The sequence below is a fragment of the Brachyistius frenatus genome, unplaced genomic scaffold (assembly GCF_029030835.1).
Source record: "Brachyistius frenatus isolate BFR_SWC_R1_liver_20210118 unplaced genomic scaffold, ASM2903083v1 Contig_91, whole genome shotgun sequence".
In the NCBI taxonomy this organism is placed as follows: Eukaryota; Metazoa; Chordata; class Actinopteri; family Embiotocidae; genus Brachyistius; species Brachyistius frenatus.
The window spans coordinates 639,184-709,233 of record NW_027210690.1 but is presented as its reverse complement, the minus strand read 5'-3'; the positions used below and the strand labels follow the sequence as shown (position 1 = coordinate 709,233).

Genomic DNA, 70,050 nt, shown 5'->3' with positions numbered 1-70,050 from the left:
ATTTCTTTTATTTTCTGTTCAAAATATTTGATAAAATCTCCATAAATTCGAATAATGAACCTGAACTTTTTTTTTCTTTTGAAACATGAATGTTTTTAACGTGATCTTTTGTCATTTTATGTCCTCGCTGTGTTGTTTGTTTTTTGTAAAGTGTTTTTGAGACCATGTTGTGATTTTATCATTTACAAAAGTCTGTCTGTGCAGTAAAGTTATTTTTTTTTTTACATTATAAAACTTAAACACTTTAAAAAGTGAAAAAACCAAAACAATGCTGCATGCTCACGTTGAATTTAACGGTCTTCTGAGCTCCATCTCTAAAATTAAGTGGACTGCGCCTTTAATTTGAAGGATGGGTTTCAGGAAGAGTTCCTTCAAAATAAAATCCTCGGAATTTTACGCGGGTTCATTTTCTTAAGTATGAAAAGTTTCAGCTGCAATAAAAATGACGACATGGAAACACAAACACACTGAGCCTTCGTCACCTGTCTGTCATCGTCATCGTCATCGCTTTAAAAATTAATTAAACGAGACGTGGAGAGAGAAAAAAAAAAGCTTCAAGCGTGGTAGGAAGAGCAAAATGAAACTCTCCCCAATCACACACACACACACACACACACACACACACACACACACACACACACACACACACACACACACACACACACACACACACACACTCTCTCTCTCTCTCTCTCTCTCTCTCTCTCTCTCTCTCTCCTTCACCGACTGCATTCGTCTCTCTGTTGTTTTTTTGTTTTTTTGGTCAAGTCACAGTGACTCAGTAGAAATTTTCGGGTCACATGACTCCACCCAAACTGTCGATGAGGGATCAATAACAAGGTCAGATCTCGGATCAGCTGATCTCCGGCTACAGATTCGATGTTTACGATCCTCGAATCTGTGAAGTGCAAACGACAAATCTCGTTCTTCTAAAAAAAAAAAAAAAAACGGAAATCCTTCTTAATATCACATTTCTGAAGTCAGAACACTTTCGGATCATCGAGCTGGATTTCATTTCTCATTGCTGCAAATATTTCTAACAGATTTAAAGAAGCGACGGGAAAACACGATTAAAACCTGAAGAACACAACGTCATTTTCAGTGTTTTAACTCTTTGACTAAGCGTTTCGCACACTTTTACGATGGCGTAGCAGCCTGTTGCTGCATGCAGATGATGTTACTACGGCAACAGGTGTCGAAACGACAACATGTGAACACGCTGTCCGCACAAATCCACCCTGATACCGCTGCAGCAACTCAGATTTAGTTTTTTGCGGGTGTTTGCATGTGTAAAAATGAACAATTTAAAAAAAAAAAAAGCTACAGCGTGTCAGCTGATCACCGCGACCCGCTTAAGCTCCGCCCACACGCTCCAAACCAAAATGTCTGCGTTTGTTCGTTCGTTTGTTCGTTTGTTTGCAGCCTCTCTGTCTCCCTTTTTTTTTTTTTTTTCAACCATTTTCAAGGAGTGTCCATATCTCCCCCTCCTCCCCCAACATCCTTCCCTCCCGTCTCCACGGCAACAGCCTGGAGGCGACAGCTTTATTGACACAGGCTAGAAAGTGAGCAGAGGGCAGCGCTCTGCACAAAAAGGTCTCAAAGTAAATGAACACTCCTGCTAATGCACGGCAGCACACACACACACACACACACACACACACACACACACACACACACACACACACACACACACACACACACACACACACACACACACACACACACACACCTACATCCGAGATCAGCTGAAACTTTTGATTGACAGCTGTTTCAGGGTTGTTTCGCGTTTTTGTATTTTTTTTTTATTGAAAAATAATATCTGGCACGAGAGGTCAGAGCGGGACGGAGCAGAAGGAGGACGACGGGACACTCTCACACACACACACACACACACACACACACACACACACACACACACACACACACACACACACACACACACGTCGTCATAAATATTTGTGTTGCTAACAGCGAGACACGGACTCTCAGGTCGAATCGACGATGGATTTAATCATGTTTGTGTCACGTAAACAAGTCTGAGTTTAGTTTCTGATGTTCCTCTGGTCGGTCAACAGACTCAAACTGGAGAATTTAGATCAGTTTTAGAGCAAATTTACTCTTTTTTTCCAGCTGGTTTTTGTGTCAAAAAGGAAGTTCAGCTAAAGCAATAAAAAAAAAAAAAAAAAAAAAAATTAATTATTTTTTTTTTGCAGATTTTAGGATATTTTTCCTTATTTTGGAGTCAAATGTTTATTTTCCATGAATGTTTCTTGGATTTATTTTCTCCACATCGTTCCTGAATCACGGGTTGTTGTTTTTTTTATTTCTAAGTTTTGCTAAAATCAATATCTGCTCCTTTATCTGGTGATTTCTGGCTATCAGAATGCACATAAGATGCATTTCCTGCTCCCGCTTCTTGTTATTTTAATGATTTTCCTGTACTTCCCAGACGTCCTCAGACCTCAGAGGGGCGTGAACGTCCATCTGTTGCTCAGAGACATGGAAGTGGATTTAGAGCTTCTTTTTTTTTATGTACAGAAGTGTCAGAAATCAAACTCTTGACATTTACTGATGATGTTTGTGTTTTCTCTTAAATATTTTCTGCGGATTAAAGTCACCGCTTGGAGTTGAAAATGTCTGAAGAATCACTACAAAACACAATAATCGTGTGAGTGGGTGACTCAGAGACGTACCCACATCCCTCCCACACAGCGACTTCATATAGAAAACACGTGCGGTACTCAGAAAAATAAAAAGCGACCTCTCAGCTGTTGTTAAACGTTTTGCCATCATTTTGAAAATCACTCACCTCCCCTTCCATCTTCTTACAAATGTGTCCTGAGGATCACTTCCCGAGCTCAGAGGATGTCCGAGAGCCGCTCGGCAGCTTCAGGTGGTGTTAAAAAGCTTCGTAGGACCCCGCCCTCTCTGACTAAGCCTTTCACACGCTTTTACAATGGTGTGGCAGACTGTTGCTAGATGCAAGATGCTCCGTTACTATGGCAACAGGTGTCGTGACGACAGCATGTGTGCACACGCTGTCGTACACAAACGCACAAATCCACCCTGATATCGCTGCGGCAACTCAGATGTATTTTTTTGTGGGTGTTTGCGTGTGTAAAAATTTAAAATTTAAAATTTAAAAAGCTACAGCGTGTCAGCTGATCACCACGACTCGCTTAAGCTCCGCCCACACGCTCCAAACTAAAATGTCTGTGTTCATTTGTTTGTTTGTTTGTTTGTTTGTTTGTTTGCAGCCTCTCTGTCTCCCTTTTTCTTTTTTTTTTTTTTCCTCTCATCCATAAATATTTCCTTAAATATTTTCTGCGTATTAAAAGTCATCGCTTGGAGTTGAAAATGTCTGAATTTACTTTATTTATTTATTTGAAGAATCGCTACAAAACACAATAATCCTCTGAAAAAATAAAAACATGAAATGGTCCTTTTCTGCCTCTCGTTGTTGCAGCAGAAATAAAACCTCCATCTCCTGGCTCAGCCTCTGAACACGGACTTCATCATAAATACAGGATATTCCTCCCAACACATCTGCAGTGCTCGTGGGTGACTCAGAGATGTCCTGCAGCCACATCCCTCCCACACGGACTTCATATAGAAAACACGTGCAGTACTCAGGAAAATAAAAATAAAAATAAAAATAAAAATAAGAAGCGACCTCTCAGCTGTTGTTAAGGGTTTTGCCATCATTTTGAAAATCACTCACCTCCCCTTCCATCTTCTTACAAATGTGTCCTGAGGATCACTTCCCGAGCTCAGAGGATGTCCGAGAGCCGCTCGGCACCTTCAGGTGGTGTTAAAAAGCTTCGTAGGACACCGCCCGCCGGCGCTGGCAGCTGCGGGGAAAGGAACAGACCCCACAGTTATGAGGCGCTGTCCGTGGTAGCGAGTCGGCTGAGTCTGGTCGGACACGACCGCCCCCCCCCCCCCCCCCCCCCCCCCCCCCATCAGAGGACCGCCACCGGAACACGCTCACATCCATTCAATAAGACACGTCCGGAGCTGAGAAGTCTTTGAAATAATCTGTTTCTACTTCTGATGTCGGTCAAAGAGGAGACGGGAGGAGACGCAGCTCCACCCAAACATCCACCCGCTCACCTGTCGCGACTCCACCGGACAAAAGAAGACCCGTCTCGAGCTGCAGGAGTCGCTCCTTGTCCTCCGTCTCTGTCACACACGAGCTGCGAGGAGACCCGCACGTAAACCGCACGCACTTGTTTTCATTATTTATTTTTTTTGCACGTCCATCGTCAACCTATGAAAAAACGAGGAGCTGCTGGGATGCCGTGACGTAGCCCCCCTCCCCCACACCAACCCCTCCCCCCCTTCGCTTTTCTTTTCTTGTTTTTTTTTGTTTTTTTTAACGTGCCACTAAAATCGCATGACTCTCGTGCATCATCGCCTGCATCTCGTGAGATGCGCGCGCACTGTCGTCTATATGTCCTATTATGGTTGCAGCCCCCTTTTTCTTTTATTCGGTTAGTTGGTCAGCTCAGTTGACGAAAGAGTGGGCGCATGCGCAGAGGAGGACGGAGGGATTGTCGTGCCCCCTCCTCTCCCCTCCCCTCCCGCTGTCCTCCTCGCCTTCCCATGATGCCTCACGCTGGCGACCTTGACAGTATAGCTGCTGAGTGACTGATGCTGCGGATGCTGATGCAACGCGGGCCGTTACTAGGGCAACGGGGTCACGGGATGCGGCTCAAAAGGTTGCTGTAGAAAATAACTTTTTGCCCTCAATCTGCAGACATTCCTGATGTTTAATTATTATTATTTTATTTTATTTTTTTTACAGCTGCAACGCAAATAAACAACACAAATGAATATGAATAAAAAGCAGGTGTCTCGTTCCTGCAGCTCCGTCGGTCTCATGATGAACTCAGTGACACAAACTGAGGTCAGCTGACTCCACGTCAGGGAGGCGTTATGCAACGAACGCAACGTATATTTCTGCTCCGCATCAGTTGGGTGTAGAAAAAACCTCTGCAATGCACAGGAGCTGCAGGCGTTAACGTCAAACTCCTCCTGGTTTCCTCTACAGAAACAGCTGAGTTGCTGTCAGAGGCTCATTTTCAAGTTTTATGGTCAACGAGAAGATTTTAAAAACAAGATATTTCCATGAAACATCCACAAACTGGACCTTCAGATGCTTTTCTCAACTTCCAACCTCATGTTTTTTGTCACATCTGAGCCATCTTTTCTTTTTTTTTTATACATATATATATATCATATGTATATATATATATACATATATAAAAAGTAAAATTAAAAGTTTTGTTTATATATATATATATAAACAAAACTTTTAAATTGTTTTGCTGTATTTAGCCACAAAAAGTGGGAAACTCAAACCTACTTTGCAGATTTTTTTCCCCCCCTTTAGTTTGATCTCTGTACATATGGCACTCAAAATACAATCAATCAATAAATCACACTTCCACATTAAAGTATCATTGACCACCATCATTTCCTGTTTTTACATCTTGTCAGGCTGCCAGCGTGAATAAAGGCGACCTTCACCACCTTCTTATTAAAAGAGGACAGATTAATATTTAATATAAGAGCGTATTGAAGAAACACCGTGGAGACCATCGGCCCTCCTAAGTGGTAAATTGCTTTTCAAAATAAAAGCCCCGTTAAGACTTTTACATACTCCGCGACCGATAAATAAACTACTCACCGAGTTTTCAGGATGTTTCTGACTCGTTGAAGTGAGAAATACAAATCGGGTACAAGTCAACGGCTTCAGTTAAATGATTAACATTTATTTTGTTGCAGAAAATGCCAGAATAATTCACATTAAGACGGCGAGAGGATGAACGGAGAGGGACGAGGGACTCAGATCTTTCCGGGGAAGCTTCCCGCCTCCATCTGCTCGTCCCATTTCTGAATCTGGAGGAGACGGGACGGAAACAAGAGGGAGACATTCAGAAGTGGAATATAACATAATTCATAAATAGTTTGTTTTAGTTCGTGCAAAATGAATGAAAAAGCGATGAAATAAAGTTTCAGGTGTACGCACCCAGCTGATGGGGCAGAGGCTCTTGTAGACCCTGTGGTACCACTCGCAGGGAGCCGTGTCCTGGTCTTTGGCCGACAGAGCTTTGTTGCATCTGTGGAAGTCTGCGGAGAACAAAACGGAGACGGAATAAGAGATATTAATCTTAATTTATGACGTTAAAAACTTAAAAAATATTTGTTGGCAAACTTCATTCTTCAGGTTGCAGTCCGATTATTAAAAACCCAGTTTAGTTTCTGTTTAATTGTGACGGCAGATCCACAAAGATCTGCGGCTACTTTTACTTTGAAAATCTGCGAGGGGAAGCGTTGACGGTGCACGATGTCACTTTAATTCTCCTGGTAAAAAAAAGTACAGACAAAACACAAGAAAAATGTCTGAGACAGAAATATAATTTCGAATAGAGGGGTGCAGTGTTGATGATACCGACCTTTGACCTCTGACCTAGTCAGAAATGCTTCTTTCTCTTTGCGTTTCATTTGGAAAAAGGATTTGTACCTGCTGTCAAGGTTTGTAGTCTCAGCATATTATTTAAAAATTAAAAAAAAAATAACAGTAATTTGAAAAAGAAAGCGTCAAAATATATGAAAACAAAATAAAAACACTTTTTTACATGAATTATTTTCAGTTTAAGAAGAGAGAGAGAGAAAAAAAAAAGCAAAGCGAGTGAGGGAGAGAACGAGAGCTGAATATTCATCAATATGAGGAGGTCACATCGGTCGGTCCTGAAGCTGGGTGTGAAGCGGGTTGTCATGGTTACCCAGGTAGTTCTGGAAGCAGTTGCGGGTCTGGTTGGTGTTGGGGAAGCGGGCGTCGAACGGTGCCGTCCTGTAGTTCTTGAGCTTCTCCTCGATCACGTCAGACATCTTTTCAGCCGCTTGAGGATCTGCAAAAAACAAAGGGACCAGCAGCATAAAGACAAACCAGTTTGGCTGACATCCAAACTACACAGTGCAGCGCAGAGAATAGCAATTACTGCTCTTCAAATATGGATTTATGCAGGTTTCACTGATCCACAAGTGTCTGTATTGTGTGCCGAATTTACCGAATAATTATACTGACTAGTCAGAAATGTTCACTTTTGGTCCACAAGGTTTGTGTTTAGAAATAAAGACGAAAGACAAAGAAAATACCGCTTTTCCAAACGGAGTTCGGCACACACCGACAGCATCGTTCTCACGTGATGTGTGTGATGCGCTCAAGACTCGGTGTTTATTTCACGACTTATTTCACTGCATTAATGAATCAACGTTGGTTCAAAAACAAACCGTCACCAGCTTCTATTACTGACGTTGATCTTCAGATAAATATAGTAAGTTAGCGTTAAGCCTGCTCAGCTGTCACGTTTAGTTCACATCTATTTCAGCCGGCTTGTCACGTTAAAACACACGAAGGACGGTTGAATACCGCTAAAAAAAGAAAGAAAGTATATAATATTGATTAACGACGTGCTTATGAAGAGGACATTTTAAATAAATATCCTTTACCTTGTCACAGATGAACTCGTCCGACGTCTTCAACTCCTGAAGGGCTGCGAGCTCTCCGCAAAGCATGCCGGGAAAAATACATGTCTAAAATTACAGCACCGCCACCTGCTGGACGAAACGAGGAGGTGCAACTACAGATAGATAGATGATAGATAGATAGATAGATAGATAGATAGATAGATAGATAATAGATAGATAGATAGATAGATAGATAGATAGATAGATAGATAGATAGATAGATAGATAGATAGATAGATAGATAGATAGATAGATAGATAGATAGATAGATAGATAGATAGATAGATAGATAGATAGATAGATAGATAGATAGATAAAAATAAATTAATTAACTTTTAAAATTTTTAGTATCTTGTTTTATTTTTTCTTAAAAATGGTTCAAATCAAACGTTTCATGTTAAATGATTATATTATCAATCAATTAAAGAAATCAAAGAAATTTCCCCTCGGGGATTAATAAAGTGTATAAAATCTAAAATCTAAATCTAAATTATACTTAACACAGAGTTGCTCTTACTCAACTCCAAATACCAACGAAACTACAAATATTCCATATTTTAATCTTCTGTTCGGTAGACTTTTAATATTCATTGTGAACCAATTCGGTATTTAAATAGTACAAAGTTTATTTTAAAATAAACACGCTAAAATAAAAATTTCTGTAAAATTCTTTAGTACCACCTGCTTCATTTTACATATTTTTGTTTCTTCATTTTATTGCATCATCCTAACGAGTGCTTCTTCACGTCCTAATTTCCGTATTTTTATCACGTTATTTTTCTCTTTAACATAAAAGCTCATTTTAATAAATTCTGCTTTCTCAATTCGTACTTCAAAAATATAGTTTCATATATTAAAACCCTCGAGATGAGTTTGTTTTAAGACTCTTTGAGCTTCTTTTGTCTTTTTTGAAATTTTCTTCACATAATAAAAATCTTGAGAGAAGTTTTTAATATCTGAGAACCTGTCATCCCCCCTGTGTGTGTGTGTGTGTGTGTGTGTGTGTGTGTGTGTGTGTGTGTGTGTGTGTGTGTGTGTGTGTGTGTGTGTGTGTGTGTGTGTGTGTGTGTGTGTGTGTGTGTGTGTGTGTGTGTGTGTGTGTGTGTGTGTGTGTGTGTGTGTGTGTGTGTGTGTGTGTGTGTGTGTGTGTGTGTGTGTGTGTGTGTGTGTGTGTGTGTGTGTGTGTTGTGTGTGTGTTGTGTGTGTGTGTGTGTGTGTGTGTGTGTGTGTGTGTGTGTGTGTGTGTGTGTGTGTGTGTGTGTGTGTGTGTGTGTGTGTGTGTGTGTGTGTGTGTGTGTGTGTGTGTGTGTGTGTGTGTGTGTGTGTGTGTGTGTGTGTGTGTGTGTGTGTGTGTTGTGTGTGTGTTGTGTGTGTGTGTGTGTGTGTGTGTGTGTGTGTGTGTGTGTGTGTGTGTGTGTGTGTCCTGACAGGTGATCCAGCAACATGTGTGATTGAAATCAGTGTCCAACCCTCCTCCCCCTTCTCCCCCTCCTCCTCCTCCCTCTCCTCCCCCTCTTCCTGCTCCTCAGACTCTGGTCCTTTTTCCACCAGAGAAACTTGCCAGAAAAATGGCACCATTTTATTGATACAGATTTTAAATGCCCCCCCCCACCCCCTCCCCCCCCCCTCATCATCATCTTTTATTGGCGACAAATTAAGAATAATTTTTACAGTAAATCACAGAAAGAAAAAAACCCTGAATGACCTCAGAGGCCCCCTGCTGCCGACGTCTCCATGTTTCATAGAGGTCTTAAAATCTATTCTTAACTTCTCTCTCTCTGTGTGTGTGTGTGTGTGTGTGTGTGTGTGTGTGTGTGTGTGTGTGTGTGTGTGTGTGTGTGTGTGTGTGTGTGTGTGTGTGTGTGTGTGTGTGTGTGTGTGTGTGTGTGTGTGTGTGTGTGTGCTGGACACGTGCGTCCCAGCAGCTAATGTATCAGGAAGAGCGTCTCGAATGTTTACAACTGGACAGATGCAGAATATATCGTGAATGATGACGTGCAGAGATTTAATAGTTGATGTTTGTGTTAAACATCTTCAGTGAAAATGAATCTGAATGTGTTAAATGAATAAATATATATATCTAGAAAATGACAGGACAGAGCAGTGTGTGTGTGTGTGTGTGTGTGTGTGTGTGTGTGTGTGTGTGTGTGTGTGTGTGTGTGTGTGTGTGTGTCTGTTCCTCCTGCGTCCTGCTTGTTGCAGCCACAGCGCCCCCCGGTGTCGTTGCAGGTGTACTGCCCCGCTGATCCGCTCTTCGTTTTCCCTCCCTGCGGCCTCCAGCAGGACGCGGCTGAAATAACTTCTCCGAGTTGGTTTTTAAGCTGCTTCAAGCTGCAAATGACCTTTTCACAGCAGAAATGCCGAGCGGGGGGAGGAGGGGGGGGGGGTTATGCAGCGATGGGGGGGGGGACCTTCCAGCTGTGAACTCATCCCAGTGTGACTGTTAAATCAAAAGACTGTTCAAAAGGAACAGTTAGTTAATCCTCTCTGTGAACTGTCACATGAAAAGATTCAATCTGAAATAAGTCGTGACATTTTTAAAAGATGTTTAAAAAAAGTTTATTAAATTTTTTATTTTTTTGTTTAGAAAATTAATCCTCTTCTGTGTTTTTTTTAAATGTGTTTTTAAATGTGTTTTTTTTTTAATGTGCACTTGTTGACTCTTGTGACAAACATTTGAGTTTTCTTAATGAGTGAATGCTGCATGTTAATTTGAACTGTTGAACATGTGGCCTGTGAGGAAATGTCCCTCCTGAGCTACTGTAGGTTCAGGCAGGTCCTTTGGCTCCTCCTACTTCCTGGTTCAGCCATTTAGCGGGTTTAAAAGCTGCACCAAACGAAGCCGCTTTTCCCTTCTGCTGTCTGAGTGCTGCATAAATTGAGATTGGCAGGTGTCTGGTAGGTTTTTTTAAGGTTCAGTCTTGAAGTAAAGCTTTCTGTTGGTTACATTTTTGTTTGTTGGTAGTCCAGATTGAGCTCCAGGTGTGAGGCCCAGATCGGGTGTGAGGCCCAGACCGGGTGTGAGGCCCAGATCGGGTGTGAGGCCCAGACCGGGTGTGAGGCTCAGACCGGGTGTGAGGCCCAGACCGGGTGTGAGGCCCAGATCGGGTGTGAGGCCCAGATCGGGTGTGAGGCTCAGACCGGGTGTGAGGCTCAGATCGGGTGTGAGGCTCAGACCGGGTGTGAGGCCCAGATCGGGTGTCCTCTGCTTTGTGTTTCTTTATTTCTGTGGTATTGTCTAGTTAGATAACTTTTGCTGGTGTTCATTTCCTGTTCTTTACTAAACCGCTTTTGGGATCCCCCCCCCCCAATAATTAAATTCCCATAATATTGTACTCAAGTTAAGTTTGATTTTCTTTTTTCCATTCAGGGCTGCAGCAGCGTGGCCTCCCGGACGGTAGTGGGTTTGCTGACTGGGCCTCCCACCTGTTCCTCACATTCCCAGGTGTGTGGTTGGTGGTATTTTCTTTTAGTTTTTTGCACATCCTTCCAGTGTTTGCATGCTTTTGTTGTAATTTTGTCTTGTTATATCGTGGCAAATCACTACACTGGTTATTTCATGGCACTTAACACAATAAAGTCCTCACAACAGAACTTTACAATATTATACAGAGAAACCCAACAATTCAACAATTCCCACAAAAAGTAGGAGGGGAAAACTCCTCTTTAAAGGAGGAAAAACCTCCAACAGGAGGAAAAACTCTCTTTTAACATGAAGAAACCTCCAACAGAAGGAAAAACTCTCTTTTAACATGAAGAAACCTCCAACAGAAGGAAAAACTCTCTTTTAACAGAATAAACCTCCAACAGAAGGAAAAACTCTCTTAAACATGAAGAAACCTCCAACAGAAGGAAAAACTCTCTTTTAACATGAAGAAACCTCCAACAGAAGGAAAAACTCTCTTTTAACAGAATAAACCTCCAACAGAAGGAAAAACTCTCTTAACATGAAGAAACCTCCAACAGAAGGAAAAACTCTCTTAAACATGACGAAACCTCCAACAGAAGGAAAAACTCTCTTTTAACAGAAGAAACCTCCAACAGAAGGAAAAACTCTCTTTTAACATGAAGAAACCTCCAACAGAAGGAAAAACTCTCTTTTAACATGAAGAAACCTCCAACAGAAGGAAAAACTCTCTTTTAACAGAATAAACCTCCAACAGAAGGAAAAACTCTCTTAACATGAAGAAACCTCCAACAGAAGGAAAAACTCTCTTAAACATGAAGAAACCTCCAACAGAAGGAAAAACTCTCTTTTAACATGAAGAAACCTCCAACAGAAGGAAAAACTCTCTTTTAACAGAATAAACCTCCAACAGAAGGAAAAACTCTCTTTTAACATGAAGAAACCTCCAACAGAAGGAAAAACTCTCTTTTAACAGAAGAAACCTCCAACAGAAGGAAAAACTCTCTTAACATGAAGAAACCTCCAACAGAAGGAAAAACTCTCTTAAACATGAAGAAACCTCCAACAGAAGGAAAAACTCTCTTAAACATGATGAAACCTCCAACAGAAGGAAAAACTCTCTTTTAACAGAAGAAACCTCCAACAGAAGGAAAAACTCTCTTAAACATGAAGAAACCTCCAACAGAAGGAAAAACTCTCTTTTAACATGAAGAAACCTCCAACAGAAGGAAAAACTCTCTTTTAACAGAAGAAACCTCCAACAGAAGGAAAAACTCTCTTAAACATGAAGAAACCTCCAACAGAAGGAAAAACTCTCTTTAACATGAAGAAACCTCCAACAGAAGGAAAAACTCTCTTTTAACAGAAGAAACCTCCAACAGAAGGAAAAACTCTCTTTTAACAGAAGGAAAAACTCTCTTTTAACAGAAGAAACCTCCAACAGAAGGAAAAACTCTCTTTTAACAGAAGAAACCTCCAACAGAAGGAAAAACTCTCTTTTAACAAGAAGAAACCTCCAACAGAAGGAAAAACTCTCTTTTAACATGAAGAAACCTCCAACAGAAGGAAAAACTCTCTTAAACATGAAGAAACCTCCAACAGAAGGAAAAACTCTCTTAAACATGAAGAAACCTCCAACAGAAGGAAAAACTCTCTTTTAACAGAAGAAACCTCCAACAGAAGGAAAAACTCTCTTTTAACAAGAAGAAACCTCCAACAGAAGGACAAACTCCCTCTTTGTAATCTTGGAGGATATCCTTTGTCTCAGTCCGTTGTCACATTTCTATTATAAAAAAGTCATTTATCAATAATCATCATTTCATCAACCTGTCAGGACCTTAAAGGGAAAAATACCAGCTGTCACAATTCAACCTTATTTATATCTGCATTCATAAGTCTTCAGTTATTAACAATTAATGGTAGAAATACATTTATATTTGGCATGTTTTGTATGATTTTATTTGCTAAAAAAAAAAGTAGTATTTCTATGAATTTCCAGTCTTTATTAATACTACTTTTGTCATTTTCTTTCACTAATATTATCAAAACTACTATTTGAAATTTGCACCTGAACTATTTGATTTTTCTCCGAATTTCAGCATTTCCCAGTCACAAACCAGCGCTGACTGTTTTCTTTACATATTAAAGGTTCTGTTTGTGTGATCGGTACGCGGATGTACGAGCTCTCCCAGCAGCTCACGCGCATCTTATTTTGAAAGGAACTCCACTGCTGACTTTGCTGTTTGCATCACATCAGTTCTACAGCGCAACATGTTTAAAAAAGAACTTGAGTTTGTAGTCCAGTGTGGATTCATAAAGTATTTTAAATGATTTTTATTCAAAATCCTGACAATATTTACAAATATTTGACAGCATTTATAGTGCATTTTCTTCATTTTTTTTTTCTTCAAGTTTTACAATTCAGGTTATTTTTTTGGCTTACACATGAAGGGAGGGACTGTTGATTCAACACTGTAATACATTTTTTTTAATATATATTTACAGCCAAAGACACAGGAATAAACAAAACAAAAAAATACCTATTAAACCTTATAATGTACACCAAAGGCGAGGATAAGCAAGTCTTTATGTTAAAGTTGTATTTTACAATTATTTTTTTTTGTCGACATTTACAAACTACACACATTTGTTAGTAGGAGACGGTGCGTGACGTTAAGTCTACGTAACGATGAGGACAAACGCACTCGGCCCACTAACGCGAGAAGGAAACGGTGCTGCTCGTTCTTGGCATTTACAGTCGAAAGAAACAGTTCGTTGTCAGCCGGTGGCGAGAGAGCGATGCGGTCCTGATGCTGAGAGATTTTGTATCGCCATGGCAACAACACGTTTCTTTTTTTCTTTTTTCTTTTTTTTACTATCGATAAAGAGAGTCCAACTTCAGGGTGTCTGAGGTTTTTAAAGCTCAGAACGAACAGTCAGCAAATTAAGCAGTTTATATTTCAAAGATGTGCTTTTACAATCAAACACAGGATTTTAAGTGAAGGTTTAGAAAGTGCTATGTATGGTTATTTACTTTATTTACAATGTGAGAAATACCATAATAAACCTTTATGACAATTAGAAACAGACTATCGGATACCGTGTACGTGTACAAAATCTTTTGTTATAAAAACATGAAAGTGTGGCTGCAAATGGTTAGCATGAAGTCAATAGTCTTTTTTTACTTCTTAGTTTCTGTGTGTGTGTGTGTGTGTGTGTGTGTGTGTGTGTGTGTGTGTGTGTATATATATATGTATGTGTGTGTGTGTGTGTCTCTGCCATTTGGTTTGAGCTGGTTGGAAATAGGCAGGATCAGATTAATTGTTCACAGGTAAATCCCCCTCGCCCCTCCTCTAAGCCACCGGTTGCCGTGGAGACGTGGGTGTTACCGAAGTCTGACATTGAACCGCGTCACTCTTACGTAAAAAAACCCGCCTGACAACCGATCCTCTTCGAGAAAATTCTAAGTTTCAGAAAACATATTCAGTCCTTGCACCTGACAAAAAAAAAAAAAAAAATGCATCTTTTGAACAGGAGAGGTGTATTTTGTTGTTGTTCCTGAATGCCACAAACGCGTGTTTTAAAAGCCTTTAAGTAAGAGTTTTCAATATGAAATACTAATTATGAAACAGTCTGCCAAGAAATCTCAATGTGCAAAATGGACATCATTAGGTTTGTGCTAACATCCTGCCAAATCTGACCTGGACAGCAAAAAAAAACCTGCAACAACTTCATCCTCTCCACACACACACACACACACACACACACACACACACACACACACACACACACACACACACACACACACACACACACACACACACACACATTATACAGAGCAGGTACTCGGTGTAGCAGCATGCAGGAATCGTCCGTTCTCCTGCGCCGTGGAGCAACTCTTTCTCCTTCCCGTGAAGTTCATGTTGCTCAAACACAAACGCGAGCGCGTGCAGGCGAGTTAATGGCAACCCAGAAACCTTTTTTTGGGAACCTGTTCTGACGGAAGGAAAATCTGATTTATTATTAGCGGCGGCGGTCGTGACCGCGCGGCCGGTAAATCCAAAAAGCTCGGCGCTCTTTGGAGCCTTTTTTTTTTTTTTTTTTTAAAGCCGTCCTTGCCGAGAACGTCAGAGGGAGGAAGGGAGGGAGGGAGGGAGGGAGGGAGGAAGGGAGGGAGGAAGGGAGGGAGGGAGGAAGGGAGGGAGGAAGGGAGGGGAGTAGGTGGAAGAAGGCAGAAAGAGATCGGACAGGAATAGCAAACAAAAAAGAAATCTATATATATAATATAGAAAAAGTAAGTCTGAGCTTGTGTTGTTTAAAGTTTCTTCTGACCGATATGATGGAGAAAAAAAAAACCAAAACCAAGTGAGATATTCAATGAATTACATTCCTCCTCCTTTGATCCGTGGCTAAATTCGATTTTTTGTTTTTTACCCGGCGCAGGAAGTGGATGGTCCTGCAGCTTTGGGTTTTTTGGGGGGGGGGGGAACCCGGAGAGAACCCACGAAGACAGAATGGTGGGGGGCGAGCGGCACCACCGTGGGGGTGGTGGGGGTGGTGGGTGGTTATGGGGTTTCAGTGTCCATCTTTAGTGGCAGGGCTCGAAGGGGAGCTCGGCGAGCCCTCCGTGGAGCTCCACCAGCTCCTCCGACCACGACATGACGTCGCCGTTGAGGTGGCTCCCGCAGGTCGCCTGGCTGTAGATCTCGCTGGGCGCCAGGACTCGGGACCAGAACTCCAGATCCGACATCTCCCCCATGAAGGACTGGGTGACGTCAAAGCGGCCTCCCATCGTGTCCTGGGGAGATTAAATGTTCGGAGGTCAGAAATGGAGGATCGATGGAGACTGCGGTCGGGGTCGACGTACGGATCAAAATGTTCAAATAGTCATTAAATCATAAAAAATCGAGTCCTTTAAGGCAACTTTAAAATATATATATTTTCCAGCACCTGGTAGTAACTCTTAACTACGGCCAGAAGGTGGCGGTGGTGCACCTCAAAGCTGTTTTCCAAAAGAAAAAACGCATTGCCATCAGGTTGCCGGTAAAACGTGTGCGGCGCCGCGGCATTAAACAATTAAACATCACTGCAGCCATTTAAAAAAAAAAAAAAATGTCGCAATTTGATCAACAATCAGTTTAACGTCAGACCAAACGACAGCTAACGACGATTTGTGAGAGGCGACGGGTTTAACAGCATTTGTTGTGTCTAGTTTGGGATGTGTGTGTGTGTGTGTGTGTGTGTGTGTGTGTGTGTGTGTGTGTGTGTGTGTGTGTGTGTGTGTGTGTGTGTGTGTGTGTGTGTGTGTGTGTGTGTGTGTGTGTGTGTGTGTGTGCGTCTCTTTAAATAATCGTTTCAAATAACTATTTCAAAAAGCATCTGTGTTTTTGCGGCCGTACGGTCGACGTCTCACCTGCTCCTGTCCCAGGATGAAGACGCCTCCCGGTTTGATGGGTTGCCACGGCGACAGGTTCTGCCCCGAGCCTTTCTTCACGCCGTCCTGGAAGGCCTCCCAGATGCCGTCGCGCGTCGACCACGTCACGCACACGTGATGCCACTTCCCGTCCGTCATGGTTATCGGCAGCGTCACCGCCTGAACACACGGGTTAAAAACAACAACAACAACAACAAGAAAACACTCATTCAGAAAGAGAAATCATCAAAAGTGTGACTTTACACACATTTAGATACGAGTTTCCACACATTAACGTGCCTCACATCCGGTTACTCGTAAACTCTGGTGAATGAAACAAACGGAGATGAATCTGCGTCCCGGAGATGATTTAACGGTGTCATTCATCAGTTTGAATAACCGCTGTGACTCAGACTGACAAACATGACATGTTCATCCCTCCCCTGCAACATGTCACTCCTTCAGGCAATTAGGCCTCAATTACCATAATGAGATTAACTGCTTTATTTGCGGAGCTTCGTGCACATCGGAAAAAAAAAAGAAGAAAAAGGGCAAAACCTCTGGCCTCCATTTAGGGGGAAGGTTTCAGCCTTTTTTCAGAGAATGAACGATGAGATGGGAGAAGATGAAATAAAAATGAATTACTTGAAGTGAATAAATGTTTAATTGAAGGTGAATTTAACATAAGTAGGTTAATCCCAGGTCATTTCGAGGTCATTTACGAAACCTTTTCGTTTGTTTATCCGCCCTTAATCCGCCGTTTCTACCGCCGCAACCATGCCGACAAAGTAGGCGGAGCTCGTGATCTCTGCACGGTGTTTTTTTTTTGCAATTATTAGTTTTACAGTGTCAAATATTTATTGTTGTTTTGCAGATTACTGTGTGGATGTTTGGCGGCACTAATGTCGGTGTTTTCATCCGTATTCAGCTGATTCTGTTCAGCCTGGTAAAACACTTGACATAATATTCGGTACGTCGTGACACAAACAAAAAGGCGAACGTTGTCACATGAATATTTTTAAAGTGACATTTGAAATCCCCCCTCAATAATGTCGGTGTTTCACAGTACAGAAATATCACAGGAGTTCATGTTATGTTTTGGACGGTGACTCTCACCTTGTCGTTGATGAGCAGCTCCATGGGGTTGTTGCCCCACTCGATGAGCACCAGCTCGTTGGCCTGCCCCGGCACGGCGTAGGAGAAGGGCGTCCCGAGGCCGGGGCCGGCCCCCCCCTTCAGCCACAGGCAGATCGTCATGGCGAAGATCTCGTTGACCACCGTCCGCTTCATCCTGGCGTACATGTAGTTGGTCCGCATGGGGAAGTCGAGCAGGAAAGCGTTGGGACTCTTCAGCTTCTTGTGGTTTCCTGGAGAGACGCGGAGACCAGATTCGTTTTTTTTAAAACAACGTTCGGACGCTTGGATGAAGGTCGTGGAGGAAGTGAGAGTCAGGAAACGGGTGGTTGTGGTGAGGATGAAACTGGAGGTCAGTGTAATGTCTTCTGTAGTGAGTGGAACGTGTGTGTGTGTGTGTGTGTGTGTGTGTGTGTGTGTGTGTGTGTGTGTGTGTGTGTGTGTGTGTACCGTGGTCGCCACTGTGGTGCAGTTGGCCGAGCACCGTTTCCAGCTTGCCGTGCCCGGCGCCGTGCTGACTCGTCTCTTTGCCGTTGAAGGGCAGCCGCCACGGGTGATGGTCGTCGTGGCGGTCGCCGTGGCGGTCGTCGTGGCGGTCGTCGTCGTCGTCGTGGTGTCCGGGTTCGTGGTAATACTCGTGGTGGTCTTCGTGGTCGTCGTGGTGTTCGTCGTGGTGTTCGTCGTGGTGTTCGTCGCGGTGGCCGTCGCGGTGGCTGCTGTGGTGGTCGTCGTGGTTACCGCGATGCCGCCTGTGTTGCCTGTCGTGGTGGCGGTCGTGGTGCCGATCGCGGTGATTGGTGTACCTTCGGGAGCTGTGGTGGTTGCTGTGGTGACCGCTGCCGGCGTGGTGGTCGCCGCCGCCGTGGTGGTCGTCGTCGTGGCTGCTGCCGTGGTGGTCGTCGTCGTGGCTGCTGCCGTGGTGGTCGTCGGGATGGTCGTCGTGGTGATCTCTGTAGTAGCTGTGCAGCTGCTCCTCCAGAGCGTTGATCTTCCGCTGGAGGAGTTCTCGGAGGGAGCTGGAGTAGGAGCTGGAGGAGTTCCTGGCCTGGAGACACAGAACATGATCAATTATATATTAAATGAACCAACCAATCATGAGTTATGATTTAGGTCGACACGTTTCATGTATTTAAAACATCTATAAGTATTTGGCACCATCGTTTTTAATCAAGCTGATGATCCTCCAACTACTTATTTCATACATTTGACAGATCCTACCGATTCTTTTGATCAGAATTATTCACATTCTTATCATCATAGATAAAATCCAAGAAACTCACAAATATAACATTTTTAGGAAGGTCATTTAAAAAGCAAAACTGATGTTTTGAATATAAGCTGTGAATAGAGAGTCGGTCCGCTCCGAGGTCGACTCGCTTTAAATTGAATTCTTTCACCGGCGGTCAAAGTGTCACTTTCTCCTCAACGTGCTACGAACTGACTTTCTAACGGGCACTCGGGTGAAGGCCAGGCCATGTTGTTGTTGTTGTTGTTATTATTTCCCCACATGAAGAATGAACCTTATTCCTTTCGATCGCCGGTCACATTTAACAAACTGAGCCGGAAGCAAACTTCTGATATTCTAAAGAACTAAAGAGGCCAGAAGTTCTTTTTGCAGCATATATTTAATAAAGAAGAATTTGTGGCATGACATTTAAATTTGTGTGTGTGGGGTGGGAGGGGGTGGGGGTATAGTTTCCGCCCCCCCCCCTCCCCGTCCTCCCCCTTCCTCTCCTTTGCTCATCCTCCTCTTCCTCACCTGCAAATCCAGATTTGCTCCCGAGCAGCACAAGCCACGATTAATAGCCTCGTCAGCGAGGATGAAGCTAATTGGAGGCGAGGCCGGCCGGCCGGCGCCCTTCGGTCGCGTGCACTTCCTGTTAGAGGAGGGACGGACAGCGAATCCCGGCTCCCGCTGCTGTTTTGTCTTCACACCTTTTTCAAGCGAGATCGAAGGGAGATTTTTCTGGCAACCCCCCCCCCCACCCCACTCCTCCTCCTCCTCCGCACTAAATAACTAGGCTTTCCACAGGCCGGTGGGCAGCAGGGCTTTAGACTCGCAATGTGACACCGGGATCATGACAATATTATAACAGAGAACTAGCTTGTAAAATGCATTCACATAATGTTCAACAACAACATCCAGTAAAATGTCCCAATGAAAACAATTATTTGTTGATTTGTAGGTTCAAGATCAGATTCTGGATTGTCGGCCTTTAAATTGTCACTTTACAAGCTCTTATCAAAAGATATTCTACCGATCTGAGCTATGAATTGTTCAAGCAAGTAGAGGGAATTTTTTTATAATCCTTCTCGGATAGATTATTTTCGTTAATATTTTGGGGCTTGAGGAGGCAAAACTAACTATAAAACTCCAACTACTGGTTTTATGGTGCGGTTGGGAACCGCTGGTGTAAAATATACAGAATATATCATGTTTTTAACTTGCATATCAACAAAAACCTGAGATGCTCACAGGATTATAACGACTACAATACCGGTAATCAAATCAAAAGGAGTTTTGAGGCTTGTTGTTGTGACGTCGACTTTAAGCTCGACACAGACTTTATTCGAATACGACAGAAAGCTTTGAAAAGATTAAATTTGACAGTTTCAATTCAACGAAAAAAACGCTTCTTTCACGTCTCACCGTCATTCTGTCTGTATTCAACCAATTTCTGTCTTCCCCCAGAGGAAACACAAGTACTTCATCTAAATTTGATCAACCAGATCGACATGTTTATCGGATTGATAAGTCCCCGACTTCTCTGACCTCCTTCTCCACTTGACTCGTCTCACTCCGCCGTGTGACGGTTGGACTCTGGGGTGGTTCAGGGGTGACGGCTAATCAACTTAGAGCATCTTCCTGTTTGAGCTCAGCCTCGGGAGTCCCAGGAAAGAGATCGAAAGCCGGAACAACTCAAAGAGAACATTAACTTCCGCGGCTCAGAGACAATTGTCAAACAGCCCATAATATTAGCCCTGTGGACTTGTGACTAGTGGGTAGTTTGTAATGTGTGTGAGACAAAATTTCTCCGTCTAATTATAATTTTTTGTGTTCTTATTTCCAAAACACCATTTTTTAAATGTATTTTTTAAGTCTAGAAAAATATGTATTTTTAATCTTAAAGAAACGTCTTTTTAAGACCGTGAACGTACGTAGGACAATTACGTCCAGCGGCAGCGAACATCACGCAGCTGATTCGGTGGCTGAGCTCGTGACGCCGATTGACGCAAGACGTGACCCCAATTAAGTCAAACCTTTGATAGGCTTGTGCCTCGCTGCAGATGGTTCTCTGCAGACAGCGTTTGAATCATTATTTTTGTTGTTGTTGTGCAGAAAGTGCACCTTCTCCTCCCGTTTTCCCTTTTCACCTAAATCTTCACTCTTTAACTACATCTACATAATTATTTTTCAGTAGTTTAAGAGAAGAAACCTCTTGGACTTGCTTGCCCTAAAAGGATTTGTACACTATAAAGGAGAGGCTCTTTAATAGTGAAATTGGAGAAAGGGCAGAACCTCTTGGCATGTATTTGATAAATGTGCATGCATAAACCATAATCTTCGATGGTTGTAAAAAACATCTGTGGTGTATTTACTCGAATTGACTGCTAAAAATTCAAATTTCTTCAACTCTCACAGGAGCTAATTGCACAATTAATTATATTGTAATTTCCATAAATTAATCTGAAACTGCTGGAACTTTTTATATTAACCTTGATTAAATTGTAACACTACAAGCAGCCTTGATTAGATTGTAATCACCAGCAGGCTTGACCAATCAAAACAGCCTTAAAAGGAAATTATGATTTAATGTCATTAAAATTTGATACGGCCTGAAAAACCAGGACTTTAAATGTGGATTTACAGCACTCTATATTGCTGGGACAGGATGTCAAAAAAACATCTAACTACATTTTACCAGGAGGCAACACTCTTAACTCCCTTTCATAGTGTAAACAAATTAGTCATTTGTACAAAAGATTAATATTGTAACTACAAAGGTTCTCTAACATCAAAGTACTTCCTACTTATTTAGACCAAAACTCATATATTTCTAACTAATCTAACCTTATATTAAGTTTTGTCAAAGCAAAACAAACCTTTATATATTCTTTAATAGCATTTTTAAGCAATTTATTGTGAGCATATCTTTTGCTGTTTACTAAAGGTCATGTGGGGAACAAACGACCCGTATGGTTGGCTGTAAAACTTCTATACTTTTATGGCACTCACTGAATTGGTTCGGTCGTATTTAGAATTGAAACACACCTTCAAATTTGGTACCAAGTTTCGATACTTAAGCTACATCCACACCACGACGGTACTGGACCGCCTCCATCATAATAAGCCACCAGAGGGCTCTGCCATGCGAACTTTCATCCGACTCATCACATGTAGAGTTTTTGTAATTGGCCGTTTATTTTAGGTGACCTTCTCCTTCGTTTTTCATTCTCTGCGTGTTACTGTTTTCAAAATTGCAGCTGCAACAGGAAACAACAACAACAACAACAACCTCTGAGCTACAGCCTACACGCTGAAAATGGCAAGTTTTGACAAAGATTTGGATCATGCAACTGCAAAATAATGACTTTTGCACTCACCTGCAGGTTCTCTAGCCTCTCCTTAAGTGTCTGCAGGGTTTTTCCCGTCTGTTCTGGAGAGAAGGAGTTGTGTTTATTGTATGACGAGCCCTGCCTGTGGTGGGGGTCCGACCGGTGGCTGCCGTGGGAGTTGCTGTGGTGTCCCGTCGGGGACGAGGAAACGTGATGGCGTCCGCGGTGGTCGTCGTGATGGTCGTCGTGGTGGTCGTCGTCGTGGTCGTCGTCGCGATTGTTGTGGTGCGTGTCGTGGTGGGTTTCGTGGTGAGTGTCGTGGTGGCCGTCGTGGTGACCACCGCCGCCGCGGTGACCCCCGAAGCCCTCGCACAAGGTGAGCTTGGCGGTCAGCTCCCTGATCGTCTCCCGCTGGTCCAGGATGGTCTCCTTCTGCCTCACAAGGCTCTCGCGCAGGTGCAAGATGGTGGCTTTGGCCTCGTCGGACATCATGCCCCGCCGGCTGCTGCCGTTGTGGCCGTTGTTGTTGCCGTTACTGCTGGGAGCATGGGGCACACCAGGAGGGGAAAAGCAGCTGGCGTCTGCTTCTGGGGGAATGGGAGTGCAAACAAATTTGGGACTAATGCCGTAGTCGTGCTCTATGCTCGGTACACTACTTAACGCAGTTGCGCATGACAAAAAGTAATAGAAAATAAGCGAGCGTAGGGGAAAAAGGGGGAGGACGAACCCTAGAGAGGTTCCAACCTGTTGCTGGTGGCTTGCAGACAACGGCATGAGGCTCAGAGGACTGACGTCTCTGGCCATATTTGGTTGGAGTCCAAGTTGTTGCTTGACAGCTGACAGTTCTTCCAGGCTTTAGTTTGAATGGAGGTCATTTGCGTTGTGTTGAAGGGTGTTGAGGCAGAGCATGTCAACAAAAAAACTGCAGATGAAATCTCCTCTTAGACAACATAAATTCCCTTTTTGGATGGCGAGTGACACAAACTCTGATGAAGTATTCCAAAAGCACAGAAAAAGGGCACTGCTAAAGTCTTTAACTGTGGCACCTTGAAGACAACTCTGCAGAATCAAGCAAGCTTCCTTGGTTCCATGGCAAATTATCAAGCTGTGAAAGCTGAGCTAATGTGTCCCGATAGGTTCTGCTTCTGTCTCAGGGATGAGAGGTTTGGGCCGGTGCCAGGCGAGCGATCCCTCTTGGCTCCAAGGACCTCCCGGGTTCGACAGCCGAGAATAATCCTTTTAACTTTGGCCTCTAATCCTCCATCAAATCCCAGTGCGCCTACCACCTGGAGGGATGGTGGGAACAGATAGAAAATAAGGTATCAGGACAACGGGTCAAGCAGAACTGACACGATAAAAACAATGTACTAAATTGAGGAAGTAGGGTTAGTTCCCATTTCAAGCATTCATAATTTACCCTTCAACCAGGGCAGAACAAGATAGAAGGGAATCTAAGAGATAATGGATAGCTGTGTAAACAATTGAGTTAATGTTTTGTATAGATGAATACAGATGTTGAGATAGTTAACAGAGAATGTGAGAAGTGATCGCCATCGTAAACAATTAGTCTCCCAATTCGTCGGCATTTCCTGTCTGAGCCGGTCGACTGCAGTTCAAGTTCAGCCTCACCGGGAGGCAACACGAAGCGATGGTGGAGGTGGGTCTTCAAGGCTACCTCAGGCCACAGTGTAATCAGATTACGGGCAATTAATCTGCCCCCAAAGCCACCGGCCGGCGATTTAAGTGAACGACAGCCGGTTTTCCTTTTTGAAAAGTTGGCGAGCCTCACGCCCGGCGTGTCGATTGGATATTTTAAAGGCACCATGATTGGGGTGTGAAAGAGTCAAAGGGGAAGGATGTCTTTCCAAAATGAGTCCAAAACAGTTCCCATGATTACACACATCTCCGTCTGTCAAATAGAGTATTTATAACCAACGTTTTGTCATTATAGTTGAATTATTCTGCTTTTCGGTCAAGATTCCCATCAGTCTGAACTGATGTCAACGTGACAGTGAAAGAAAGCAAGTCGTGACTGTTTATATTGTGTATTCCAGATCTTAGCTACATGTATGTAAATAAATACATCTATAAAATCAAAGTGAGTTGTTTGATTCATTTAATTTTTTTTCGCCATGTACCAAACTATCTGGTGCTTCTCCCACATGCTCGTCGCTCGAAGCGTGACGCGAAGCCGAGACGAACGAGTTTCTGATCACGCAGGACTTTATTCCCCGTAAGCTCCTTATCGCTATAGTCTACCACCAGTTCAAACACCCACAGCACCCATTAAACACAAACAGTCGCGTCTCGGACACTGACCTCTCTGTCACACTTGTCCCGAGGACACCTGTGGTTGTTGTGGCCGGTGTTTAAAACACGCTTATTTGCTTTGTTTGCCAAGAGTCTGTGTGGTAAATATCCAGCTAGCCCATCCAACGGTAACGAAATCAACCGACCATTTGCTCCAAACCGCCCTGATTCAACATTTTCCATCTTGTGTAAAAAAGCTGAAGAGTAAAATTGACAAGTACGGGGGAGTATGTGCTTGATGGAGACTTTCTGAAACAATTAGTTTCTTTAACATATGGTGTTTCGGCATGTGTTGAATACTTCGCCTCGCGGGGCAAATATCGAGCTGAAGTAAATGCTGTTCAGTCAACTTCCATATATCTTTTATTTCGACTGTCTTCACCATGTAGTTGTCCGCTTCAAGCGAAGTCCAACCCTTCGGCTTCACTGTTTTTACTGCTGCTACCGGTCGACGGCCGTAATGGCATTAACTCTCGGTATTCCAACAGCTTGTCTGCCAAGCTGACGGAGGAAGCTTCTGTTGTTTCCACCCAGACGGTGACGTCACCCACTGAGTTTGTGAACTGCTTTTCTAAAGCCGTGGGTTTGGCATTTTGACCGTCGCCGTCTTGCCATGTCTGAGCGAGAGGTGACCATATTTGGGCGAGCTGTTGGATCGGATAGCATTTTTGAAGGACGCTACGGCCCCGCCCACTTATAGCAGAAACCTGACTGCAGCACAGGCCTGTCAATCAAACCCTACAGGCCTCCAAACATATCACTTTATATCAAATATCAAATTAATGATGTTCTTTTAGATAGTCTGGCAGAAAACTAATAAGAAGGAGGGACTTTAGTGAACGACACCGTTATGACTTGTGGAAAACATTTATTGACTTTGTATTTTATGGGAAAAATTGAATGGGAGTCTGTGGAGCCGGAGCCCTTTCGGAGCTGAAACCCTAGTGTCCATAGGTGGTATTGCACTTCTGCGTTCTCTAATGTAGCAATGGAGCCTGTTATGCTACCTGACTAGCTAGTTGGTTTACCCAGCATGCCGTTTGGTGGTGTAATTTTGCAAATGCACTATTATTAAGAGTTTCAAATTGTTTATGTATCACAAAATGCTTCGTTATTTTTTGTGGCCTGCGAAAGTAGGTTATTGGTCATTGTTGTGTTTTAAATCTGTAATTTATTATATGTACACATTATGTGCTTTGTGTAAGACATGTCTGTCATAAATGAGAATCAAGACATATCATAAACATATTTTTATAACTTAAAATTGTATTTTTTTGTATAAAATCTGAAGTTCTATAATATTGTAGCCCTAATTTTTATTTTTTATTTCCTGATTATCATCTTCATCCCCCCCTCCTCGTTATCTTTAAAACGAACGCTATTTTAAGATTTTTAAAATAGATTTTTTTTTTAAAGTCTATTTCCATTCTTGCAGCGATTTAAAAAACAAAACAAAAAACACAAAATGACTCGAGTTCACATCAAGATGCAAAAACTTGATCTGTTCAGGTTTCCCTCATCACTGGCTGTATGGATCACGTCACCCCGCCTCTCTTCGTCCTCCTCCCTCCTCATCCTCCCAAAGGTGACAAACTAATAGGATTGGTTGGCTTTAATGCTATTTAACGACGGGTTGGCTGCAGGGTCCTGGTCCTCGTCCTGCCAGAGCAACTTGCCCCCTCGCCCACAAAGTCAAGAGCCATATTTGTTACACGTGTCCCGGTGGCAGCAGAACATGTGAGTGACATGCAGACAACAACAGAAGCAGAAATTATTTCATAATGAAGTTTGCTGCTTTTTCTTACAAAAAAAGTTTGTATTATATTTAAATATTCTTCAAATCCGTTCGCTTTTTTTTTTTTCTTCGTTTAAATTATTACTATTTATAGCAGTGTGTTCCTAAAACTGAGCTCTATAGAAATGCTCTGAACATGTCGATATAGTTTGTAAAAAAACCAAAAATCAATACATCTCTGCTTGACTTTGTTTAACTTTGTTGGGGCAGCGGGTGCACTTCCTCCCCCCTTACCTCCCCCCCATCGAGTGGCTTTGTTCCTCCTGCAGCTTTAAGATGCTCCTCCTCCTCCTCTTCCTGTGCTCCCCCTAAATTCAACCCTCTGCCTCAACCTTTGGTGTCAGGTGCTGTGGCTGGACGGTAAAGTCGAGTCATGCCCGTCCGAACGTGACTGGACGCGACACTCAACGGGCCAAGTGGCACTGGGACGGTGCAGAAGGTGTTATGCCATCGTGTCAGAGAGCCGTGTCAAAGCTGAAGCTTAAATACTTTGAACACATTAAGGTTGACAGGCTGCGGGAGGAGTCCAACACATTAAAATCTCTGGTTGATTGTTGTGTGTGTGTGTGTGTGTGTGTGTGTGTGTGTGTGTGTGTGTGTGTGTGTGTGTGTGTGTGTGTGTGTGTGTGTGTGTGTGTTTTCACAAAAAGTTATGGGAAATAAATTTGAGAGCCAAAAAGCTCTGGTGCTCAATATTCATTCAGCGAGCTTAAAATCTGGCTTCTTATGCCACAAACATGCTTTTTAGATATTGCGCTGAACAGTTGCCTCAAATTATATATCCTTTTAGCCTTTTTTTCTTATTTTCAAATTTTTAAGCCTTAGATAATCGGCTTTTATAACTTTATTTTCACTGACCTTTATTTATTTTTTTTACCACTTTTATTATTTAAATTCTTGCCAAGTAGTTTGTGTTGTCCATTCAGCTGCATTTTTGTATTAAAAGGTGTTATAATACAAGTAAAGTTAGGAACTTGTGGTATGTATTTCATTTTTTGGGATTCATTCAGCAACAATAACGACATATTTAGTTCATTACTGCATCAGTCAAATTCGGGGATTTACAGAAACAATGACTCACAAAAAAGTAAACTGTAAATTTGAAATTTAGAAACGGCAGCAATTCTAACATTTTCCCCAGAATTTTGTACTTTTTATTTTCTCCTCTTATGAGTAATACACCGTTATAAACTATTATAGTACCTCATTCTTCTAATTGTAGTGTGTAACGAAACACTGATTTTAGTTATAAGTTTGTTTTAGTGATATAACGGGATATTCTGCACTCGGGTCGAGTCGCATGGACTTCAACCTACAGAAACTCAAATCTTCATCAAGAGGAAATTCAAATGAACAAACTCAGACATCAAAGAAACTCTCGGAGGTTTAAATATAATTTACTTTTAACACGAGAACTTTTGCTCGGCAGGACTTTCAGTGCTGGTGGAGCTTCAAATGTCTGAACTGTTTGTATTTAAAAACTTCACAACTGAAACTTAAGTTGTAATGACGTTTTAATTTTGAAAGCTTTTTGTCTTGAAGGGATTTTTTGTTTTGAGGGCGAAACTTTTTAGGATTTACCGCATTTCCTTCTGAGACTTTCAGTTGAATGTTGAGCATGTTTTGTTTGTGATGACTTCAAAGTTAAAAGGACTTTTAGTTGAAACCACTCAGCTGTGAAGATCTTGAATTTGGATGTGTTGGTTCCTTTAGGACTTTTAAGCTGTTGTGTTTTTTTTCTGTTTTGGGACGCTGAAATCAAATTTGTCATTCTGCTTGCCGTGCTTTGTTCTACAATTTATTACATGCAACGTTGGGAGTACGATTTCTATCCGTGACCGGTCCATTTCTCTTGTAGAAAAATAACCCGTCACGCAGTTTCTCATTCATAATTCTCTTGTTCTCTTGACTCTGATAATTAGTGCTGCAGTCAATCAATCAAAGCGACAGGGTGGTGAAATATGGCCTCATTTGGAAAAGGCACATATGTGACACCACCTGCTTGGAAGATTATCGGCCCATTAAATGGCCGTTATTGAGCTGTCATCGGGACCGTTGATGACTGGTGGGGCCCTGTCGCTGGCGCTAGCAATGAAAAATGAGACCCTTTGTTTTTTTGCCGAGACTGAAGCGTTCCTGTTTTATGTTCCTGCAACACACGACAAAAAAAATTGCTGACATGACAAATCCCATTTTCATTTACTTTAATCTGAATTTCACAAAAGTCCTCCAGGATTTCACTTTCAGAGTTTTTGTTGTGATTGTCGCGATAACAAATGCTTGATTTTGTGGCGGATTTTTCCTCAAACATTGCGATGCAATTTGCAGAATATGTGTTGTGAGTTTTTTGCAGTAAAAAAATTATAAGACCACATTTCCCACAAACCCCCGTCGCTTCTGGTTTTTTTTCCGGCAGAGCTTCTGCTGAGATCATTTCTTTTGGCAAAATTACAGAAATTCTGCAAAATTGCAAGCCGTCACAAATATTGCGACAATGTCTCAAACTTGTGTTAAATATTGCAATTGCAAAAATCTCAATTCCTGCCATCACCCCATTGTTGATTAAAATTCTCCAATACAATCTATGTTAAACGCTTGATTTAACCATACTGTTATCCAGAATGTTCCTACTCCAGTGTCACAGGTACATTTTGAAATTGCTCGTGTTCCTACAGATGTCAAACTCTCCGTTCAAGCTGTAGTTAAATGGACTTCTTAAACCTGGAAATAATCAGTTACATGTCTTTGCTTTGTCTGCTGAGAAATCTCAACCAGCTGTCTTCACACTATCAAGGATGACAACAAGCACACTGCCAACGTGCCCGCTCGCAGTCCAGAGCCGTCCTGCCTCCTGTCAATGAAAACCAGGCACCAGTTCAATTACAATCAAGTGAAGAAGAGTTACCGCTGGCCTTTTTGAACCGAATCCTTTCTCGCATTCACACGAGCGACACGCAATTACAGTTTAGAGCCGTGAGGGTCAACAGCCCTCCGCTGCGAAGCCGCTAAGTGCCACGTGTGCTGAGAGGCTTAATGCACCTTTGTCCTTTCTAATTTGGTACATTTCGATGGCCGTAAATTAGTCTTTTGTCATTTCTCACCGAAGTGGAGTGTTTTATGAGGATTTAAACTGCTGCACGGTGACATCGGACCAAAGTAAATGACCTCAAAGTCGCTGCAAGACAAGAAAGTTGCTTCAATTTGCAAAGCCAATACTTGGAAGAGATTTTTTTTTTTTTTTTTTTTTTTTTTACGAGAGAATGTTTAATTAGGACAAAGTGGAGCTATATTAGAGCTGTTTTAACAAAAACAACAACAACAACAACAAAAAAGCAGCTGCAAAGACAGAGTAGATTAATGACGCTCACGAAAAAAACCAAGCCAGCGGAACCGACTGGGAAAACTCGCGAAGCCGCCGAAAAGCCTCTCGGGCTCGAGTGTCGAGGGTGAAAACGCGAACTGACTGATGTGACAACGCGCCGGCTTAGCGGAAAAGAGCTCGAAGACGCGGCACGTTGCAGGGAGCTCAGGTTTCTGAGCAAAAAGGTGCGAGCCGATGATGACGGCACGCTGGAAAGTTTCCTTTCCGAGTGGCCAAACTCGATGCCCTTTGACATTACAGACGCTTCATGTGAAGTCCAGAACTATTCTGTGCAATTTTATTTGGATTTTATCGAAGCACGTGACAGTATGTGACAGTACATGAGAGTTTCCAGGATCCGGTCTGTACATTTTTTATCTCGCCACCTCATGTTCGAGCTTCAAAAATGACTTCAATCACTTTATCGTAATTCTTTTGTGCCAGTGATTCAGCGTGAGCGAGCGTCACGCTTCGTCAACAGGCGGATGTCTGATCTGGCATTTTGTCGGGCCGTCGTTAAGCCGTCTCGTGGCCTCGCCGCCGCTAATGAAGAGGAGTCAGGGAGTCAAACCGACGTCTCGGTGCTGCACGTGACCTCGGCGTTAAGGCTACACCTAGAATTAAATGATAAGCAATGCATTTAGATCATCTCTCATGCTTTGATGTCGTTATTACGTATCGACCGCGGGAGCCAAAAGAGTTGGCAACCGACTGGATGCGACAAAGCAAACGCTAGAAAACTCTTAAAAATAATTATATTTCAGTCAAATGTATGCAAAATATTTCTTATTTCCCACCGGGTCAAGTCAAACTGGATTTCAGGTCATATGAAAGCAATTATTTATATATTGTGCCAAAACAGTAAAAAAAAAGAAACATAATGTAAGAGATTTAAGTTCAACTCACTTAAATTTCAGCACGATTTCAAATCTTAGACGTGATGTTCAGTTCAAAAGAGTCGTTGCTGCCGCTCGCTGGCCGACGTGTGACGCTGCTATTCAAGCATCTTTTAACCCTTTAATTCAAAAGCAAAAAACCTTTTGTTGAACTTTTATTGGGGGAAAATCACAGAACTACAAATGCAAACGAGGAAGTATCTTTTTTTTTACTGATGACAGTGCGGTTTTCCTTTAGTTAAATCTTAGTCGTTAAAATCCATCGATGTCACTTTATGCTTTTATTCAGAGTTGATTTTGATAGATTTGAGCTGAAATAAGACTATTTAGCTAGCGCTTCTAATCTCATGTCACATAACTAAATACATCTCACCTTGTGCTGCTAAAATTTGATAAGAAAAAATAGAGAAGTTTCCTTAAAATGCGCCGACTCGTGTCGTTAATCGCACCATCGGCTTCGACTGTAAACAAAACAAACACCCGGAGAACTTCAGCTCTAACTTTGATGTTTTCAGTTGCTCGCGCCAGAGCTTTTTTATTTTTTGGTAGAAAGTCTCAATTTCCCCCCAAAGATAAAAAAAAAAACCACAAAAAAAACCACAACAGATAATTTAACAAGAAGGAAACCAAAATGTTTCTTACCTGCCTGTCAGTTTGCCTCCGAGCTGTTTAGTCCATTCAGCCCACTGATCAGCTTGAGGATGATTAGCTTTAGGTGGATAATTTTAACTCCCTCTCTCTCTCTCTCTCTCTCTCTCTCTCTCTCTCTCTCTCTGTTATGCACACACACACACACACACACACACACACACACACACACACACACACACACACACACACACACACACACACACACACACACACACACACACACACAAACTCCTCCTTCAGCTTCACACCAGCTGACCGAGATTTTTTTAACAGCGACTGCACTTCCTCGACAAATTTATATTTATTCCAAAAGTTCGGAGAAAGTTGAAGAAGGCAAAACAAGGAAGAGTTTTAAAACCTCAAAGATGCAAAACAACAACAACAAAAGAAAAGCGATGAGTAGATCATGAGATTAAGATGGAAGTCACGCTAAACTTGAACTGACATCTCGACAAATCATTTGTCGGGTTTCTGTTTGTCTTTAATTGTCGTATTTTTTCTAAACTGTAAAACATGTTTACAAAAAAAAAAAAAGAAGTGGGTCAAACGATTTGAAGTTCGTCCAATCACTTTAATCTGAAGTCTTTTTAAATGGAAGATTAGGTTGAGCCGGTCGCCTCCCCTTCGTCCTGCAGATCTAAGCCACGCCCACCTATTTATAATATCGAGTGCCTGGCAGAGAAGTCAGACTGGAAAAGTCCCACATACGGGATCTGATTGGCCCGTTGACAGACCTAGTGGCCTCCACACACCGACGACAACAACAACAAAAGCAACACAACAACAGGATGTCGCTTAAAGTGTGCAGCAGTTTGAAACATACTTTTCATCTCTGAGTTTTTGCATCTTTTTGCTTGTGCGTTTATCGATGTTACGAGTTTAAGATCTCCAACAAATCAAACTTCACCACCCAGGAAAATAAACCACAACAAATCCCACAAATGCTGTTCGATCACGGTGTTGGTAAGAATAAGTACGGTACTTATGCAAGTTATTATAAATCACTTTTTTATTTGCACGTTACCCGATTTCCTTCTTTGAAGTGGCGTTCTTTGAAAACCTTTGAGAAACTGCAGTAGTATTTGACGCTGGGTTACGATCTCTGAAAAAAAACAAAAGAAAAGAATCAAGAGTGTAAATATATTAATGTTGGCCGTAGTGAGAGTTCACCGGCTGTAGGCGGGAGAGTCGGTAGTAAGAACAGAAAAGTGTGAAAGTTAAGCGAGTCGAAAGAGAAAAACTCAAACAAGTCTTGTGTCTGCGTCGTGCTATTTTCTGAACCTACATGTGGGTGTAGAAAAAAAAAGAAAAGAAACAAGCTTTTTGTGCTTCCTCCTTCGGTGGATTTATTTTTTTTTCCTTGTAGGATTTTTGGAGCTGAATGGGAGCTCAGCAGAAAACATCTCTTTCCCTTTGTTGGATTCGGAGAGACCATCACGACGCATCTACATCTACATTAGATTTTTTTTTTTTATATCACAGAAAAGCTTGAAAGGCTTTTAAACTCAAGCGTCATCATTGAGACCAAAACTGGCTCAGGTGTGTTTCAGAAATCAGCTTCAAAGAAAAATAACAATATTCTCTACTAAGGTATAAACCAGGTGTTTAAAAAAAAAAAATACAATCTTTTTCTAACCTTCTGTAACTTTCACTTTTATATTTATTTATCCTGAAGACATCTGCCACGAAACGCGACGCATACATCCGGCGTGGTGAGGCGATACATCTGATATGTGTTTTGTGAGTGGGCGTGGCCAAATGGCTCGCTAGCACCATTAAACTGTAGTCCCCCTCAGCTACTTTCACCTACACGCACGAAACTCGGTGGACATGTGTATCATACCGATATATACAAAAAAAGTTTCCCGCCACCATGACTTCAACTCAACAGGAAATCGGCCATTTTGAATTAAGTGGCGAATTTTGGTGATTTTGCACGTGTTGCACTTTTACGAACTCCTCCTCCAGAATTTGATGGACCAACCTGAGGTTGTATCAGTGTAATCTTAACACCTGTGGGATGGAAAGTTATTAAAAAATTTTGTTATCGTCGAGCGGTGTGTCCGTGGCGTGGCGGCCATTTTCAGCATCTCGCCATGAAACTACAAGTTGCTGTAATTTTGATTTACATTGTCCGATCTTCCTCAGACTTTACATATTTGATAAAAGTCCCGTCCTGAAGACCTCTGCATGGTAATATTCAGTCATATTGATAGTGCCACCTGCTGGCAACAGGAAATGACATACTTCATACTTTCATGTGCTTCTTCAAGCTGGTTGATCACATCAACATCAAATCGTGTCAAAATAGCCTTAAAATGTGGCTGATGATATATCGAGAAGCCCATACGTTTTCGGCAAGGGGCGTCGCCATGGAAATGCGGCAAAGTTTGATGTTTCGCCATGAAACAGGAAGTTGTTGTTGCTTGAAACCTCACGAAATGTGGCACATATACATCCGGCGTGGTGAGAAGATACATCTGAAAAAAAAATATTGCCAAGGACGTTGACCACAATTTCACCTCTTGGCTTTTTGTCGTGTTGTCCAACTAACAGTCATAAATCAAAAGAATATTAAATTTATAATAATGTAAAAGAGAGAAAAAAAAGCAGAAAACCTGACATAATGGAGAAACTGTTACCTGGAAATGTTTTTATTTTTTTCCGAATTAAACGATAAGTCAACAATAAAAAAATTGTTTTCGGTTTCGTTTCAGTCGATTAACTGCTTGATTAATGGACCAATTATTGCCGCTCTACTCTGCCCACACAGCATGAGGGTAAACTCCTGCTTGCACATTTATCTTTGCGAATAATATTTTATTCAGATTAGAATCTGCACTGTTTGGCTTTGTGAAAAAAAAAAAAAACTCCAGGCTGAGACTCCAACTGACAGTCCATTTTGGAAATAATTTGACCCAATTGTTTTAGTAGGCGTCCAGAGGACAGAGTTCATTGCCGGACTTTTGCACACAGAATCTTGTGGCTCTTTCTGACTTTTATCGACATACCTGCATGCGCTGGTGTGTAAAAATAAAAGTCCCTCTGCTTGTTAACTCGACACCTCAACTGCTGTGAACGTCTCTAAGAAGTTAACGCATAATTCTCTCGAACACTAACAGCCCTGTTTGACACGATGTCCCCCCATTAGTCATGTCGAGGTCACACAGTGGCGACCGGTACATTTTTACCGCTGACACGGTAGTCTGGACTTTCCCTCGGCCTAAGCATGTTTAATAAGGCCGTCTCAGGGTGACCTCCTGACCTGCGAGGCAGGCTAAATCCAGGACTTTCTTTTTTTCCCCCGCTCTGATCCCTGTTATTTTTGGTAATGGCAGGACAGAGAAAGCCAGCCGGCCGCTTATCTGTTGTTACCGTAACTTCAGGTCGTCATGGTAAAGCCCACCGGCTCGTTCCATTTATAAAAACGGGCTGAAATGATGCAAGACCTTAGTTAAGAAAAAAGAACCCGATTGCCTGCTCTTATGTGACTCCTGTAAATTTAGACTTAATTTATATATCAAATACAACAAAAAAAAATCGAGCATGCAGGTTTTTCTTTTTATACAGTGACAAATATTCAAAACACTTAAACATGCGTTGAGGAATTTTTTGAATAATCATTCTACAGATATGTTTTGACATTTTTCTTTTAGAGTAACTATCTAAACTAAACTAGAAATTTGCCATTAAATTATTGTAGACTTCATTTTGAAGAATAACTCTTCAATTTCTAGTATTAAATTTCTTTTCAAAAAATGAAATTACTGTGGGTTAAAAAATGGTTTGAGTGCACTCGTCACTGTTTAATTAAAATTAAAAAAAAACAAAGACGTGAAAAAGATAATACAGTTCAATTAAACTCCAAACCCTCCCGAGTACAACATACTGATACCATGAACTACTGCACCAAAAAAAAATGTTTGTTTAAATACAAAGTGGAGCTGTATTTGAATTTAAAATTAATTAATCTAGAAAAAAAAGAAGTGTCTTTTTCTTTTGTATTTTTGCACCTTTTGTGCTGTGATGCACAAGCCTGACATGATTTTTTTTTTTTAAAGGAAGAAAATAAAGCTTCCTCACATCCATCAGACTATCCTTAAAATATATTTATATTTTACTGTTGTTTTCCCCCGATTACAAGGAAGAAGTAATTACCTAGATGACCTCAGTGAAAATTCAAGTGCTCCTCTCTTCTTTTTTTTTATGGTCTCCTACATTCAACGTTTTTTTTCCATAAAAATATCATTCAGTAACGTCTTTTTTTGTTGTTGCCAGAAACACCTCGACAACATTCGCGCAGTTACGCACATTCATGCTTTGAAGACGCCCAGTGAAGACACAATTGGATATTTATTATTATTTTCCCAAAGAGTGGTTAAAATGGGATAAAAGAAAAAAAATAACTCAATTCAATTCGCCATCAGTGAAGCTGGTACAGTTTATATCAGCAATTTAGCATTAGTATGTCAAGTAAACATCAAATACTCATCACAACATTTACTTATAATTCTACAAACCAGCAACGTGGAATTACTCGCTGCTTTTTTCAAAAGACACTTACATCTAATTCAGTGTGCTTTCTTTTCATGTTTTAACCACGATAATGCTAATCGCTGTTGAGGATGATGCGTTTTCCGTGTAGGACTTCAGCACAAATAACGATGCTAGTTTTCCAGCAGACAAGCCGGTATGTCGAGCAGCTGTCTGAAAAAAAAAAAAAAAAAAAAAGACGCTCTTGCTATTTTTACATGCCCCCTGTCTTTCCTCTCTCTCTCTCTCTCGCTCTTTCTAGTGCTGTTGAATGATAGATGTCAGGAAATTATTTTATTCCCATATGTATTCATGCCAGAATGAAACAAAGCTCTTCATGTGGTAAAAAGCCTTTTCAGTCGGCGCAGGACTTGACGGATACATAATAGTTTTCAGAATGAGATAAGCACATGTTAAGCACAAGCACACGGGAACCAAAACTATGAATAAATTTGAATATTTCTGTTCCTACTGTTGGATTAGGAAACTTTATCATCTGATAAAACGTTTGAGTGACAGCTCAGGAGAGGCTCCACAAATAGCCTTTATGTAACCCTGAAAAGTTCAGCTGGTAGATAAAGTGGGAGAGGATGACAAACAAGAATATATATATATATATATTTTTTTTTAATTTATTTATTTTTTTTCTAACTAAATGTGTCAGTTAAGCTCTCTGACAGACAACTTTAGCAAAGTTAAGATCTTTAGTTATTTTGAAAAACGGTGATTAAAGATTTTTCCAGCCTCACAAAACATCCATGAAACATTTCCAGTGTTTCTGAGGGTTTGAAGATGGACGTGTTCAATACGTGTTGCTTCTTCTAGCAGAAATACATCAAAGTACTTGAGCTGCTATAATATTCAGCACCGAAGTATTTTCCAAACTTTGTACACAGACACGATGAGGAATTATCAAAGAACGACACTATTAAGAGAATCTGACAATCAAGAACATTTATGTTCTCCAGAATTTTATGAAGGAACATTTTCTTTGCAAAGTAAAAGTAGTAGTTTAGTAGTAGTAGTTTTTTTTAAACATTTCATTTCGTGAGCTTTGAAACTAAAGTCATATTAAGATCTCTGTGGAGGTGAATATTGTTAAAGTTTTTTATTTATTTTTTTATTATTATTTACGCATTCAATGCATGAACAAAGATGAGGTCAAAACCTAACATTTGATGGTACCAACATATACGAACGCTAGTCTTTTTTTGCGCTATATCCCGACGGCCGTCGGTGTAACGGTAAGAGTCAAAGCCAAAGAGTTTCAAGTCTGACTTTTAATTTAAAACACTTTGAAGTGCCACAATAAATAGAATAAGTTGGGTTTTTTATTTTATTTCAGGTGATAAAAACCCCGCAAAAAGACAAAAACAAATTAAATGGCAAAAAAAAATTAAGTATTCCGCCGTAATTTCCGTAACACATCATCCAGAAACCGGGATAGTATTTATGAACGGTGATTCTGGAGCGTGGACCCGCGGGTCGTCGCTGACGCATAATTACACCTAATTATCGTTTACGCGATGAGGAGCCGAAGAGAGCAGGTAATCAACGAGGTCGCAGAATACAGCGGAGAACAAAGAGAACGAACCTGTACGTAAAAGATCTACAATATGAGTCAGAAATGTGTGTGTGTGTGTGTGTGTGTGTGTGTGTGTGTGTGTGTGTGTGTGCGTGCGTGCGTGTGTGCGTGTGTGTGTGTGTGTGTGTGTGTGTGTGTGTGTGTGTGTGTGCGCGTGTGCGCGCGCGTTTTCTTTCTTTTTTTTTTTTTTTACAGTCATTTAATTTGATGACTCATCAGCCGCTGCATTAACTCAGAAGCAGGAGAGAAGTCGTGGTATCGAGCTCTCACTGTGACATCATCATCATCCTCTTTGGAAAAACCACACACACGTTGACCACCTTTGTTGTCTTTGAGCGTTCGTTTGCTGTCGCCGGGAAGCATTAATGTTGTTTTCAGCCTGCAGGGAATCTTTCTTTAAAGTTTGGGACGAACGTTCCCGTGACCACAACTCAAGAAATGATTCTGTGAGAAGAACTTCCACACAAATAGTCTGATAGGAGGAGATGATGAAGGAGGTCAAAGGTTTGGCTTTTCTGTCCATTATTCTGCCAGATACATTAAACATGTATTTTTATTCAAAGTTAGAGAAACTTATTACTACTATTGGATGGATGGATGGATGGATGGGTGGGTGGGTGGATGGATGGATGGGTGGGTGGGTGGGTGGGTGGATGGATGGGTGGGTGGGTGGATGGATGGATGGATGGATGGGTGGATGGATGGATGGATGATGGATGGATGGACTTTATTAATCCTTCAGGACATTTTTACGAGAAGATAGAAGGTAAGCAATAAAAATTGAGGTAGAAATATACAGTCAGCAGTTTAGTGCAAAAAATAAAAATGGTAGGATTGGATGGATTTGGCCGGAGGTGAGTTATTGAGCCGGATGAGTCCGGTGGAGGAGGAAGAGGAGGAGGAGGGGGGTCCGGATTATCCAGCATGAATAACAGTAAACAAAACACCTACGCTTCCTTTCCTGAGAAGAAGGTGCATGTGGGCCGTCTGCAGGGCGTCAGTCGGACTGAGGACGTGTCCATCATCCTCAGCAGGTCACGCACGCTAATCAATCCTCTTTGCTGCTCTGCGTCGCTGTAATCTCATCAGACCTCGCTGCAACACACAAGTTCAGGGTTCAGGCTCCGAAGCCAGCAGGATCAGAGCGGCTTAGTTTCAGCCCCCCTTCCCCCCACGCCGCCGCCCCCTCCCCGAACGGCCTCGCCACCTGCCGCCGCCACCTCGTGGTCAGGGCTCGCTACTGCACAGTCTGTTTATTAGAAGCTAATGTTGCCGTGACGAGGAAGCGAGAAGAAGAAGGTCACTGATTAGGGTTAGGGTTAGGGTTAGGGTTAGGGTTAGGGTTAGGGTAACCCTAAGACTAGCTGCCCTCGAGCAACGCAGCCTCCACAACGGCGTGGAGTCTGGTGAGACGTCACCTTCCTGTTTGAGTGAAAGAAGAAAGTCAAGAAAAGTCAAGAAACACCGTATTTATTTAGTTTATTTATTCCCCAATGAATCTGTCGCCTCGTCCACACATTTCTGCACTATTTCTAAAAGCTATTTTTTCTTTAGTGCTTTACGCTGATGAAATATTTCTCCCTTAGTGAATCATCAGGTAAAATATATATTTATATTTAAGTAACGTAATAAAAATATCCGTTCATTCTCCTTCATTATCTTTGGAAGAAAAATCTGCTGTTTTTACTGCTTCTGGGACAAACCAGAAGGTTGAACATTTACTTTCATCAAAACGTTTTACCGTTTTGTCTTCGAGTATTAAACAATTTAACCGTAAACTGAATATAAAAGAGTTCGTAGCTTCCAGATCTGAAAAATGATTCTGATCCAGAAGTGTCTTCAGCTGCAATACCAGCGAGTGCCACTAGAGGTCGGCTCCAAAAAGCCTCCGGCTCCATAGACTCCCATTCAACTTCTCTCATCAAATCCAAAGTGAATAAAATGTGTCCATCAGTTATCTCGGTGTTGTTAGCTAAAGTCACTCCTTCTTCTTAGTTTTCTGGAAACCTTCCAGACATCAGTTCATGACTCTGAGCCTCCATCGTCCACCTCAGCATCGCTGGGCATTTTAATTCTCACCGTCTTCTCCGTCCTTCACTTTTCAGTCCTCCATCTTTGGCCTGTCTGACACACACACACACACACACACACACACACACACACACACACACACACACACACACACACACACACACACACACACACACACACACACACACACACACACACACACACACACACACACACCATTTATCAAGATGCCAGGCACATCTGACTGCAGTGTTTTCTGTCTCTCAGGCTGCAGGACGACCGGCCGCTCGCCGACCCTCCGAGGAGACGGATGCACGAAGCCAGCGAGTTAGAGGACGCGTTGTGACATCATCACCACATTTTTTTTTCACATTCTCACATTTTCTCACATCATTTGTAATCTTCGAGTCCACCTCAGAGATCCTCCCGGTGAAATGGGAAAAGGATCCGATCGTTGGATACGACCGGCGAGAACAACAATCGCTTTAGTTCAGCTCTTTTTTGTTTGTTTTTGTCATCACAACACATCAGGACGATGTTTTCTTCTCAACCTTCGTTTGAGACCAGAAAATAACAACAATATTAATGCAGATACTCGAGAGATAACAAAAAAAAAAAAACGACAATTTTGTTTCAGCAGTTTTGATTTATGACATAAACACACACAAAAAAAATAAACTACAGAAAGATTTTGATCCTTTGATTGTTTTCCAGTTTGGTGGAACACATTTTCTATAACAATGCAAACACATCTCCCTCTTTGCATTCTGCATTCAGCTGATATGAATCTGTGACGAGCTGAACAAAGCAGAGCAGATTTGATCGGCGCTCCAGGAGGTGGACGTCAACGGAAGCACTTTTTCTGTCTGCTTGTAAAACACTCGAGTTTAAAATGAGCTTTTGCACGAACCTCCCTCGAAGTCAGATCTTCTTCTGGCTTCACCTTTTTCTCGTCTTTTTTTAATATTCAGCCCTTGAATGTCACCGCTCGCCGGGACGGAGGACGGTGTCCCCACCAAATGTCACAGTTGGTAAAACAAGTTAAATTATGCCGAGTCATCACTCAGCCTGTCTGCAGTTTAGGGCTCGAGAAGGTGACTGCTAATAGGAAGCTGGAGATGGTGTGTGTGTGTGTGTGTGTGTGTGTGTGTGTGTGTGTGTGTGTGTGTGTGTGTGTGTGTGTGTGTGTGTGTGTGTGTGTGTGTGTGTGTGTGTGTGTGTGTGTGTGTGTGTGTGTGTGTGTGTGTGTGTGTGTGTGTGCGCGCCGCCATCACGGCTGAAGGACACAACAACACCAGTACAGTCTGAAACTCATTGTTTACAACTTTTAGAGCATCTGACAGAAACGAAGCAGCCGGTCGGTCTTCTAAAGAAACAACGGAGGAAAAGTTGAAAGTGTTTCTGAATTCCCTGATACTGCACAAACAAAAAAAAGCCTTGAAATGACAAAAAGCAGGAAAAGATCTTATGACTGTCTAATGATTCTGTGTTTGTGTGATTTCCAAGAAGAATTCCCTTTTTTAAAATTCAACACAGCTGCAGTTCTGCACGCTGACGGTATTTTTTCTTCCCTCCCAACAGTTGTTCATGTCGACCGAAGTTGGTTTAGACAAGAAAAAAGACAAGTTGCAATAGCCCCGCCCCCTTTTTGGTCCCGTTGTGACACATCACACCCTGAGGTCCTTTCACTTGAAGGAGCGGCGCTGTGAATATTTATCACAATTTCAAAGACTACAATAACCTTAAAAGACCCCCAAAAGAAGCGCTTCCTCTGCGGTGAAGCCGGCGGGACGGGGCGGGGCGGGGCGGGGCGGTGTCGGGGCGGGACGGGACGGGGCGGGGCGGGACGGGGCGGGGCGGTGTCGGGTCGCTCGGCGACGTCCGACCACGTGACGCCAGCCGAAGGTGTCGAATCTACAATTCCCTCTTCAATCAGTGGGATCGTAGGTGGCGGCCGCAGACATGAGCCTCACAGCCAGGGTCGAGCTGACACAAACCCCCCCCCCCCTAACCCCTCCTGGGTCAGCTTTAATGTCATTAACAGGTGGAGGGCAAAAATAGACGGGGTGTGTGTGTGTGTGTGTGTGTGTGTGTGTGTGTGTGTGTGTGTGTGTGTGTGTGTGTGTGTGTGTGTGTGTGTGTGTGTGTGTGTGTGTGTGTGTGTGTGTGTGTGTGTGCGCACGCAGGGTGACACATTTTCACACGAGTACATTTTGAAGTTGAGAAACTCATCCAGCACAACTGACCATGTTAGCGTAAACAAACAGATTCACTTTCAGGGGCTACAGTGTGACTGCATAGCTCACACACACACACACACACACACACACACACACACACACACACACACACACACACACACACACACACACACACACACACACACACACACACGTGCACACACGTGATCCTGCAAGGTAACACTGAGAGCTGCACATGCACATAAATGCACATTCGCGTGTGTGAAGCAGCAACTCTATATGTACACACACACACACACACACACACACACACACACACACACACACACACACACACACACACACACACACACACACACACACACACACACACACACACACACACACACAGGAGCATTTAGCTGATGGTTGTTTTTCACCTCCAAACACCTCCACCCCCTTTCTTTTCTCCCCCCCCCCCCCCCTCCGGCTCCCTCCCCCTCCACCTCGCCCTCCATCACTCCGAGGAGAAACCGCCACACACACACACACACACACACACACACACACACACACACACACACACACACACACACACACACACACACACACACACACAAAAAGCAGGTCAGCAACTCGTTAGTGTCGTCGTGGTGTTAAAGAGTGAAAAAAATAAAACAACTAACGCGTCTAATTTGAGCATGATATTCTTTTTTCTGGCTGCCGATCTATTCGGGGGGTCAGGAGTGGGTGAGGAGGGGGTGGGGGGGGTTTGGTTGGGTTAGGGGTGGTGGGGGGAGGTCGGAGGAGGGGTGGGAGGGGGGTTGGTTGGCTGGGTTAAGGGTGGTGGTGGTGGTGGGGGGTGGGGTGGGGTAAAGCTGAGCTGGCTTCCTCCGCTCCAGCGTCGTGTGTGCAGAGTGTTTATGGACGTCACCGTTTGCCGTTTGCCGATCGCACGCCGGCTTATTTCTGAGAGTCGGTACCGGGAGGACTTTGTTCTGGTCGGGGGGGTGAACCTGTTAGAGAGGCCGCCGCCCGCAGCTGCCGTGTAATGAGTTTCTTCCTGCTGATCTTCCACGGTGACCAATCGGAGGCCTTATAAGGAGGGCCGCGGTCGCTTTTGATGAGTAAGGAAAGCGGTATTTACTTCCTTTATTTGTTCTAACAGCTGATTTTCGGAGCCACTGAACTGTAATCACACGGTGTGAATGTGAAACGTGAACTCTGCTCTTGTAGATTTTTTAAACTTTTTTTTTATGTCAACTGGAACCTTTTTGGACAAATAACATGCAATCTGCTTTAAAAAATATATATGTATATATTTTGCTTTTTATCTTTTACAGTGCAGAAGTTATTATCGGCGCGTCGGCAACAAGATAAATGATATAACTTTCTTACAATACGGATTGCAGTTCTTCATCTTCCAACGAAGTTTGACTTGAGTTGTTTTTGTAGAAGAGAAGAGTTGCAGGTTTCCTCTGAGATTTAAGTCTGATGAATCTTCTCGGTCTGTAACGTCAGCTGCTACCGTCTCATAGCTGAACTTCCGTTCTTGGCCGAAGTCCTGGAATCGTTCGGTCGGTTTACAACTCCTCGTCTTTATTGACGTGCTAATTACGATTGCTCAATGACAGCTGCCGGTTCAGCGGTTGATGACGTCGACCTCCCGGACGTCGGCGAGCTTTCAAATCCAACCGCAGGAAGCTCAGACTTCAGAAACGCGTCGTTCTCGCTCCGCTGCTGTTTAATTCACACGTAAATGACATCGTTTCGTCTGATCGAGACTTCGGTGCCAGTTCTCTCCGCCGATGATACCATCCGACGCGTCTCCGGCTCGGACACCGACTCGTCTTCACGCGTTTCGGTTTTAAATCGTGTCTTTAATCGCTGACTGGTTTCAAACGCAGAAAAGAGGAAGTAGAAGTTTCCCCTTCGTCCACCGGTGAACTCTTTTTATCCAGCTCTTATTAAAAAGTATGAATTTAGCTCGACAGCAGCATTATTTTCAACATCTGCTTCACAGCAAAAAATCCAAATCAACCACAAAGAAAACGTTTGATTTCCTCGGAGCAGAGACGTAAACAGTTTGTTTTAAATCTCTTGTTTGTTGTGTTGTTTGTTTTCACGTCTTCAGCTTTTTTTTTCCTCTCAATGAAAAAGTGTGAATTAAAAGTTGGACGGAGGACGAGAGCCGCGACGTTTGTGTTGACGTGGGAGGTTTGTCGTTGAGGCGCCCGGATGATAAAACAACGTTTGTCTGAATGTGCATCTTAAAAAAGCATTTTCCATTTCCTGAAACGTTGCGTGTTGTTTGTCAACGTTTTAAATAAAACTCGCTTCTCGTCTCGTTAGCGCGACGCGAAGGCGAAGCGTTCTCCCGGGGGGAAGTGTTTCATTTTTGCTAACAAGAGGGGAGACGGGGCGGCAGACACGTCCGTTGTCACCGGTCTGAGTGGGAACAGCTGTTCCCCCCCCCCCCTCCATGCAGACACAAAGGGGTTTTTAAAACCCCTGAAATTGTCCCGGCCCGCGGAGCCGCGCGACGTCTCCGCCGCGTTAGCTTCTTTCTCGGAATAGATAAACGGTCGAAAAGACACGAGGAGGAACCACAAAGCGTCTCGGAATAGACGGCAGGTTAGGATTTCACTATGCCGACCGTTTCCTGTATGCGCCCGCTGTCACATAACATCTCAAAATAGATAATTGATTGTGATACCGCCATGCTAAGTGCTTTTATATGGCCTATCCTCGCTTGTCCTGACGGCAGAAATAAAGAAGCAGAAGAGGACACGGGGAGTTATTTGTGTTCTTCTCATCACTTTTATGGGTTTGTTTGTTTTTCTTCTGTTAAATTGACTCAATTTTCTTTCTTCGGGCTGAATTCCAACAGAAAAAGCTTTTCATCAGAAGGTTTTGTGGATTCATCAGAGTTGTTTGAACTAAAATCTGAAGCTTTATTTGCACCTCAGATAACGTTCGTCACATGACTTGAAGGTTCTTTAGAAATAGTTCCTTCAGAAGAACGTGACGAACCTTCACAGATTGAATTCGACGCCTGGTCGACATCCCGACAGAATAAAGACTCGCTGCTCGTTTATCTTCTCAGGTCCAGACTTAAGTTCACGTTGTTGGAGTTTGTTTCTTCATCACAACTAACGATCGATGGGATCTTGGTACTTTAAAAAAAAAAATGTTTACTTGATCTCAAATATCTCGCAGGATGGAAATATTCCAAATTTGGCACAAACATTCACTCGGACTCGAGGGGGAACTGATTCGATGTTGGTTGGTGAAAAGGTCAGAGGTCACCGGCCTCACCATCCCTCCGGTTCTCCTGAACCCGACACCTCAGAAATGTCTTTGCTGTTTTCTGCGACGGAGACTTTGTTGAGGTTGTGTGAAGACGAGCGTCTTTCACGATGAAGTCAGTCCCACTAATTTCACTTCCTCTTCCTTCCTTTCCTCTGTCCTCTCCAGGCGGTGTTCCTTCACTCACTCCTGACCTCTACCTCGACATCCTCTTATACTATATCATATAGTATATATATATAATATATATATATATAATTTTTTTTAATGTATTTCAACATGATTCATTTATCCGTTTTGCATCTTTCGTCCAAGATGCTGTTATTTCTCAAGAGAAGGATGATTCCCGCCTCATCCTGCTGAAGTTTTCACACATTGTGTGTTTAGTTTCCGTTACCAAGGAGATTTTCTGGGGTTTATAAATCTCTTCTTCTACTTCCTGACTTGGTAATTAGTTCTTATCGTTCTACCTCCGTTCTCCTCTGCTCCTTTCTGTCAGATACACCTGTACAGCATTATTTCCCTTAGACTCATGACTTAGAAAACACAAATCATTTCATCCACTTTTAGATTTTTCTGCTGCAAAAAAAATTTGACTTAAAAGGAAAAACACCCAAAAAAACAGATTCAGCCATCGAACGGAACCTTTACTGGTTTTCTGTTTTGTACAAAATGTTTTCCACCTTTTTTGTGGCCGACGAGGAGGGCCGCCCGGTGGGCGCCGCGGCATCGGGGATGTCTGGAGGCGTCGCAGCCGGAGGGCCGGCTCAGGGCCCGGCGGCTCTGTCCGGCCTGATGAGCGGACGCAGCACGTTCGGTGGAGGCAAGCGCCGCCGGACGACGTCGACGGGACACGCCATGAGCGAGGCCCAGGAGGGAAAGGTGACCGCTTCTCATATCGTGTGGATGTAGGTTCTCCTTCAGGCTCTGGACGCCGAAGGGAAAGCGATCGACCGCGCGCCGGGACGCCGGAGGCTAACGTGAGTCGGTGGGGAGGACGTCGGGACGGAAACGTGAACCTGAATTTTCTTTCTCGTGTTTCGTCGCCAGATCAAACTGGCGTTCTTCGTGGCCATCGTGGGCGTCGTCCTGACCGTCCTCGGCGTCGGCACGGAGTTCTGGGTGGAGCTGGCAGCCCCGAAGCATTTCTACAACAATCAGGTGAAACATCAACACCAGCAAAACAAAGACAGACGACGGTGCCGTTTCCACCGGCGGACAGACAGAGTGAGGGTGTCTCAGATCTCATTAATCTGTCCGGTACTGTACGAAAAGCAACTGAACAGTAATTTCACAGTTGAAATGCTCGTTTGGTCCAAAGAGCTAAAAAACAAAAACAAGCCTCGTACCGGACGGTGAAAGAAAATCTGCTGCTGCTCCTGAAAGATTTGCATTTGTTTGCAGACCTGCCTGACGGCTCACTACGGCCTGTGGAAAGGCTGCACCAAGACCCTGTGGGTGGCCGACATCGACCCGGAGAGGGAGAGCTGCGGACCCGCTGAACTGCCCGGAGGTGACTCGAGGAAATAACCGAGCGGGTTGGCTGGACGTGTGTCTTGACTTTTTATGGTGTGTGTGTGTGTTTGAGGTGGCGGATGATTGACGGACGGACGGACGGACGGACCGACCGGACGTTTGACAGACTGTTGAAGCTGCTTGTAGAGCGCTCGGTTTGAAGTGAGGTACAAACGAGTGGTCCACCTGACTTTCCCGTCTAGACGAACGCTGCTCGGCTCTGTGTTTTGGTGACGGCTGAACTGAACAGTGGAGCTGACTAACCGGATGAGTCATCGCACTGAAATGATCCACATTTTGTTTTTGGGTCAAGTGAAGGACAACAATACCTGCGTTTTCTGGTCTGGGTGTCTGAACTACTGAATTTTAGTTTGTGTTTCGGAGTTTTGAATGTATTTATTGCATCGATCCAATCCAGCTGCTGTTTAGTCTTTTTCATCCGTTTTAATGAGGTTCAAACTGGAGGCGCAAAAGGAGCTAAAGGAAACGAGACACTCTGACGTCTTGACTTTGGACTTTTCTTTTGTTGAGTGAGAGATAACATTGTTAAAGGTGTTTGCAGTGTCGCTGTTGTTCTCGATGACTCACCTGTCGATGAACTTCCCTCGTTTTGAAGAATGATTCACATAAAAAAAAGCACAGACAGACCGAGACGTCCAACAAAGACGTCTTCATGCGTGTTTGTCGTCGGTTTCAGACAAATTATCTGTTATCTTGTTCCGATGCAGAAGTGTCTTCAGCTGCAATACCAGCGAGTGCCACTAGAGGTCGGCTCCAAAAAGCCTCCGGCTCCATAGACTCCCATTCAACTTCTCTCATCAAATCCAAAGTGAATAAAATGTGTCCATCAGTTATCTCGGTGTTGTTAGCTAAAGTCACTCCTTCTTATTAGTTTTCTGGAGGTCCATCTGAAAATAATCCCTCATTCATTAGAAAAGAAGATTCAAGAAGACCTGGTTTTGGGGGCGTGTCTGTTTTGATTGACAGGCCTGTGGTGCAGTCAGGTTACAGCTATCGGTGGGCGGGACGTAATATCGTCAGGTTTCCAATTAGATCCACCGCTCCTCCCCCAGCTCGTCCAAATATGGTCACTTCCTGCTACAAACCGCTCCGAACTAGCAAAGATGGTGACGGACAGAATCTGAACTGGAGGATTCATAACAGACGTTTAACAAACCGACGAGTCACGTCGCTGCTGGTTGATGATCGTGACCGGCTTCTTCTAAGCTGATTAAAATATGTATTGCTTGGCATCGTCTACTAATTTGTAATCAGTGGACCTCCAGTGTTTTACCACGGACGGTATTACAGCCTTCGGTCATGTCAGTGTGCAGAGAGTAAATGATGAATTCCTCCATGTTATCCTGTTTACATGTTGTTGGTGCAGCGGTTTCTCTCTGGACCAGAACCATTCGGGGATTAAAGGTGCTCACATGTTCCGCGGTCAGCGAGAGGGAAAAGTCCAATTATTGTCCGGCAGGCTCGGCTGCAGCTGAGCTTTTTTATTTGTCGATGGGATTTGAATTTCTGCCCTTTTGGGATTTGAGTGTGGAGGAAAAAAACCAACCCAGAACCCTCTGAAGATGTGGCTTTGATCAGACCAATTAAGAGTGAGAGGGGGAAGAGATCGAGGCGTCGCCGTCTAGTCGACTGGTTAAAAGACCTGGAATGATTAAATGGTACAGTACAAATGGAGCTCTTTCCTCTCGTCTGTCTCTCTTTGTTCCTCCTGCAGAATCAAACTGTACCTACTTCAAGTTTTTCACCACGGGGGAAAACGCTGTGATGTTCCAGAAGACGACGAAGAAGAGTGAGTCACGCTTTGCTCTTCTGGCCTCCACCTTTTTATCACCCCCCTCCCCCTCCCGCCCCCCCTCCACCCCACCTTCCTCCCTCCTCCTCATCTTCTTCTTCCTCACCCATCTCTCTGCCTCTCCATTGTCTGGCCCAGTGAGTGTTTGAAATGTATTCCGCCCACGCCGCTGCGTTCGAGTGTCTCCGTCCTCGCCTCTCGTTTTTCACCGGCAGCCTCGCCGACGCTTCGAGATCCCGCGAAGGAGAGACGGTCGGACGTCCGGTCTCATCGTCTCGGCCGCCGGCACGTCGCCGTCGCACTCGAGTGCGGCGATTTAATTAAGATGCGGTCGTGAGGGTGTAAAAACGAACGTACGCGTCAGATCCCACTTTAGATGGATTTTTGGTATTTTTGGAATAAAACTCGTTTGAGCACGACCGATGTTTCAGCTGCGTTTCAAGCTAAAATTTTATTTTCCAAAATTCGCTCGTAACAATTCGATTATGAATCAACATGTTTGTTTATTTTTGTTTTGTTGTTCCACGCTGACATTTTGTCACATTTTGTTTACCGTCGCGTCTAATCTCACAGAAACACAGTTTTACCTGCAAAGCTAACGTCTTCTTCTTCTCCTGACGTTATTTAACAGCAGCCGCCAGACAGCTTTTAGACACATTACCGCCACCTTCTGACGGGAGTGACGTACTGCAGCCAGGCGGCGGTAAAAAAAAAAAAAAAATCAGGGAGAAAGTTTGTAGCATTTTTTAACAAATATTTTAACGGCTATTCAAAAAGCATCGCCCATCCCTTCTTTGCAGCATATTATGTGTGCATGTTGTATAAGAGGAAAAATGTGGGTGAATGTTTTAGGTCCATGCCACCTATCGCTCTCGTGTGTCAATATGCAGCATCACCATCATCACCATCATCGTCATCTGAGCTGTGACGCTGCTCGTACCGATTGTGAAACGCTTTCAGTATCATTTTGATCATCACCTCCCTCCAACCTGCCTGCTCTGTCTTTTTACATACAGTATGAAAGCATGTTTAATCAACACTTTTTGATTCGTAGCGCTGTCCCCCCCCCCCCCCCCCGCCCCCGTGCAGATCTAAACGTAGCCTCCGCCATGTTGGCCATGCTCAGCCTCTTCCTCATGGTGATGGGAGCCATCTGCATCACCATGGCTCTCAGTAAAGAGATCCTGTTCTTCCTGAAGCCGGCGTCCGTCTGCTTCATCCTGTCAGGTCAGTGGAGGCGGCAGGCAACCGGCGACCTGCCGTCCAAAAACTCACAAATGGAAAGCCCGGTTCCCTCTTTGATAACGGGATCCCCCCTCTCCCTCCCCCCCACGCAGGCGTCCTGGTGCTGCTGTCCCTGGTGGTGTTCCACCAGTCCGTCCTCGCCCTGCTGGCCAGCGACCACACGGTGCCGCTGCACCACGAGCTCTCCTGGTCGGTGTCGTGCGTCGGCTGCGCGGCCGCCGTCCTCATCGTGGGCGGGATCCTCTTCCTGCTGCTGGCGCTGCCCTACAACCCCTGGAGGAAGTGTCTCCCTCACAAGGACAGCAGCAGCAGCAGCAGCTAAGGCCCCCCACCCCCCGGAGGTGGTGATGCTGCACTTTATCTGGCCAACCCCACCCACCCATGTGTGTGTGTGTGTGTGGTTGAGGGTGCTGAGAGGCGAGGAGGGTTTCCCAGAGACGTCTCAGCAGAGAGGTCCGCTTGTTTCGTTGACCCGGAGGCCTTTTCACTGCTTTAATCACTTTATTTACCAAATCCAAAACACAAACCTGCGTCTGCAGTATAATATTGATCTTTAGCGAGAAATATCGTCGGCATTTTTAGCCCAGTGTGCTCGCTCCAGATCCCGCAGACTGTTTAATAATTCATTTTATTCTGAGGAAAACAGCTACGTGCGATAAAAGTTCCGACACCATATTCAATTTTTTTTTTTTTAAATTCACTTTTATTTTGAAGGACATCTTAATGCTCCGATGTGTGTGGGAAACACTCCTGTATTGTCTTACTCATAATCCTGCAGGGTTTGGAGGCAATTTCCATTTAGTTTGTTTAAATAAATTCAATATTATTGATTTGAAAATTATTCAATGTCGTCACTGACTTTTTAATACCTATTTCAGCCCTCGTGTATTAAACTCTTAAAGTGCTGAAAACACTGTTTTAACTGGTGGAGCAGCTAAAAGTTTCACAAAGTGATCGAGAGTCGAGATTTTGAATGAATCCGAGCCAAAATTTCCAATTCTTCTAACGTTTGTTTTTTCTCGTGAACGACGACATCAGTACAGCGGGTTTATGCTCACTTCACGTTGTTTTACTGCATCTGAACTTCCATAATTTCCCCCTTTAAGTTTGAAACGGCCCTCTTTCTGCTCTCAGGTAGCAAACACCATCATAAACAAACCGAAACAGAGTTGTAATTTTGACCTCCGATCTTTCTGAAACCAGTTTATTCTCAGTGATGTGCGAAAACAGAAATAGTTTGTTCGTCCTCTTTTCGCTGCCTTTTCAAAGTCTGTATTCGATGTTTTGTTGCTCTTCGGCGTTTGTTGAAATCGACGCCAACGAGCCGGATGTAACTCCGTCTCCTGGAAATCACATTGAACTAAAACGTACCAAAAGCCTGGGTTGAATTTTCTCATAACTACGATGTGGGAACGATGTTTGAACTTCACATTCAGTCATATTTTGCATCAGAATATTTCATTTTTAAATGCTATATTTTCTTGCAGTGACGACAAAGTTATATGTTTAAAGTTGTGATTTTGGAAGCACTAAATCGCAATTTCTTTGTACATTAGGGGGCGGTAGTGAGTCACCGTTAGCATTAACAACCCACCAGAAACGTCCCATCAAACTTCGTTCCTTTGTTTCTCCAGCGGACAAAACGTAGCGTGCTTCGTACACCCATCATCCACCCCGACCACCTCCCTACGACTCCGCTGTGCTTCACAACCAAGACATTCATTCTTTCAAAAATAATTTAGCCTCTAAAACAAAAATCAAGGCAACATTTTACAGTTCATTTTAATTTAATAGGAATATAATTTGGTTATGTGCAGTGTGAGTGTAATTTCAAGGAGTCAGGGTTGTAATGGCACAAATGCAAATGTTAAGATCGTAACGTTTTGTTTTTCATCACATGCATTGTTCAGTCGGTCGTGCATTCATTGTAAAAGAGTGTATGTTTGATATTTTAAATGATATTATGTGCTAAACAACTGGCGGACATTGTAAAGATTTCTATCAGAATTGAAGCTGCTTCAGTTTCGATCAGTTTTTAACTTCAGTGTGTTTCTTCTCTGGGAAAAAAAAAAAAAAAAAAAAAAAAAAAAAGTGCTTCTGTGTGGCTGAACGGAAGCTCGAACCATCGCGGCAACTTTTTTTTTTTTTTTTTTGAACTGAATCAATTGAGTATGAATGAGCTCATTTTATTATTAAACAGGACATGAATATTTAATGTCATCCGTCTCAGGTTCCCGTCTCTTCTCCCGTTCTGCACATCCGACACGTTCTCGGCTTACGGTCGCCGCCTCCAAAATCGCTGCTTTTATGAAAGCGTTCCAGTTTGCACCTCGTGAGAACAAAAATGAACGTTAACCAGCTTCGTGGTGCGTTTGTTGTTCACTGGGATCCCGTAAAACAAGCTGTTCGGCACTCAGAATATGTAAAAAACAATCAAAACTATTGTTACGTGTTTCTCACAATGAACTATTTTAAAAAGTTGAGTTCTGACATGAAACATAAACACAATTCATTACATGCACAGCGATACTTTTATATATTCTGGACTTGTTTTTGATGACATTTACACCTGCAACCTTTTCTGAAGTGACACTTCAATACCTAACCTTATTTAGGCACGTTACAAAATAAGCGTACGTTGTTCCCACAGACTGGATATAAAAGAGTTCGTAGCTTCAGGTCTGGAAAATGGTTCCGATCCAGAAGTGTCTTCAGCTGCAATACCACCGAGTGCCACTAGAGGTTGGCTCCAAAAAGCCTCCGGCTCCATAGACTCCCATTCAACTTCTCTCATCAAATCCAAAGTGAATAAAATGTGTCCATCAGTTATCTCGGTGTTGTTAGCTAAAGTCACTCCTTCTTCTTAGTTTTCTGGAGGTCCATCTGAAAATAATCCCTCATTCATTAGAAAAGAAGATTCAAGAAGACCTGTTTTTGGGGGCGTGTCTGTTTGATTGACAGGCCTGTGGTGCAGTCAGGTTACAGCTATCGGTGGGCGGGACGTAGTATCGTCAGGTTTCCGATCAGATCAGTCGGATCCACCGCTGGCTCCTCCCCCAGCTCGTCCAAATATGGTCACTTCCTGCTCCAAACAGCTCCGAACTAGCAAAGATGGCGACGGACAGAATCTGAACTGGAAGCTTCGTAACGTTCACAATTTCTATTGGATAACGTAGCTCTTCCACCCGCTACCATTGTTGGAACAAAATTTCAAAACAAATGCTTCGACGTCATCGCATTTAGCCACTCCCACTTGTCCCTGATTGGTCCACCCTTCAGAGTGGCTGCATGTTCACCCAGGAAACAGGACCCTTTAAAATAACTTTAAATATCAGTAATCTTACTTCTGAGTGCACTCGGTGTTTACAGCCGTTGGATTCTTTGTATTAAGGCAGAATAAACCTGAACAGTGTGGAGAGGAAAAAAAATGTCACACTTAAATGTCCCATAACCTCATGAACTCCATAACACAGTTCATATACTGCTCTGAAACATCTCCACCACTTCCTGAGTCTTCATTAGAAACTCCAACTTTCTTCATCTTCAAACTTGTTTCAGAACATTTGTTTTTTTCGACCTTTTCAGACGGTAAACTGTGAAGAGCAGCAAGAAATCAGAGACGTACAACAAAGGTCCCGCCGGCTAAATTTGAACTGCGGATGTTTCAGTCGCATGTTACATGCTGATAGATGATCAGGAAACATATTTAGAACGGCAGTATGGCGCCTTTTTTTAAATTTTATTTTATTTTCTCCGTAATTGCTCTTCAGTTATTTTACATGTTGGTGATTCTGGACGAGTGGATGTTGGATTATTGCTCCATCTCGTGATCTTCAGCTAACTTCAACCGAGGATAAAATGGGCGAAACGCTCTGATTTGTTCCGGACTCTCCGAACCCGCCGCCGTGCGCCGGCTCGGTTCTTTCATCGTCCACCGGTCGCAGCTCATCTCCGTCGCCGTGGCGCTCGACCTCCTTCCAGCCTCGCTCCTTCTCTCTGAACCGGCACCCACGCCGCCTGGCTGCGACCTCCCCGGGCTAAATATAGACCGTGGCCGATGGGACTGACGTAGCAGGAGAAACACAAACCTGGAGACGTGCTGCATGTTACACACACACACACACACACACACACACACACACACACACACACACACACACACACACACACACACACACACACACACACACACACACACACACGGCGTTGACAGCGCCTGCAGAGTGGCAGCCTGCTTTAAACCCGAACCCTCTGATGTCACACATTCCTGATGTCACCTGATCCACAGAATCACGTTATCGTCCTCGGGAGGAGTCGTAAAGTGAAGCCGGCGCTCTTCCTCCTCCTCTTCCTCCTCCTCCTCCTCCTCCTGTTCCTCCTCCTCCTCCTGTGTGAGGTAAGTTTTTAACACCCACAGCACCTGTCACTCACGTTGATTTGATTGATGTCCGGCCCGGTAATCAGACACCGATGGATCCAAAAGTAAACAGTCTGTACGTGCGCCACCAGATCAGCTGTTCTGCCTCCATTAAAAGCCATGAAAATCCCCTCAAATGCTTTCCATGTGAATATAATTTAAACGCCCACGAGATCCACTTCACGAAGACCTTCTTTGAGGTCGCGTTCACGCGAAACATTTTATCATCTGAAGCCCAGAACTGAGAGAAGACTTGAGTTTGTTCCCAGCAGTTTTTGTTGTTGTTGCACTATTCGACTCTGGAAGACACGAGATGAAACTCCCAATTCAGCCTCTCAAATGATGTGTGCAGATCATGACGCGACAAATACAGTGTGAACCTCTTCTGTGAAGTTTAGATGTGTTTGAGTTTTGCTCCCGACTGCCCGGGTTTCTCCCGTCCTGGGAACTCCGTCTCCGGGAGCGAGGACAGGATCTGTGGACAAGAGGAAGTGAGAGTAATCCTGAGTGACAGAAGCTCCCCGCCGGCATACGGACGTCTTTCAGAGCCCCGAGTCGTTATCAGTGAATGCAGCCGTGCGACCCTCCGCCAGCAGAGAGCCCCGGAGGAGGAGGAGGAGGAGGGGGAGGAGGAGGAAGAGGAGGAAGAGGAGGAGGAGGAGGAGGAAGAGGAAGAGGAGAGATGGACGGGCGGTGAGCTTCAGACCGAACCAAGAGTTGAAATTAAAAATGCAGAGCGTCTTCACAGCTGGCGGACTACTGCTGACTCAGGGAAGATGACGCAGGAAGGCGGCCATGACGCTGACCTCACAGTGGTGATGAGATGGAGTAACTCATAACTCTGACACCCAAACTCCCCCTCTAAAGCCCCCCTGAACCCCCCTTTAAACCCCACCCCTGAACCCCACCTCTGAACCCCACAACCCTCAAAAGGTGATTTTCGTCTGTTCGAAGCAGGTTTTATGCGATAGGAAGGTTTTAAACTCAGTATTGAAGGTAGAGAACGAGTCAGCCGGTTGCGTTGGTTGTTTAAGACCTTTCCTGTAGCTGAATGGAAACGTGACGTTGTACACGATGTTCACAAAAGTTTCAGTTTGCTGGTGCAGCTGTGAGTGCAGCCTTCACAGATTCAGCTTCTTCACTGCATCTGTCAAGTGTTCGGTAGTGAAACAGAAGGATTGCAGACGAGCCGCTGTGTTCAGCCGACCTTCTCTTTTCTGCAAATTGACTGAGTTCATCGAGCCACGGGGAAAAGAAACGAAAAGAAAACACCGGGTTTCTTCTGTGTTGAGGTACAAAGATGCGGTGAGACTGCAGAAGAGATGCGATCCACTCACACTGTTCCTGCTGCACAGAGACATGAAGATGTCACGTCAGGATGACTCAGAGGCCAACTAATTAAAACTTTGACACCGAATCTCGCTCCTCGCCGCTCCCACCGAACACGTCTCGGTCTGCAGTCTGCTCCGCCAGCAGATCTATTGTCAGCGGAATTAAAAACCGTCACATGTCCTCCGGGCAGATGGTCCGTCCCCGCGCTGCTCTCCAGGGAGGACGTCGTCTCGGCGTTATTAAGGGACCGCACCGTCTTAATTACGGCCTGTCCTGGGCCGGGCTGGTTTCCTTTTATAGGAGCGGTGTGTGAAGTTATTCTCTTCTATCGAACCACCGAACATCCATCCATCTATCAGACACACGAGGCCAAAGGAGAGCTTGAGTCTGCAGATCCAGAGCATGAACGAGGTAAACATGGACGCTTTCTCTGGATAGTTAGTGTAATCTTACAGTCAGACACATCTTCACTACACTGGAGGACGGTCCGTCTGCACTGTAGACTGGATATAAAAGCGTTCGTAGCTTCAGGTCTGTAAAATGGTTCTGATCCAGAAGTGTCTTCAGCTGCAATACCAGCGAGCGCCACTAGAGGTCGGCTCCAAAAAGCCTCCGGCTCCATAGACTCCCATTCAACTTCTCTCATCAAATCCAAAGTGAATAAAATGTGTCCATCAGTTATCTCGGTGTTGTTAGCTAAAGTCACTCCTTCTTCTTAGTTTTCTGGAGGTCCATCTGAAAATAATCCCTCATTCATTAGAAAAGAAGATTCAAGAAGACCTGTTTTTGTCGTGCGGTAACCCAGACGCCACATCGCCGTTCTTCGATGATGTCAAAAACTCAGAAGCCCTGTTTATCGTTCCCGGCGTTCATATTTGTAGTCAACGCTTACAATTTTTTCAATGACGATGAAATCCTGTCAAAATCATCCTGGAAGTCTGATTCCGGCTTTAAGGCCTAAACTGAGTCAAACAGGAACCATGTGGCAGATTAGAAAACAGGTTTTGTTATAAATCAACACAAGTCACTACAGTAAATTATGCATTCAATGATAAGAATACACATGACGCGACCAATTTTTCATCGAGAATTTTATTGAATATATCTGTATATTTATATGTGTATATATATCTGTATATATACCTTATATTTTTTGTCTTTTCCCATGAGGATCAGTATATTGTATTGCTTCCCCTTTGCTGAGTGGAAATATAACCAGTTTTCCATTTGAAGAGTTTCAGGTTTGTGTCAGCAGCCCGAGTGTTTGGAGAAGAACCTGGCGACTCACGCTGGCTTTCAAATGGCTTTCACGTGAGGACGGAAACTAAAATAAACAAGAACGTCTGCTTTTCGATCGCGTTCTCACAAACACTTTGCTAAAAGCTGAAAATGTAAATGTAGGGCCGCGAGCCGGCGTTCGTTTCGTGATTCCGATGGATTTCATTCAACGCAGATCAGATTCAGCTCGCCAACGCTCAGGCTGCCGACCGGGCGTCAACGGCAGGCGCGAAGCCTCGTTAGCCCGAAGTTAACGGTTTGTAAGAGCTCTGAAACAATAGAACATTAAGAATATCTATACAGACCACCACCAAAATAAATATATTAATATAAATCCTATATCGCCTACAGTTACACACTAGTCAGAACATTAAAAAACACTGATTATTAGGCTACGTTGGTAATGTTCAGAAGAAGTAAAATGCATTTCCTACGAGGAAATGAAGACACGATGACGGTGGGAGAGAAACAAAGTGGGGGGATAAAAAATATTTGAAAAAAAAGTTGAAATATAGACCAGTAAAAGGTAAAGATATCGAGAACATCAAAGAAAAACTAGGAAACAGCAAAAATATTTGTAAAAAAAACCCGAAGAAAATTGAATAAAAAAAACACAATCAGAAATAACATTTACAGTAAAAATAATGTCCACATCAAAGTTTAAAGTGACATTTGAGGAAAAGAAAGGACCAGCAGGTTGTCCATTTTGTGTGTTCAAAATGGCTACAACAACCCAGACGGCAGAAAAACATTAAAAAAAAAAACTTTTTCAAGCAGGTGTTGATGTGCCCTTGAGCAAGGCATGAAACCCCCAATTGTTCGTGGGGAGCCGCTGATAAACCAGCCGGGGTGAAGCAGGGGTCGCGCATGCTCAGTCAACTCTCGCTGCACAAAAAAATCAATGCCAGAAAAATAACGACAATTATATTTAAAAAAAAAAAGAAAGGAAATAATTTACACGTTATCACCCTCCCACTTTTGTGCACATGCTTTCCACGTGACACCACAGACTTTAGTGTACACAAGCAAGAGAAAGAGAAAGAGACGAAATTAAAAAGTCATTAAAAAAATTACAAAAAAGGAAAAACAAAAGAGTTCAAAATGTATAAATACCCTGCAAGAACCATAACGATCATAGAAACACCAGCAACATGATAATTAACACTCAAGGAGTTACAATCTCATGTAACCTAGAGATGAGAAGACAACCCAAAGATTTACCATTTACAGACATTATGTGCTTTCGTTGAAGAGAACGGGTCGATAATATACTTAATAATACATTTATTCTTCTAGTTTTGTGAAATAGGATATAGTTAAGAGCTAACCGGAGACGGGAGGGAAGAGGAAGTCCTCCGACTCGTCGTCACCCCCGGTGTCGGGTTGGATTCCTGTTCAGAAGTTCAGAGTTTTCGTTATATCAAGTCCAGCGATCAGATTTAAGGTCCAAAATGTTAAGTTCTACACACATCAGAGCTATTTGCTCCTTTGAAATATCCCAGACAACAATTCAAAAAAACACTTTCGAAAATACGCCTCTCTCAAAATCAGCTTTTTTTTTTTTTCGTTAGAAATTCTACTGAGATCATTTATAACTTCCGACTAATGTGCTTTGTGTTATTTTGAAGAGTAAATGCTGCACTTTGTTCGGTAAAACCTTCGATAATCTCATATTGGAGCGATACATGATTTTTTATAAGATTGTGGATTCTAACTAAAACTACCCCCCCCCCCACACACACATGCCCCTCCCCCCTGAGTGTGACCTGAATCGACCCCCCACCCCGTGTTTTTTTTTTTTAGCAGCCCTTTGCGGGAACACTCAACAGATGCTGCCTTTAAACGCCTTCGGTATCGAATCATCATCGTAAGCAGTCATAAAAAAATAAAATAAAATAAAAAAGAAGTCTGAAATCACATAAATATCACAGAGTCCATCTGTACGAGTACCGTCACCGACTTTGGAGTTCAACCCGACGACGCTTCCACTTCCTAAATGACCCAAAACGACGTTCACTGTGATATGCGTCTAAAGGTTCAGGATTGAGGGGGATCTATCGGGCAGAAATAACATATAATAATCCAGATTATGTTTTCATCGGTGTATAAAGTCCTCACACTAAGAATCGTTGTGTTTTCGTTTCTACGGCAACCCAGAAGGGACACTGTAGATTCTCTTGATTCCCCCAACGGACCTGATGGCTGCCATTCAAGATGATGCTGGGGACAAAAACAAAAAAAAGGCAACATTTCCGAATGTTTACCGGCTATGAGCGCAGGAATCAAGAAGAAAAAAAAGACCAAATCAGAAAGTCAACAAAATCGGACGGACAAAAAGCCGCGCAGAGGACGGAGCCGAACGCGACGTTACAGGCGTTCATTTGGTTGTAATCTGCAATCTCACCACGAGATGCCACTAAATCTTCCACACTGCTTCTTTAATGTTTTGCCGTTTTTTTTTTTTGAGAAGCAACCACGATCGAAATTGAACCAAGGGTTGTAGTGGCCCAGCCTGAACCATAGTTTAATCAGTTTGCCAAAAACCACATCCTTTTCCTAGTCTTAACTATAAAGTTGCAGCCACCAGACATAATAAAATGTTGTTATTAAGTGAAATCAAGGGTCTTCTAATGCTGTCTGGTTGATGAAGACCACCTTAAAGCTCAACATGTCAACATAGTGAAATACTGTCACTTCCACTTGGTCATAATTCAGCAACTCTTTCGCGCGTCTGAACAAAGACTCGTAATTCGACACCGGATGAGGTTACTTGTTCAGATGGACGTCTTGTTGTCGTATTTAACCGAACCGTGACAACTGGCGGTTGGTGCGGTGGAGGCGTTGAGGGGCGAAGCTTTGAGCCCATGGCTGTTCTGTTCACGAGGACTGTGGTGAATGCCCATCTGTCACTGTAATGACCTTCGACACACAATGATAAATAAAGAGGCTCACAGTGTGGCAGCTTCCTCTGCTGTGTGTGTCGGTGGGTTAGATATGGCTGAGGTGAAGTGGCCACCGTTGGCCCGGAGTTGGCGGTCAACTCGTCACTGCGGCAGCACGTTACTCGGCAGGACGAAACCCCTCTGAAGTGGAGCAGAGAAATGCGACTTATACCGTCTGGCCACGCTTTTAAATTTATCGTTCGTGATGTTTAAAAGTTTAGTACTGTTAAGGCCAGAGATATACTTGCTTTAAAACTATATAGGCAATAAGCAATCTACGCATGACCTGAAGGCGGCTGTGTTGAGATGTGACGGGATCACGGACCTGTTGAAACTAAATGGAAACCAGTCCGATACCCTTCTGGCCGGGGACAGCCGGAAATGCTGACAATGCGGATTGTGGACGGGACGTTTTGTCCCCCGGTGACCTACGAATCAGCAAAGTGGTGATCTCCTTGATTTTTATTTATTGTTTACATCTTGCAGATCAGGATGCTCCAATGGTAGCGTTGTTTATCTGGTGCGCCCTCTGGCGGAGCATGTGCGCAATTACGTTCACGACGCAAACGTTTGTAAAACGCCAACGCATGGTTCAAAAGCAAGAATATCTTCGGCCTAAGAGTACCACAGGCTGCAGATTTGGTAGTTTTCAGCATGAAAAGATGCCTCGAAGTTTAGGTTCAAAGCGGAGTTCGCCTAGTTTTTAACTTAGAAGTCTTGAAAAACACCAAATCAAAGCCTCCTGTATTGTTTTGTTAAAGAGAGGTTGAAGGTTTAAGTCCCTGTTGTAAATAGCTCGTGAGGTCCCCAGTAAGGCACCCGACTGTTGGGAGACTGGTTTTTATTGAACAACTCCCAGTTGCGAAACAGAAATGAAACAGAAATAAAAAGAGCCTGATTCCTCTACTGCACCGCTGCTGCACAATCAACAACCAAGGTTTTAAAGTCATGACCATTTTTAAGGCAGTTGTCATGAACTTTGCAGATGCCATCAGGTGTTTCATGACTGCTTACGATGACGGTAGTATTTATGGCAGCTAGATACCCCCGGCTCAAGGACAGACACCTTTTTGTTGAAGTGTTACCCGCACATTTTCAGCCCTACTCTTCCTCTGCTTTTCCCTCCTCTGCCCCTCCTCTCTGAGGTTTAGTTTTAAACTGGCGTAGTTTTCCTGTTAAGTGTGTCTGAGTTGCTATCCCGGTCCCTTTTGGCAGTCAGGCGGTCCAGGGTCCCCATGTTGCCCCGGTCCCTCTCCATGGTGGCGGTGGATATCGGGGCCGGCTGGGCCGGTGCGGCGGCCGACGTGGAGGTATTCAGCGGCGCTGCGTTCTGCGCTACGGCCGCCGCCGCCGCTGCCAAGTTGGACTTGGAGTGAGATGGGAGTGTGCCGCCGCTTACCAACGCTCCTCCTCCTCCTCCTCCTCCGCCGCCACCGCCGCCCCCGCCGCTGCCGTCTTTCGGGAAGTAGTTGTGGAGTTGGTAGAGCGTGGCGCGGTCCACCGTGCCGTAGAGAGGCGGGGCGCCTCCTCCGAGGCTGCCGAGCTTGGAGTCCCTCGTCAGGGTGTACATGGAGATGTCGCCGCCTCCTCCGCTTCCACCGCTGCTGCTGTGGTGCGGGTTGGGCAGGGTGGCCACGGAGAACGGCGGGGCGGACGGCGGCAGGCTGAAGGTCTTGGAAGCTCCGATGGGCGAGGTCTCCTGTGAGCGCGGCGGGTCGGTGGAGCGCGAGCTGGAGCGAGAGCGCCGGCGGAAGCGGTAGCTGGGCAGGCGCAGCATGGCGTGCGTGGTGCTCTTGAAGAGGTCGGTGCGAGAGCGGCAGCGCAGCTCTTTATTCTTCTCGATGTAGATGTTGACCGCGAGGACGCCGACCATCTCGGCCAGGATGAAGGACAGGCCGCCGAAGTAGAAGGACCAGCCGTAGGAGTAGTGCCACTTCTTATCCTCGTCCTTCTTGGGGGAGATGTCGCTCAGAGCTGCCGAGATGTACACGATCACTCCGATGATGTTGCTGAGGCCTGAGGAAACATACGAGACTCAGATGAACCTCCAGCTTCTTTAAATCGTTTTGCAGGCAGCGATACGGGAAGTGGCTCAATTATACCGAGAAGAGGCACAATGTGAACGCCAAGCAGCATATCGTACGCAAGAACTTCTTATTGTGTTTGTATTTCGGGTCGGCCGATCCAGTCGGGGCAAAAAATCTGAATCAAATCCAGAAGTCGAGCTTCTGCCTTACCTGCAGCTACAAAGAGAATCCCTCCGCCGAGAATAATGTTCCTCTTGCTCTTGTAGAAGCCGCTGGCGGCGACACACACTCCGCCCAGCAGAAGCAGGATGGCGCTGAGGATGGGGAAGATGCTGGAGGCTCTCACCACACCTGCACACGACAACAGGTACACGTAAGTAGTCATTTTAGGATTTTTTTTTTCCAGCCTCGTTGTGTCTGACGCGACTAACTCGGTACTTTTTCTACTAGTAGTGCGATTCTTTTTTTTTTTTTTCTTCCTCGAGGTTCAACACCACTCGAAGGTGCAAAGTTAACATCCTTATGCCACGAAACAGAAGTGTTACCGAGACTTGCCACAGCTGACACTATAACTTGGCTGTGGAGCAGCAGCCGTGTATTTATGTGTTTCCTACATAATATTTCGTGTAGGACATGAGGTCTTTTGAGGCTCTGCAGTAGCGTTGTGACGAGCGAGGGGATTACTAAGTAAAGCTGAGTGATTCTGGACGAAATGAGATCAAGACTCTCGTGATTTTTTTCCCAGTATAAATATTTAGCGGACTTATTTACGTGATGCAGAAGGAAGCTGATATGATGGTGTCTGATACAAGGCCGGCGTTGTGCCGACCCGCTGAGAATCACATGCACCTCGTGAAATGTTCCTCATATTTTGGTCAGTTTTGTCTCGACAGTGTGAATTTCATACATTTTAGTGACCTCAGTTGTAGTAACCCAGCAGCACCCTTTATTAATCAGTAATGACACTTCCAATCTAGGTTTGATGGGAATCAAATGGTTTTATCAGCAGTTTATATCACTGATGAACCTGACCAAGAAGATTACATCACATTTTAAACCGTAGACCGACGACTTTGTCAAATCCTTCAAGTGTCCGGTAGTTTTTCTTGTAGCTGTGCACGGTGTGCTGGTCTGCATCATGTGGTGTAACGCTGCGTTGTTATTGGTTGAGGGAGAGAGTAGGAGCGCTTGTTTTGATGCAGCTGCATGCCCATTTAGAAATAATATCTTGTAGAGGCAGGAATCGAGTTTGCAATTTTAATACGATTAATCCTGCAGCCCTCTTATTCACATAAGTGATCACCCGAGTATTGCTACTCAAATTAAAAAAAAAAGATAGCTTCCATTAAAGTGTGGCAGAGTTTTAAAGAGGTGGAGGATCATCAGATAAGGGGGGGTCTAATTAAAATGTAATATTGACTTGCATTATAGGAGGTGAATTTTAACAAAGGCTGGAAAATCAAACTAAATTATTAAGTCATTGTTAAAAAAAACAGCATGTCAATAAGCTGCCCCGCAGTGTGGCTGTGAAAGGTTGCATCATATTAAACACCTCCCAAACATAAGCTGCGATAAGACGTTATAAAGGATTAAAATGCCGAGAGGCTCCATCTTAAGGTGAGGAAGAGCAGAACCTTTGAGATTTTCAAGGTGAATTTTCAAGCTTTTGTTTGCCTCTGAAGGGAAAAGATAACGATGTGGTGAACATAAACTCACAGAGGCTTCTATCAGATGTGTCAAACAGCAGCTGCAAAAAATTTGAACAGAAAAAAAAAAAACAGGTCTACGTGGGCGGTGTTCTGCTCTTCAACACAATTTATGCATTATTTGGTAAGTAGCTGACGGGAAAGACTGCTGAGCAGAGTTCAAACGGTGGGTATGCAGAGATTCTCTGAACTTTGGGACGCTCAGGTGACAAACTCTCAACAGACTAATGAGTCATGTAATAAATACCTCTTTCAGTGATGTTGAACATTTAGTCATGTTTAGTTCATTAGAGTTGAAACTATTAGCAGTCATTTCTAACCAAAACAAAAAACACAAATTTGCTGTTTTCCAGCTCATTTATGATTGTAAAATGTTTTAAAACCAAATATGGGAAGATTTTTTTTTTTTTTTTTTTTTTTGCAATTCTAAGACTAAATGACCCACTAATGAAGAAGAAAAGTCTCTCAAAAACATGTTGTTGGTGCTGATCCAATTAAAAAACATCTCAACACTGCAAGATGAGGGTGCCTTAAAGCACTTTTCCTCTGAAATATGGCAGTCAGTAGAATAACAAAAAAAAAATCAGCATCGTCAATTACTCTTAAATTCTAGACACTTTCAAAATTAATCAAAGGGACAATTGTGCAGCCGTGGGTGAAGTAAGAGCTTTCTGGTTTTGTCCGCAGACGAGAAGGCATCGCTGCCTCCTTCACAGAAATAGATATTCTTTTATATAATGTATAGATGGAACATGTACTTTTGTAAAGCAGAAAGAGGTTCAGGGCTGTGCGGAGAGAATCTGCCGTCGCCAACGGAGGCAAGATGTGAAACCTGAACGCCGAGCTGAAAATAATCCATTAGTGAAGGCTGTTCTTTCAATCCATCTGTGGAAAAAAAAAAAAAAAAAAGCTTTCTGTACACCCCCAGACTCCCAACCCCATGCACCTGGGCATTTATACACACACACACACACACACACACACACACACACACACACACACACACACACACACACACACACACACACACACACACACACACACACACACACACACACACACACACACGTTCAGGAACGCTTTGCTTGAATCTGACATCCGTTCATTGATGTCCGCCCACCATCCCCTTCTGTCCTTTCTCTATGCGACTGCTGTGTGTGTGTGTGTGTGTGTGTGTGTGTGTGTGTGTGTGTGTGTGTGTGTGTGTGTGTGTGTGTGTGTGTGTGTGTGTGTGTGTGTGTGTGTGTGTGTGTGTGTGTGTGTTCGTGAGCCAGTGTACGGTTACCTAATGTCTCTATACATGAGTGTGTGTGTTTGTTGTGCATTTTTCAAGTGTGCGTGTGTGTGTGTGTGTGTGTGTGTGTGTGTGTGTGTGTGTGTGTGTGTGTGTGTGTGTGTGTGTGTGTGTCACTCACGCAGCAGATACTCTGCAGCATCTTGGTCGTAGTCTGCGTCGTCTGGGAAATGATTGATCTGGGAACACACGCCTCGCTTCAAGCCTGAAGAAGGAGAAGAAGAAAAAAAACATGACATCAGAAGAAAGAGGGGTAAAAGAGAGAAATGGTAGAGAAGGAGGGAGACGAGCAGAAGGAGGAAGAGAGAAAGTGGTTGGACTCAGTCACCGGCAGGCAAAGATCACGGTCTGGCTTTGAAGTCAGCAGGAAATTGACAATATTAATCAAACAAAACCACAATCTGGCCTGAACCTTCACCTCCTATAAGGCTTCATGACATGAACCCCAAACCGTCACAGCAAAGTCCTGCAGTGTGTGTGTGTGTGCACGTCATCCACCCGGACCTGAACGTCGAGCGTCGGTTTCCTCGGACTGTCCCTTTTATTTAATTCACATTACTGACCTCATGAAGACTCCGAAAAGAAAAAAAAAAGGTTAAAAGAGCAGATCGATAAAACAGACGAATAGAAGCGGAGCGACGTGTCGCACCGGTGGTGTCAGCACGTTACCGTGAGTAACAGCACACCTATTTACGTCAAACACACACACACACACACACACACACAAGCAGCTGTACCTTCGAGGCAGCAGATCCTCCAGAGGCCCGAGTGGGTGAGCGCCCCGGGGTCCTTCTTGTCCTTGTTGTTGGAGTCCTCCTGGGACGAGTTGGCCGTGCTGTTGCAGATGAAGGCCCGGGCGTACAGCCAGTAGTCCGTTCCGATGGCCACGGTCATCAGGGCGAAGGCCGCGAACGCTCCCATGGTGGTCAGCAGCACCTGGATGCCCCGCTCGCACCACACCAACGCCGGGCGGGGGAGGAAACTCATGTCTAATGAGAGCAAAGACGGCAACGGATAAATCTGACCGAAGCACACCAGAACGCTTTGAACTGTTTAAAAACGTAACCGATCGAAGTTAATACTGTTTTTACTTCATGTCCCGTAAATCTACTCAAAGCTTTGCTTAAGTATAATCCCTTGAATCTAGGATTATAACAGTCGCCCCCCCAAAATACTGGATGCTAATTGCTAATTTGGTCATACCCACCCTGCGGCACCATGAAACTAGTGCAACTTCTTTAAATAAAGTAGTTTTAAAGGACCTCGTAGGCTGCGTTACTAGTGATCGAAAGGATTTCTGTCAGTATGGCCAGAAGCTTTACCTTCCTTCACAGCTTGCTTTACTTCATACTTTAGGTAAAGTTATCTGCAGCCGACACTCAGCAGTTTCTTACCTTAAAGAGAAACAGTAATATATCATATAATAGTAGATTTTGGCAAATCTGTTTTGGCTGCTAGAACTTCCTGTTTGCACTCTAATCATGAATCAAAAGACTCAAATTTGAGGATGCAAGTGCTTAAAGTTGTGAGGGACGTGTTTTCTATGTAAATTTCCACTTATTCTGAATTAGCTACTTTTTATTCAAAATTCGGACATTCGTTTGAACGTAATTAACATTTGAACTGTACGTCGGCGGGGTTGTGCACCGTTGAATTCCTTCCCCCAGGGTCAGACTGTCAACGCCGAGTTCTTCTGGCACCTTGTGAGGCGTCTGAGTGAAAACATTCAATGCAAACCGCCTCAACCGTGGCGCCATGGCAACAGGGTTCTCCGACACGACAACACGCCCGCTCGCAAGTTTATCACCGGCAAACAACACAATCGTAGCTCGATCGTACACTTATCGTCGCTAAACTGAAGAGGAGGCTAAAAATGGACCTAAAGGAAAATTGAAATGAGGTTCGAAAATGTAGTCTTTCATAAAAATCTGCAGATTTTCTTTCAGCAGGTCGCATTTAAATTCTGACCTTCCTCTAAAAAAAAAAAAAAAAAAAAAAAAATCCACATCTTCCGGAGAGTTTCCCATTCAGAGGTTTTACGTATCAGCAAAAATTTTGGAGGTACGGAAATAAATTGTCTTTTGGAGGTTAATGATAAGATCGGTAGAGGACAGCCGGGGAAAAGATTTGTGGAGCGTGAAGGAGGGCCGAGGTTTTAAGAGAAAGAGGAGGATGTAAGAGGAGAGGAGGCGCATAAATCTGAGCTGAGAGGTGAACAGAGAGGCCGGCGACGAGAGCAAAATTGAGATGCAACTTGTCTGTTGTGCTTCAGGAAACAGAAATGAAAGTGGAAGGAGGGGATGATGGGGGTTTAGGGAGTGGGAGGGGGGTCTGCGACTGTAGGCCTCCATTCGACCATTTATTCTCCTCGGTGAGATTTCTAACATATCTGGCTGCGTTTATTTTTATTTTTTGCAGCCGGGAGGTTAATGTAAACAATCGATCGCACGGAGAATATGAATCCCACGGTGGGCTCCTTTTGAAACTGTTTGTGGCAAATTCAGCTGCCCTGCGGGGATGTTTCCATGGAAACAGGAATCCCACAGTAAGAGAGACCACTGGCACTTTGACCCTGAAAAGTGACCGGCACTGCTGGAATATGCATTAGTCATTCGGTAATCTCTCTCCCTCCTCCCTCCCCATCCCTCCTCCCCCCTCCCCCCTGAAAAATGACTGCAGGAGGACGTTACTGGGTGGTAAAGTAACACCGATCAAAGGGAAGGTTTTCAGTCAGGAGGTGCACGTCAGGTTCTTCTTATTTTCATGAAAATGTATCTCCATTATTTTAATCTTTTGACTCCTTTTCATGCTGCACTTTTCAAAAGAAAGTATTGCTTCATTTTGAGCTGGTGTTGTAATTGTCTGTAAGTGCCTGTTACTGATTTTACTTTTACGTGAATGATTTTTTTGTAAGTTGCTTTAGAGTCTTTATCGTATGCAAAAATCTGTGCAGTGTATTTTTTAAATTTTTTTTTTAATCAATATTGGTAAAAATGATCCCTAACTTAAAACCTGAAAGTTGTTTACGCGATGCTAACATCCGGTATCAGTGTTGTTTAATTCAATTTGATTTGAGGAAACTACTGAATCAATTTAAAAGGATTCGGCGCCAATGTAGAACAAAAACACATCAGAGAAAACCCAGTTTTAATATATTCTTTAAAATGTCTACATATATAATCAGAACAATGAGAATGAATTGGTTTACAATCCGTACCGGACTGTCCTCCTAGCTACTGCTACGTTTTAACGTGACCATATTTAGACGAGCTGGGGGAGGAGCCAGCGGTGGATCTGATTGAAAACCTGGTGATACTACGTCCCGCCCACCGACAGCTGTAACCTGACTGCAGCACAGGCCTGTCAATCAAACAGACTTAAAAAATAAAAATAAAAAAAAATAATACATCTTGTTGAAGCTTTTTATATAATGAATGAAGGATTATTTTCAGATGGACCTCCAGAAAACTAATAAGAAGGAGTGACTTTAACTAACAACACCGAGATAACTGATGGACACATTTTATTCACTTTGGATTTGATGAGAGAAGTTGAATGGGAGTCTATGGAGCCGGAGGCTTTTTGGAGCCGACCTCTAGTGGCACTCGCTGGTATTGCAGCTGAAGACACTTCTGGATCGGAACCATTTTTCAGACCTGGAAGCTACGAACACTTTTAACCCAAAACATAATCTTCCTCTAATCTAATCAGTTTGAGCCTCGGGGCACGAATTTAGTGAAACTCTCCCGTGAGTCGTATTCGAGTTTAGAAACAAACAAACTGGCTGGAACACGAGCTGACCTGCACAGCATGTAACACTGTCCTCTGACACATTGAGAGCAACAGGTTTTTCAAAATAAAAGCATTTAAAAGAATGTAATAAAGTTTAGTAAAAAAAAAAAAAGTGAAAAAGCAACAGGCATTTTTACTGGACCTTCAAAAGCTTCCACTTAAGTACAGTCCAATAAAGAAAGTGCTCTTAATCATTATAAGCAGATTTGTTGTGGACTTTTTTACACGAGTGACATGCCTATTACTGTATGTGTTAAGCATGTTTTGAGGATGTATATAGTTGCATGTGGAGATGAAATATTAAAACATAGAGGTCTACTTGTAGTCAAACTGGACTGAAATGTGTAAATATGCTTCAGGTTGCAGTGACAAAGCAACATTTTCTGTTTTTATATATAAAAACAAACCTGTGCTGCATCCAGTGTAGACAACAAGAGGTGGCACAACCCTACATGTTCTACCTGTACTCCATCCTGATTGGCTCGTTTTCCTCAAACAATTTATGGGCTTCGACCAACCGAGGCTGTTTCACACGAGTGAGAAGAGAAAATCTCGCTTCCATGTGCACGTAAAGACGACATAACTGGAAATGAAATGACGTGTCAGGCGTCGGGGAGATTCTGTCCGTCGTGGAAACGGCTCTTTACTTAATTGATGAGATGATTTTCTGACAGCTTGTTCCCTGATTATCACGTCAGCGCTCCCTTCAGTCATCGCTGATCTGAATGTGAACAAACATTTGCTTTGGTTACGCAAATGTCAGCGCAGATGAATCGAATCCAGACATCTGCACACATCTGCACTCCAGCGTGTGTGTGTGTGTGTGTGTGTGTGTGTGTGTGTGTGTGTGTGTGTGTGTGGTTAGTTTCCTGCATGTTTATGCTTGTATGTATGTGTCATGTATGTATAAAAATGTGTGCGAATGCATACAAGAATCCACATCTGGTTGTTTTGTGTCTCTCAGAGCACATGCACATCTGCCCGTGTGTGTGTGTGTGTGTGTGTGTGTGTGTGTGTGTGTGTGTGTGTGTGTGTGTTACCTGAGGGCATGTTTCTCCCTTTTGCCTCCATCTCCTCTCCCCCCTGCTGCTGCCGCCGCTGCTGTTCTTCTTCTTCTTCCTCCTCCTCGTCAGTGAAGAACGCTCCGTAGCCCCGGTCCGAGCCGCATCCATCCACCGAGTATCCTCCACTCTCTCGCCCCCCCTGTCCCTGTTGCTCTGCCACTTCCTCTCTTCTTCTTAACCCTTCTTTCTTCCTCTTCCTCCAAATTCTTCTTTTCCCCCTCCCTCTTCTCTTTTTCTCTCTTTATTTCTTTCTTCTTTCCTTCACTCCTGCTCAGCGAGTGGTGGTGGTGGTGGTGGTGAGGTGGTGGTGGGAGGGGGGGATACTTCACTTGGCGTCTCCTCCTCTCATTGAATTGTCATGGCAGTCATCTTAGCTACTGAGAGAGGCAAGAACAGAGGTGGAGGGAGGCAGGGAGGGAGGGAGGGAGGGAGTGTAGAGAGACAGATGAGAGAGAGAACAGATAGAAAGAAGAAGAGGAACAGAAGCAAAAAAGGAAGCGTGAAAGGAAGATGAGATGATGAGATGAAGGTGGTGGTGGTGGTGGTGGGGGGGGAGGAGGAGGGAGGAGGGAGGAAGGGGTTCGGTTAACGAATGTGACACGAGTCTCGAAACCCGGGAACGCTCCTGTACAGAAGCATCTCCCGTGTAAACCACGTTCCCTCCATACGAGGATAATAATAAGTCCTTGAAAAAAAAGAAAAGACAAACAAACAAACAAACAAACAAACATCCAAAAAAATAAAATAAACGATGCCGACGGTGAAAAACGAGCCCCCCCCCCCCCCGTCAAACGAGAGATGCTGGTTTGCCTCCACAGAGAGAGAAAGAGTGAGGAAGAGTGAGGAAGAGTGAGGAAGAGTGAGGAAGAGTGATATAAAGCAACAGAGAAGAACAGGCGATGCGAGAGAGCGTGCTCTATTCCATCGC

General features: G+C 43.7%; 5 protein-coding genes across 7 annotated transcripts in view; 1 reads left to right on the top strand and 4 right to left on the bottom strand.

The window, feature by feature from the left end:
* Positions 1-4,263, bottom strand: part of LOC138627812 (solute carrier family 2, facilitated glucose transporter member 1-like) — a 14,131-nt gene extending 9,868 nt beyond the window's left edge. Inside the window, exons 1-2 of the mRNA XM_069710408.1 lie at positions 4,114-4,263; positions 2,810-3,851 (exon numbers count right to left, since the gene is read on the bottom strand). Of these exons, the coding sequence (XP_069566509.1) occupies positions 2,810-2,821 (12 nt within the window). The 5' untranslated portion in view covers positions 2,822-3,851; positions 4,114-4,263. The remainder of the gene's footprint in view (positions 1-2,809; positions 3,852-4,113) is intronic.
* A 1,493-nt stretch (positions 4,264-5,756) lies between these two features.
* LOC138627761 (cytochrome c oxidase subunit 6B1-like) lies at positions 5,757-7,593 on the bottom strand. The gene is made up of 4 exons (XM_069710325.1): positions 7,519-7,593; positions 6,792-6,917; positions 6,035-6,135; positions 5,757-5,904 (listed from the first exon to the last, which is right to left on the bottom strand). Exons 2-4 carry the CDS (start codon positions 6,895-6,897, stop codon positions 5,851-5,853), a joined length of 261 nt encoding a protein of 86 aa, XP_069566426.1. The 5' UTR covers positions 6,898-6,917; positions 7,519-7,593; the 3' UTR covers positions 5,757-5,850.
* Positions 7,594-15,489: 7,896 nt separating this feature from the next.
* LOC138627791 (neuronal pentraxin-2) lies at positions 15,490-31,091 on the bottom strand. The gene is made up of 6 exons (XM_069710369.1): positions 31,051-31,091; positions 22,095-23,332; positions 17,940-18,534; positions 17,472-17,722; positions 16,356-16,535; positions 15,490-15,740 (listed from the first exon to the last, which is right to left on the bottom strand). Exons 2-6 carry the CDS (start codon positions 22,848-22,850, stop codon positions 15,531-15,533), a joined length of 1,992 nt encoding a protein of 663 aa, XP_069566470.1. The 5' UTR covers positions 22,851-23,332; positions 31,051-31,091; the 3' UTR covers positions 15,490-15,530.
* An 11,175-nt stretch (positions 31,092-42,266) lies between these two features.
* Positions 42,267-51,490, top strand: LOC138627778 (voltage-dependent calcium channel gamma-6 subunit-like). Of its 3 annotated transcripts, XM_069710351.1 has the most exons (8): positions 42,267-42,515; positions 44,866-45,144; positions 45,400-45,579; positions 45,748-45,858; positions 46,102-46,210; positions 47,948-48,022; positions 49,115-49,252; positions 49,363-51,490. In XM_069710351.1, exons 3-8 carry the CDS (start codon positions 45,433-45,435, stop codon positions 49,590-49,592), a joined length of 810 nt encoding a protein of 269 aa, XP_069566452.1. In that variant the 5' UTR covers positions 42,267-42,515; positions 44,866-45,144; positions 45,400-45,432; the 3' UTR covers positions 49,593-51,490. The 3 variants fall into 3 exon arrangements, with proteins under 3 accessions (XP_069566452.1, XP_069566454.1, XP_069566451.1); XM_069710353.1 differs by lacking the exon at positions 44,866-45,144; XM_069710350.1 differs by having other exon boundaries at positions 44,866-45,579.
* Positions 51,491-58,060: 6,570 nt separating this feature from the next.
* Positions 58,061-70,050, bottom strand: part of LOC138627792 (voltage-dependent calcium channel gamma-4 subunit-like) — a 16,308-nt gene continuing 4,318 nt past the window's right edge. Inside the window, exons 2-6 of the mRNA XM_069710370.1 lie at positions 69,099-69,496; positions 65,004-65,255; positions 64,388-64,471; positions 61,477-61,617; positions 58,061-61,255 (exon numbers count right to left, since the gene is read on the bottom strand). Of these exons, the coding sequence (XP_069566471.1) occupies positions 60,393-61,255; positions 61,477-61,617; positions 64,388-64,471; positions 65,004-65,255; positions 69,099-69,129 (1,371 nt within the window). The 5' untranslated portion in view covers positions 69,130-69,496 and the 3' untranslated portion in view covers positions 58,061-60,392. The remainder of the gene's footprint in view (positions 61,256-61,476; positions 61,618-64,387; positions 64,472-65,003; positions 65,256-69,098; positions 69,497-70,050) is intronic.

Coding starts and splice junctions, on each gene's coding strand:
- LOC138627778 (XM_069710350.1), top strand. CDS start 45,370: ATGTTTTCCACCTTTTTTGTGGCCGACGAGGAGGGCCGCCCGGTGGGC. Junction 46,211..47,947: donor ACCCGCTGAACTGCCCGGAG/GTGACTCGAGGA, acceptor TTCCTCCTGCAG/AATCAAACTGTACCTACTTC. Junction 48,023..49,114: donor CCAGAAGACGACGAAGAAGA/GTGAGTCACGCT, acceptor GCCCCCGTGCAG/ATCTAAACGTAGCCTCCGCC.
- LOC138627761 (XM_069710325.1), bottom strand. CDS start 6,897: ATGTCTGACGTGATCGAGGAGAAGCTCAAGAACTACAGGACGGCACCG. Junction 6,136..6,791: donor CTGCTTCCAGAACTACCTGG/GTAACCATGACA, acceptor TGTTCTCCGCAG/ACTTCCACAGATGCAACAAA. Junction 5,905..6,034: donor GCCTCTGCCCCATCAGCTGG/GTGCGTACACCT, acceptor CGTCTCCTCCAG/ATTCAGAAATGGGACGAGCA.
- LOC138627791 (XM_069710369.1), bottom strand. CDS start 22,850: ATGGCCAGAGACGTCAGTCCTCTGAGCCTCATGCCGTTGTCTGCAAGC. Junction 17,723..17,939: donor GCACCACAGTGGCGACCACG/GTACACACACAC, acceptor GCGTCTCTCCAG/GAAACCACAAGAAGCTGAAG. Junction 15,741..16,355: donor TCATCCTGGGACAGGAGCAG/GTGAGACGTCGA, acceptor TAATCTCCCCAG/GACACGATGGGAGGCCGCTT.